Source organism: Squalius cephalus (assembly GCF_949319135.1).
Source record: "Squalius cephalus genome assembly, chromosome: 23".
In the NCBI taxonomy this organism is placed as follows: domain Eukaryota; kingdom Metazoa; phylum Chordata; class Actinopteri; order Cypriniformes; family Leuciscidae; genus Squalius; species Squalius cephalus.
In genome coordinates this window covers 15,471,671-15,543,759 of record NC_137144.1, presented here as the reverse complement: position 1 = coordinate 15,543,759, position 72,089 = coordinate 15,471,671, and the positions used below count along the sequence as shown (strand labels likewise).

The window sequence follows — 72,089 nt, the reverse complement described above, 5'->3', positions numbered from 1 at the left end:
CACTTTTGTAAATGCCTCTGAATAAAGCAAAAGCGTCTGATAAAAGGAAAGGCTGATTTATATGGGGAATCTATCCTCTAGCATTGTGATTCTGCTCTGTTTAGTGGAATTACAGCAGTAGCTCTTATGTACCTATTTGCATGTAATGTCTAATGACTAGTGTAATTTTAGGTCCCTAGACCAAGATTACAGAAAATTCAAGAACTTCAGCCATGTTTTGTATAATATAATATAATATAATATAATATAATATAATATAATATAATATAACATAATATAATATAATATAATATAATATAATATAATATAATATAATATAATATAATATAATATAATATCATTTATTACATGGCTTGGTTGAATCCCAATGTAGAATGCGGTCTGTTATTTCTTGATAACAGACCGCTGCGAAGTATAACACACGGTTGCCATGAAAAACAGCGCGTTGCAATGGACGCGGAACGGACTATTTTCTTTAGCGGAAGCAATACAATCGTTTTTAAATCAATAAACTCCTTTTTAAATCAATAATTTGTGTCAAATTATTTATTTATTTTGTAGGTAGCCATGTAATAAGCGGGATAATGTATAGCGAGGCGGTTGTTATAGCGAATAACAACCCCTTAGTGGCGGAGCCAGGATTTTTTCATAGGAGTGGCCAGGCAAGGGCCAGCAACCAGTCTGGGGTGGCACAGAAATCTTAATTATTTTATCATAAAAAATAATTTGACTATAATGTATTGGACTGTTTTAGGGCCTACACAACTGAATAAAGTGAATTTGTACTTAATTGTAATTGAGATAGAAGTGAATTAGGAGTGAATTTTATATTTTTTTATTATTACCCACCACCTCATACTAAAATTAATTAAATAGTAATAAAAGGGCACACACTATAGCTAAAGTTCAACTTGCTCAGTTAGCTTGGTTCTGGATCTCAAAATCTCCAATAGCTTGTTCTACATTGTTGCATCTTCATGGATGAGATAACATGCAGATAACTACTGTAGTCCAAAGATTATTCAACCTTCAATGCGTTTTATATAATCAATGAACTCAACCAATTCTGAGCTTGTCAAAAAAATGTTGAACTTTCTATATTAGTTGTCAAAATAAATAATTGCAACAGTTCTATCATACCTAAATTAAAAGGGAAAACAAAAGTTCTCTTTTGAATCCCCATGTGCAAGAAGGCGGAAGTCAACAGCACATAATGTAAAATGTTATGTTTTTCATAATGTAATGTTGCCAGAATGTAAAATTAGTTATTTTATGGATTTAAAAAGTATCCATTTTTGTTTGTCCTTTACAAATGAACGCAAAATGAATGCCTGTCTTCTAGTACAAATGCACAGTGCTCACATTTATTAGGACATTAAAACATTACATATCAGTTTGTGCCTTATATTGTGATCTCACATAGCAGAATATTTTAATCCAGACACATGTGACGCATATATAACAAATACATGCATGCAGTTTTGACAGCTTTAATCGCCTTTTTGAGTCTTACATGAGTTAATTGACAACAGAACTACGGCTACAGCACGCCGCATTTGCGCGTGATGTGCGTACCGCAAGCACAGCACAACGGCTGTCAGCCGTATGACAGGAAAGTTAGTTAGTTTTACTGACATTTGGCCTGACAACATCTCATCTTACCGAAGATAGCCAACTGAATAAGGACAACGTGCTTTTCTCAGCATCTGACAGAAGTGTCACAAGCTTTCACACACATTTTCTAAAATAAAAGTAGCATCAGAAAAAAAGAGAATTACGTTTGTTGTTGACTGCACACTATTCGACTTACTCAAAACGGTCTTGCAACCCACCAGTTGAGAAAGATTGACTCAATTTACTATGTGCATATCACTGTCCTTACATAATATATCACTGGATATCACGAGTATGCATTAAATTGGCTAAAAGTGACATTTATAATATTCAAAAAGACTCAATTTCAAATAAATGCTTTTTTTTTTTTTTTTTTTACTTTGTTCATCAAAGAATCCTTAAAGCAAAAGTGGGACATAAATAAATACTGAACGCAAAGAAACTTCATGTCAATTTTAAATAAACTTTTCTCATATTGTTATGCTGTAACAAATCAAAACATTTTCACTGATGGCCTCAGACTTTTGGACCCCTCTATAAGTATCCCAGAGATTCAGACAATGGAGTCTGCCATACATTTCATTACTGTATGAAAGCAATCAAAATAATTAGGATTAATAGAGCAGCTATCGACAATCAATCCTCCCAGAGCTCTCTTGCAATAGCTGACTAGACTCTAAGACCAGTATGTTCTGAACGAAGCCAATGACAACAGATGCGAGTGCTGTGCATAGTCTCTATGAGGTTTTCACATATCCATACCACAGATGTTCACTGGATTGACCTACACGGGATACATTCCTTTCCGAGACCCTAGAAAGCATGAAAGATTCAGAGCATTGACAATGGGATTGGCAAGCAACTTTACGAGGAGGCTCCATCTTATAGCTTTTGCTGATGGAATTACTGTGTGTGTGTGTGTATGAGTGAGAGAGAAAGAGAGAGAATGTGTGTAAAAATTGAAGAAAGCAAGACAGAAAGATTAAGTGAAGCTGATGCTGCTTGATGCATCAGGGCAATTCAATATTCAAATCATGCTTGAAGATTGAAATAATGTGAATGATTAATGCACAAAATGAAGAGATGTGAGACTTTGAGCATCAGCACAATGTCGACTGCATCAAATCAGCAAGGATGAATACGTTTGGCAAGATTACAATTGATGTTACAAAAGTAAGATTGTTAAGATTGGACTCTAATGCATATATTTAATATACAGGGTGTTGAATGAAATGTATAAGGAACAAAGATTTGTTCTCGCTTGTTTCTAGAGGTACTAAGTTGGTTCCTCACCTGTGTCTTGTTTAGTTTATTGTCACCCTGTGTAGCTGTTTAGTTTGCACTTGTGTTTTCCCTATCATGTTTTCTTTATTTAAAACTGCTGCAAAGACCCCTGCCTTCATCTTGCCTGAACTGCACCATTACGTTAACATGACAATGACAAAAACTCAATGTTGTTCTTCTGACATGTGTTCTTCTTTTCATTGTCTTTCTTTAAGTAGGGGCTCCTCTAGCCATAAAAGCTTTATGATCCCCATAAAATTAATACCGAAGTCCTTAAATGCCATTTTACCACAGAGGACGTTTTGAGTAACAAGACAGCACCAATTAACTTGCATCGGTATAAAAGGAATAATGAACAGTGGTGAAATATACAGTTTAGTGTTCATTAAACACAGATATATACATAAAATTCCTGTGACTGACCAATCAGAATAAATTATTAGAGAGACTATAACTGGAACCACTGGATGTAAACTTCAAAAGCTCCTTTAATTCAATGCAAATTGTATGTTTTATGACGATCTATAAAAGCCACATTTAGTTTGCCTGATAAAAACGGAACTAAGCGTCAACAGAAGTTAAATTATTTGAACATTATGAACCAATTACATTACGAACATTGATGGTCGCTCTTAAATCTCGCAACAGCCGAACACTTCAGTATCTTTGATCTGAATGAATCCTTTGAATCTCCCCAGTCGAGTTGGGTAATTTCAGGACCCTGGAGAGCATCCAAACTGCCTGCAATAGTGCAAGTGCAATAAACCCATTAGAAGCAGCAAGAACAAATCACAGCATCTGTCTTCTATTGGTCCTCGCCAGACATTGTTGCAGATTTTCAACTGATTGTGATCAGACTGACTGATCAAAGGTGACAACGTCGACAATGATACTAGCCTCAAAGGCTGAGACAAATGCTAAGGAGATAAAGTAAGAATTTAAAAAGAAATCTTTTTGACTTTTATATTGGGTACAAAAAGTCTGTGTAAGAAAGATGGGCTCAGAGAAAATTCAAGATAATTAGACATCAAGACTCAGTAATTAGCGGAACTGCCTGACAGTGATACTTACAAGCTGCTGGAAAAGAAATTAAAAAAGTCATTCATTCCAGAAATGGTGTAAAAAAAGTTGAAAAAATATAACCTTGACAATGACATGACAATCTTATACCCAGCTACTCGACTTGACATTCAAAGGATCTGATATTTGTTGATTATATTTGATAATTCGGTGGTGTTCTATAATTATGTTTTAAAACGCTGTTCATTCTTTCAGCGTTTATTTAGTTTTGCTCCGTTAATTACATTCTGACTGAGGATGAAAATGAATAGGTATGTGATTTTAAATAGCTTTTCTGAAAGGGTGACTAAGCCTGCTGAGTTCCAAATGAGGAGAGCAACAGGAAACACCTAAATGAAATGAAGAGAAAACAATGGAAGTTCTTTGAAGCTATGGTACTGCGTGAGATGAATCTTATGATTCATTAAAAAGGAATCACATCAATTACAAATACATTGGGTATAGAGCAAGTGTTTCTCCTTAAAGAAATTATAAAAATAAGAATTAGAATAAGAATAAGATGATTAAGAAGAAGAAGAATTTAAAAAGTCTGTCCGTTGGGTACAAACATCTGCCTAAAAACATGGGTTTAGAAACAAATGCAAAGAAAAAAAACAATATAAAATAATATAATATAATATAATATAATATAATATAATATAATATAATATAATATAATATAATATAATATAATATAATGAGTCTGTCTGTTGGGTACAAACATCTGCCTAAAACATTAGCTCAGAGAAAATGAAAAAATATATATATGTATGTATATATATAATTTATTGTTACAAATGTCTGCCTAAAAACATGGGCAAAATCTAATCAAATAATAAATAAATACATAAAATATTCGTAATATAAAAAATCCTTTTGATCTGTCTGTTGGGTGTGCATGCCTAAAAGCATTGTCTCAGAAGAAATGCAAAAAATATAATACTAGAAATAAGCATAAGAATATTAATTAATACAATTAAAATTAAATAAATAAACGCTACTGCAACACCTGGAAAAACAAAATATATACACGTTTTGAATAAAAATCCTGTAGAAGCTAGAGAAGCTTTTGATGTGGCAACATTTATCACCATATGCAAACACTTTAATGCATGAAAATATTTTGTCCAAGGTTTAAAGTACATACTTCAATATTCAAAATAACCACTTTAGTTAATTGTGCGCCAATTTCCTGTTTATTAAATCCCTTTTGGCATTTCATAACCTCTCAACTAGTATTTTATAAGAACTTCTGTATTATTCTGCTTTTAGCGTCTGAATGCACATCTTGGAGCTTCAATGTTAGTACAGAGATATTTTCCCGAATGAATCCCATAATGATTGGAGCACTTAAAGTGTGCCCACTTTCCAAATCCTTGACAACAAATCCATTTCTCCCCACTTTTCTTCCTCTGCCTCCATAAGAGTGTTTTTAGTTGCCTCTTTGACCACATTGTGTATTTATGGATCTGAAAAACTATTTTTAATTACCTTTTAACAAAAATGATTAAAACATATTATCAATCAAATTACCTCAACATCACAATGCATAGCGACAAACAGGTGTTTCGGTAACATTTTGGGAAAAAATAAAAGGATTTTACTTCAGGGGGTCTTAAGCTCTCTTGTATCCTTCTGTTTACAATAATAGGGATAGAGATGGGAAATATTTTACACTCTGTTGGGCAAAAGTGATCTCATCTTGATTTCAATCCCCATACAAGGCTTTGACAAAAGTTGCTCTCTTGTTGTCAAAAAATCAACATGCATATAACTAGAGAGTATGCACAAATATATTCAAACATCAAAGCTGGTTTCTCTCCAAAAAAAAAAAAAAAAATCTTAAGTTTTTGGGTGAATTTATGTAAAGCAGTTGCCGTTCTTCAAATGAATTCAGTTAGCAGAGGGAACCAAAAAACATCTCCTGTTTTAAAACTTTTCCAATTTATTCATCGTTATAAGTCAAGACATTTGTTTGTTTATTCGTTCTAGTCAAATTGATGTTAAACACTGCTCAATAAAACAGGTTCAAACCGATGTTCATTGTATTCTGAACAAAGACGCTGTCAAATATCTTTTATTCAAAGGTATTGATTGGCCTTCATTAATCCATAGCCAGGTAAATGCAAACCCATCATTCATTAGCATGATGAAATGAATATTGAGTAACTGTCGACGGTTTGAGGCTGAAATTAGCATACATGACATACTTGATTAGGCACGACGAGATTGGTTACTTAGTTGGCAAAAAAAATAAAATTCTGAACAAGGATGTAATATGGATATGCATATCGAAAGTGCGGAGAAGAAGTAAGCTAGGCGGACAGCATGCAAAACACAGCCGGGCATTCTCAATAAGATGCACGTTCTCAACGCCTGCATAATTGATAATGACAGTAATGAAGCCCTGCCACACTGATGTAAGTTTTCAAATTTTAATGAAGCAAAGTTGCACATTCTTTTGAAGGCTCTGCAGCTTTTTATATCATCTTAATAAGTGGTGCTGCACATTATGGTAGTAATTAAGTCAGAACATGAAAATAAATAAATAAATGATTAACAAAAAAAACATGTAGTAAACAAAACTTGAAAAAAAGAAGAATGTAAAAATACATCACATCTTCGCATTTGAAGCCAACTTCATAGTGCAAATCAGACGTGAGAACGCAAACGTTTGTTTATGTGCTTTGTAATCACACAAGTGGAAGGTTACAGAGAAGCCATTTAGAGCTTCACATGGAGCAGAGAAAAGAATTTAGTATCCGACAGTTTTGGCATCTGGTGACCCCTCTGATTCAAACCATGTGACTCCACTGGAGAAAGATCAAAGTTCCCTTATGAATAAACAAGCAGAGCCCATCTGTGTGTGTGTGTGTGTGTGTGATGAGACCAGGAGTCTACTGTGACCAATAAAGTGTCAGACTCAAACCCGCAGTTGCTCGACGAACTGCATCAGGGACTGCAGAGTTGGCTGTCGAGCGCTAGATGCTTTAGAACAATATATCTCGACAAATTCCGTACCAATCTAGAGTTAACAGTATCTACAAAAACAGTTTCTTATATATTGTGTTTGTTAGTGGGGAAAAAACATGTTCTATAACCATAATAGGGGTCCAGGACCAGAGTAAAACAAAACTGTGAATATGTATTGCTGCAGGTTCGTTTTGAATCGGACATCACCAAAAGTCAGGTATGAACTTAGTAGCTCGGCTGTCCCAAGCACACACCTGTTGCACCGCCATAAGAACAGCCCTGCTCTGTAGGTCAACTGATATAAGTGCCAAGGAGGATATATTGCACTGTAAAAAAATCATATGATCAACAAGTTATGACAACATATGTTTTTACATAAGTTAAGTCATTTTCAAGTTCTACAAGATTCAACTCATTTAAGTTGAAATGACTTAAACATCCAAGTTGATTGTGCTTAACAGTGTTTAACAGTGTGTGCAATTTTTTAATTATCGGCATTGTATAAGTTATCTGTTTGTGTAAGCAGGAAGCAGGACTTTTATTTTGACATTGCTGAGAACACCAGACCTCCCATTCTCTGTCTTCATTAGTTTACTGTTACAGAACTGTTAAACAGGTTACAAATTTTATAACTCAGTAAAGTCTCTGAACGATTTTCTGACTGATTCAAATGCCGTCATTATGAATCTTCTTGTCTGACAAGAGTCATTTGTTCACAAATCAGACATTGCACTGTGTTCGTTGTTGCAATGTAGAAAACACTGGTGTGCATAAAATCATAATATACTGTTATGCCATTATGGTCACATTTAGAGAATCATTGTGAGATCTTAATATAAAATATGTCGTAACAGTATATTCCATTTACCGCTAATGGATGTCTTTCTCTATAAGCTGTAGCTCTCAGAGACCACTAGTCACAGCTTTATGATGTTGAACCTTTCCAAACACTTAAGTGCTTCAGTGTAATATACACTCACCTAAAGGATTATTAGGAACACCATACTAATACTGTGTTTGACCCCCTTTCGCCTTCAGAACTGCCTTAATTCTACGTGGCATTGATTCAACAAGGTGCTGAAAGCATTCTTTAGAAATGTTGGCCCATATTGATAGGATAGCATCTTGCAGTTGATGGAGATTTGTGGGATGCACATCCAGGGCACGAAGCTCCCGTTCCACCACATCCCAAAGATGCTCTATTGGGTTGAGATCTGGTGACTGTGGGGGCCATTTTAGTACAGTGAACTCATTGTCATGTTCAAGAAACCAATTTGAAATGATTCGAGCTTTGTGACATGGTGCATTATCCTGCTGGAAGTAGCCATCAGAGGATGGGTACATGGTAGGGGTGTAACGGTACACAAAAATCACGGTTCGGTACGTACCTCGGTTTTAAAGTCACGGTTCGGTTTATTTTCGGTACAGTAAGGGAAAGAAATGCAAACATTAAACTGCAGGTTGTTTATTACTATAAACTTTTTTTAACAAGTTGTTTACACTTTTTTAAACACTTTTTAATAAAATATAATAAAATAGTTATAAAATAAAAAAAGAATAAGAAATAAAATACTGCTGCAAAGTTCTCCACTAAATAAATACTCTCAGTCTCAAACCAATATCACATAATAAAATATAATGAAAAATATAAATAACTATGATTACAGTGCAGGAACAGAAAATAGCCCTATATTAAAATAATATTAAACAAATATATTAATGTATTATTATTTTTCAATAATCAATCAACATAATCAATTTAAGATTTTTTTTCCCACTTTTTTAATAATTATCAAAATAAAATATAGTCCAAAGCTATAGTACAAAGCTATTATTACCAGAGCATGTGATCAGAGCAGGTCATTTTACCATTGTTGCCAGCATAACTATACCAGCTCAGCAAACAGAAATCTAAGTTACTACTGAGAAATTTCACCTTATTTGAGCGGACTTTGCTTTTCCAGTGCGTGATCGGTACATGATTGGAGTGTTTGGGCCGTTAACGACAGAGCAGAACGCGCAGCGCAAACACGGACTCGAACATTGAGCAGAGAGCGCAGCGGGCCGACACACACACACACGCGCGCGCGCGCGCACGCCACGGAACGGAGAGTGCGGCGGCGCACACGAAGCGGAAAAGCTTTTTTTCGCCCTGCAGTCTATTTCATTGTTACAGTGACGACGGGTAAAACCAGAGAATGTCTAATAGGAAAAAAACATTAGAATCCGCTGCAGGGCGGGATTTGCGCTGAACGCGGAGACTTCCGCCACTTAATATGTTCGTGTGGAAACACGAAAATGTACCTATGTTCCGCACACAAAATATTGCATTCAGTCATTCGGTACACACGTGCACCGAAACGAAAGCCCTGTACCGAAACGGTTCGGTACGAATACACGTACCGTTACACCCCTAGTACATGGTGGTCATAAAGGGATGGACATGGTCAGAAACAATGCTCAGGTAGGCCGTGGCATTTAAACGATGCCCAATTGGCACTAAGGGGCCTAAAGTGTGCCAACAAAACATCCCCCACACCATTACACCACCACCACCAGCCTGCACAGTGGTAACAAGGCATGATGGATCCATGTTCTCATTCTGTTTACGCCAAATTCTGACTCTACCATCTGAATGTCTCAACAGAAATCGAGACTCATCAGACCAGGCAACATTTTTCCAGTCTTCAACTGTCCAATTTTGGTGAGCTCGTGCAAATTGTAGCCTCTTTTTCCTATTTGTAGTGGAGATGAGTGGTACCCGGTGGGGTCTTCTGCTGTTGTAGCCCATCCGCCTCAAGGTTGTGCGTGTTGTGGCTTCACAAATGCTTTGCTGCATACCTCGGTTGTAACGAGTGGTTATTTCAGTCAAAGTTGCTCTTCTATCAGCTTGAATCAGTCGGCCCATTCTCCTCTGACCTCTAGCATCAACAAGGCATTTTCGCCCACAGGACTGCCGCATACTGGATGTTTTTCCCTTTTCACACCATTCTTTGTAAACCCTAGAAATGGTTGTGCGTGAAAATCCCAGTAACTGAGCAGATTGTGAAATACTCAGACCGGCCCGTCTGGCACCAACAACCATGCCACACTCAAAATTGCTTAAATCACCTTTCTTTCCCATTCTGACATTCAGTTTGGAGTTCAGGGGATTGTCTTGACCAGGACCACACCCCTAAATGCATTGAAGCAACTGCCATGTGATTGGTTGATTAGATAATTGCATTAATGAGAAATTGAACAGGTGTTCCTAATAATCCTTTAGGTGAGTGTATATTGTGTATGCAGCTAATTGTAAATAGGGCTTTGCTAGCTACTGCACGTACACTGTTAATAATCAATAAGAATTTCAAAAGCGATTCATTTCGACAACAACCCTGGATAATGATGAAACCATTAGGTTATGTTAGAGATTTTTATCATTTAAAAGCCAGAGCTGTACAGTGTTTTAGGTCAAGGCCTCATTGAAACAGTTATTAATAGAGGAAAGAGAAAACAGGCTTTATTAATATTTAATTTATAAATCTACTGATAAACCATTTCAAAGGTTTGTTATTATGAAGGAGTTGTGCACCTTCAATTAGGCTACTATTAATTCCAAACCATAAATAAATAAATAAATAACAACTCAAATTGACAAATAAACAGACATGTGGTTAAAAAGGTTACACAATAAATTAATATATCACTTAATTAATTCAAAAGACATGGCATTTTTGACAAATTGATAAACAAAATAATTTAAAGGGAAAATGCAATTTAAATCTCGCATTTTATTAAATGATTCATCAATTTGTTATTTATTGCTACATTTAACTACATTTTTAAACATGAATTAAATGCATTTTTTTATGATCGTTCTTTTTTTTCAGAAAAAAAAACTATATGTTGCAATTTTACTTTATAAATCCACTGACAATTCATGAAAGTCTATCATTGATTTATCCGTTTGATCTGAGAACAATGTCTTTCTTTAGTTCCCATTTCTAGACTTGAAACAAGTGTTATCAGATTCAGATGTCTGTGCCAATCTGCAGTGCAACACTTCTAAATCGCCTGAGAACATCAAGATCTTGAGCAACTCTTATTCGAAAACAGAGAAGAAGCAAATAAAGGCTGAGCAGCATTGAAATACGACTGGTACAAGGGCTCTTGGTGATTTCCATTAAGATAGACTCTCAGGTCTTGTCTTATTATAAAGTCATTAGTCTTTCAATCAGTGGCAGATTGGCTGTAATGTAGAGAAGTGAGACAGACAGTGTTACTGACCACGCAGCTGTCCAAACCACTTAATTTATGATTGACTAATTAACTCATTATATATCTGCTGGAAATTGTGTTTTAATTAGGCAAATTTTCACTATAAAAAAGATGGAATGGAAGACTTACAGATTTTTGCTTCCGTAAACTCTTTGTACACTGTAAAAAAAAGTTGCTGCCTTAAATTTAAGTATAATCAACTTGGATTAAACTGACTTGAATCTTGTGTAACAAAGTTGAAAATTGCTTAACTTGTTTTGATGTTAAAACAATGTAAAAACACATGTTGTCATAACTCATTGATCATATAATAAATTTTTTTATAGTTTGCTATAGATCTGAGACACTATAAAAAAGTTGCTACTTAAATTTTTAAGTACAATCAACTTGGATGTTTAAGTCATTTCAACTTAAATTACAATAAACTGACTTTAAAAATGAGTTGAATCTTGTATAATTTATATAAAATGTTGAAATTTGCTTAGCTTATTTTGAAGAGTTAAAGCAATGTAGAGACATGCTGTCATAACTTATTGATCATATCATTTTTTACAGTGTAACCACTTTTTTGCTATAGATCTGACACTGTAAAAAAAGTTGATGCCTTAAATTTTTAAGTACAATCAACTTGGATGTTTAAGTCATTTAAACTTAAATTGCATTACACTGACTTGAATCTTGTGTAACAAAGTTGAAAATTGCTTAACTTATTTTGATGTTAAAACAATGTAAAAACACATGTTGTCATAACTCATTGATCATATAATTTTTTACAGTTTGCTATAGATCTGAGACACTGTAAAAAAGTTGCAACCTTAAATTTTTAAGTACAATCAACTTGGATGTTTAAGTAATTTCAACTTAAATTACAATAAACTGACTTTAAAAATGAGTTGAATCTAGTATAATTTATATAAAATGTTGAAATTTGCTTAGCTTATTTTGAAGAGTTAAAGCAATGTAAAAACACATGTTGTCATAACTCATTGATCATATATTTTTTTATAGTTTGCTATAGATCTGACACTGCAAAAAAAGTTGATGCCTTATATTTTTAAGTACAATCAACTTGGATGTTTAAGTCATTTAAACTTAAATTGCATTACACTGACTTGAATCTTGTATAACAAAGTTGAAAATTGCTTAACTTATTTTGACGTTAAAGCAAAGTAAAACATATGTTGTCATAAATTACTGATCATATGATTTTTTACAGTGAAGAAACGTCTTTCAAAACCCATTTAAAAAATCCAAACTTTTTGAACAGTAGTGTGTTGTGTACATAATTACACTCTTTCCTCAAGATATTTAGGACAAAAATCTGAGACAAATACTAAAATTAAGCAATATTTTTTTCCTGAGCAGTGCTCTTATGTGCCACCAGTGTGGATATTAGTGTGAATTCACCTATTCTCAGCCTGAATCCTGCATATATTGACCATAAGGCACTCTGTTGACCTGGCTCAGCCTCGGTTCAGTTGCTATGAGACGAAGCGGCGAGAGCGTAAACAGTTAACATCACAAATACTCCCCGCACCCAATGTTCTCCAGTGGACAAGTAAAAGATGCGATATTTGTGTGCTGTCATGATGGTAATATCCGATAAGAAGCTGTTTCCCTTAAAACGTAATGTTTGGAGGCAATCTCCTCTTCGAGATACAAAGATAAGTCTTGTAACCGAACGCTGCAGTTTTATGCTGCACAAATAAATGGATTCTGAACCTGGGCCGCCATAAGCCCTTAAAGTCAAGCTTTATATGCTGTGTGGCTAAATCTTGCTAACACAGTGCAACTTTAAAGCTCATCATCAGTGAGGAAAGGAGGGTGATTAAGGAGAGGGCAGTCGCTACAAGATGCCCTCTCTTATCTCCACGCAGCAAAGTTTCCATTGATCCGCCCTGCTACGATGTGTGTGCCGATCCGCAGGCTAGCCAACATTACGATTCAGCTCCACCCATCTAAAGTCCATTGATCCAGTCGTGCATCTGTGAGAGAGCCACAGGAGGCCTTTGAGATGCCTAATGAGTCGAATAAACAGGACGGAAAGACAAGAAAGGAGCACACGCGAGGTGAGAGGCCTCCCAGGTCAAACTCCTGATGTGGACAGATGTTCACCGGTATGTGTTAACACGGAACAAAATTGGGGGGGGGGGGGGGGGGGGGGGGGGGTGTGAATAAACCAGATTGTTCTTGGTCACGCAAGATGTCTTCTGATAAACAAATAGCTGTTTAAATAAGCAGGTCTGTTTTGCAAAATCCATGAAAGTTGAGCACGACAAGAAACATAACTGAGAAATATTACACTGCTGAAACCGAGGAGCATGACTGATGGTAATAAGGTGGGTGTGTTTTGTGATAAAATCTAGCAGAACCGCAACGGGACTGCTGTAAAACTGTTTGGGATTCAAAGCACGTGGCTCTCAGGTTCACACAGTATCCCAGCCAGACTCCTTGGAAGTGATGTTACCGAACTCGGATGGCTAGCTCAGCTGTTTATTTGCACTGGGATCATTCCGCTTTGTCTTCGCAATCGTAAATTATTGTCAAGATAAAAAGTGCACAAAGAGAGAGAGAGAGAGAGAGAGAAAGAGAGAGAGAGAGATAATCTCTTGCATTCCATTACCATTAATCAGTTTGTTGACAATTTCGTCCTTTCATGTTGTTCAAGTTCAAACAATAACTCCGCTAATCCAAACATCCATGAACCGTCAGACAGAAAGATGATGCAAAGCGCTGATCTAAGATCAGGTTTTTCCATGCTTCACCTGATCTGAAGCAATATTAGCTGGGATTTGATTTTAAATGCAAATCAGGTATGCCTTTCTGAATTCACAGCCATCAAATGTTTGGGTGTTTATGGGTTTATGAAGAGAAATATATTCCAGTCACAATCCCCCTCACATCTGTCCCAAATGCCTGACAGCTTCAAAGCAGGTTGCGTCCACAATTCCAGGTCTCAAACCACCAAATATTGTGTATTTTCAGCACACAGGCCTTTGGCGGAGAGCAATCAAGTGGCAAAACGTGTTTTAAGTCTATTTGAAGTCCATAACGCGATTTTCAAACGAGAACGTGAGGGGCATTTGTCCATTCAAAACTCGCCGTCACGAAGTTTCTAGGCATTGCTATGCAGTGGCTGGTGTGGTCTTCAATGTTCTTGCTATGCATGTTGCAGTATGGTTGCGAGGATGTTTTTAATCGCCCTTTTTGCCCAATTTATCATGTGAAAATTATCAGTCCGATCACTCAGAAAAGAACTAGCTTGGTCACAGTGTTATTCATATCTGTAGCACAAATGGTGTGGGGCAAGATATGTGCCAAAGTTTAACCCTCGAATGGGGTTAAAACTGTGACAAAATCATGTAATTTCTTTGATATTCCATGTATAGTATATAAATAAATCTTGTATGTGAGCCTCAGCAAATTTCATTTTTTTTTTGAAAAAAATTACTTAAAGTTTGGTCACAACTGAATAAATGTTTCTAAAACATATCCTAAACTGTTGGAAACCTCAAAACAATGGTTTATCATTGCCTACTTACTTGTTTTTCAGCATTTCTACACAGAGATACTTGCCCACTGGAAGCCATTCAATTTCTGAACCTTTAAAACAAATCAAACCAGGTAAAAAAAAATAAAAAAATAAAAATCATGTAATTATCAGCTTGACGCTTTGATTTCCTGACTGTCTTATTATTGTTTGTTTCATTGAAAAAAAAAAAAAAAAGATTTCAGCTACTGCTATTATTACTGTTCAAAAACAAACTTTTTTTTTTTAGGTAACAATGTGTTGTTTGGAGATATGCTAATGACGAGAGCTGTGACCAATCAAAGAGGAGGAAACTTCAGCGGGGAGCTGTTAAGCCTCCTGCTAGTATGGATGTTTGGAAAAGACCTACTACGGCAATATCTCTGAATCCCAAAGTTTGATTCTGCCATATTTCTTTTGGCAATGATCCTTTAACTGAACAAAAAAAAAATCTCCAAACTTTCAGGTCTGATAAATTTCACAATCAAGAACTTGTCATTCCTGAACAATACAGAATGATGACATAATTTGAAATTGGTTGAAGGAGGTGCGATCTAAAGTTGAAAGCAATGATAATCCAGGCTGAGTCAGTATAGGGAAAATGGGCTATTTAACGCAGAACCATGAAATGGTGTTTCACGGTTTTAAGCAGAATAAAATAGATAAATAGAGATTTTAATGGTGAGTCATTTTGCAGCAATTTAAAATGCTTAAGTTTTTCTTCACAGACAAGCAAATAATGAAGTTCATGTCAAAGATGGAGATTTGCATGGATTAAATTAAAAACCAGTACATTTTGTGTTCCACAGATCAAGTAGGTGTTTATGGGCTGTGTTTAATTTGAATAATGAATTCAAACCCATTCTTTAAGGTGTTTCAATAGCTGTCCTTTCTGTTTGATTCATTTGTCTTTTCACTACTGCATTACCCTCCGCATTCCACTTCTAACAACCTCATGTCATTTTTAAGCTTTTGTCTGTTTCGTTCCAGGAATACATCCAACTTTTTGAGCACGATGGGACCCCATCGCCTCAGCCTCTATTAACAAATTTCTTTGATTCCTAATTCGAGCGGACAGAAACAGCCACTGTAATTATGTCAGAAATCTTCCCCATCTGACTAATTATATTTCTCATCATAGTCTGATGATGCTCATTATACTTCCTTTCCATGAAGCAGCGATAAATAACAGGCCCAAGACAAGCCGTTGAAAACACTGGGTCGATTAATCATAATGCTCAGTATCAGATGCAGCATTTAAATATACAACGCAATACAAAGTACAAAGGAGTTTGCACTGTAAATAATATTAGATATTAACATGTAATTTTACTGTAAAATATTCCTGTAATATGCTCACTGCTAACGTATGCAATACATAGAGTTAAGCCAATCGTATTCATAAACAAAAGAAAATATGGGTCCAACTTTCACTATTAACTTGCTTATTAGCATACATATTACTGGGATATTGGCTGTTTATTACTACTTATAAAGTATTAAGCATGACCATATTCTTCATCCCTTAATCCTACTCAATTCAACTTAACAACTAACTTACTAACTATTAATAAGCAGTAATTAGGAGTTTATTGTGGCAAAAGTCATAGTTAATAGTTTGTTAATAGTGAGAATTGAACCCTAATCTAAAGTGTGACGAAAATATTTGCCTCCATTCCAGTATGCAATGCACACTTTACAATTCAATCAACAACCAACGAATAAAATCGAGTCCAACCATACATTTTTTCTTGTTCGGTTTCACTTGGAAAACGTAGTGGTAGGGAAGTTAGTCGCAACTTCCATTTCATGCTTAATTTAAGAATTAAAAAGTATGAAATACCTTATATTTAATTTATATTTATAACTAGAAAGTAAAGTTTGTTGGGACAAAATTTTATGTCGGCTTGACAAAGCCTTGTCTGAAAGTTTTATAAGCTTCCTAGCATATGATGCTGCTAGCAAGTTTTAACAAGCATGTGTCTAGCATTGTTTTGCATTTTGCTAGCATGTTTAGTACATTGCTAGCATGGATTAGCATGTTGCAAGCATTTTAGCATGTTCTAGCATGAATTAGCATCTTTCTAACATGTCTTACCATATTGCTAGCATGTTTTAACACTTTGCTAACATAGCACATTGCTGGTATGTTTTTTCATGTTTATTTTATTTAAATGTTATTTGATTTCATATTTAATTCAAAATTGTACTCATTTTATTAAGTAATATTGGTAATGTTTTATTTTTTATGACAATACAAATAACTGGCCAGTTGTCAAGAAAAGGACATATTTGGCCTTTCATTGGGTTATTATGGAGCTTATCGGCAGTAGTATAAAGGACAATTAAATAGTTCAAGTTGTTTGTTATATTAACATTAAATCATTTACATAATTTTTTTATCAATTAAACAGAAAACACAGTTGTTTGACATAGAATTTAAGACCAAACAATTACACGAGACTCCAAAACAAACCCCATAGAAAATCGATATGACGAGCGATTAAAAATGTGGCGCGTCAAACAGACACTTTAATTTGATGATGGGTTTGTGTATGAGTATATGGATCAGATAAATGCTGGATTGTGAATGTTCTCATTGTGTTTGTCAAGGGATGAATGGTGTAAAGATAGGATACTGTACATTTGACTGAGCTGTAATCAATAATATTGTCAAACTTATCTTGTTCTTCTCTAAATCAAGCCTCTGAAATCAATACTAACCTTGGTGAATGTCGTGGAAACAAACATCAATGCAAATCTGTTCAATGATACACAACAGGCGTCCGGCCTTGTTAATAGGACACTTCTGAACTCATGGATATTGATGTAATTTTGAAACGTCTGGAGGTACAAGAATATTGTCGTGCCACTGTTTTTATAATATTCACTGATGGTGAAAAGTTTTACGCAAAGGCAGAACATTTTTCAGAATTAAATAAATGCTCGCAATAAAACCAAAGATCATCCATCATAAAATGTAGATTTTTTTTCATAACCTACTTCTTGTTACATCTGATGTCAGCATTACCTCACCTTAAGAAGTAAAGATAAATCCATTAAAATATATTAACTTTCGCAAATAAATGAACTTTTGCATTAAATAAGCAGCTTTTGGGTTATTTTACTCAGATACATTTTAGGATAGTTATTAATGAACCTTGTGTAAATCCCTGAACTCATATACTATTCTTTTTTATCCATTTTGTTTATGCTTTTACATGCTTTTGGAGGTCTCCAAATTAGTTACAGATACCCAGTTTAGTGCTACTAAATAAATGATTGATTACTCTTTAGTGCAGTGGGGAGTTTGTTTCTTTATACATTCACTTACTTATATTTAAATATTAATTTAGATTTAATTATTCAGAACAGATAAACGCTAATCATGCATGGCTCTCCAGTGACTTTGCTGGTTTGAGGCGCACAGTGTTTCTTGTTGCTCTAAACTAAAGATTGAATCACATATGGAAGATTGGCTTGATTTTTAACTCTAGAGACCCTGAAGACACTGAAGTAGGCCTGTGTCCAGTTGTAAAAACCTAAAAGCTTAGTAGTTAAAGTAAAGGTCCCACAGCTAAAAGTAGGAGGTTTGTTACAACTGGCTGCTGCTGTTTGCATCTGGTTTTCCCATGAGATCACTCACATGAGACCAATAGCAAACCACAACACTCAGAATATCCAATCAATTCCCAGTGGACAAAATCAAGTCCCGTCTTACATTTTTCCTTGTTCAAGAAGCCGTTTCACTTGGATATACGTCACAATAGGGAAGAAAAGACTTCAGTTTCATGCTGACCATCTCAGACAAGCCATTATCATCAACATAAGCTCTTTCCATTATGTGAAAAGATCAAAACAATGTGAAATCGGACAATTTGACTTATATTTTAGACTCTCTACTTTCATTCCGCCAACGAAAATAGTTTCAAACAAAGCCACAGCAAAATGAACCATTTCCAAGTGTTGTCCTCAAAATGATAAGAGTGCACACATATAGGCTACCTTTTAAGGGGAGTAGCCTATTTTAACTTAAGTGCTGCAAGACATAGTCGTTTTCTCTGTCAGTCTTGTCAGACATTCTTTTTAGATTTGAAAAGTTGAAAACACATACTTTCCAAGAATTTCATCAGTTTATTGCTGTTGTTCTGACAGCCAACAACAGCACAACTTAACCATGCGCACATTTACATTTTTTAGTAATGTTCAAAAAGTGAATTAAGTTAATTCAGTTGCTCTTTTTACCCCGTTTTAACAATGGAGTCCTATGGAGACCAGAACAGGGCATCATACAAACGCAACTTAGAATCCATCAAGGTGAAAAAGGTGGATGAACAGAACAATAGCCTGTTGTCCTTTGGTGTTGACGGTAATATAGGCTAGTTATCGTCTTTGATGTGAACGGGCCTTAAAGGTGATGATACACGGGGCAACTTTTTGGGAAATGTTACCGTCAACGGGCCAGGTGAGACACAGGGCCCACCATGACCGATCTAAATTCAACAATGCAACATTGCACAGAAAGTTGCCCCGTGTATCATCACCATTACTGATTGGGTGTCAATGTTCAACACAACTATATCGTTCCTCTGTGTTGTTATCGTTTTACTTTGTTTACTTTGCTGTGTTGTTATCGCTATTGTTTTACTTTTTTTTTTTTTTTTTTTTATGGTTAAACGTGATATCAGCGTTTTAGAACTTCAGCAACCGAATTATATGGAATACATAATATATCACCTGGCTGAAGAAACACTTCGTCGTCTGTTTTCAAGCTCGGTGAAGCCCTCCCGCGATGAACATTTTTTTCTTTCTCTTTAATTGATCTTCCTGTTCCTTATAGGTTGGTAGGTTGAGTAAGCCATTGTTGACAGATGAGAAAACATCGTAAACATCTCGTACACTCCAAAGCTTTAGGTTCAGCTAACAAGCTTTCAACTTCCGCCTTTGCATTGGCTAAACAATCATGTCGCAAGTTCAGTCGTTACCAACAGAAAACGGCAAACGCTATGTTACGACCAGAGCCGTTGAAAAACATATTTTTCGGTTCTGGTTACGACCATTGTCAAATATTAAAAGAGGGGTTAGAGGCGCCCCCTCCCCCTATTAATATTTATATATTTTAAAGTGTTGTTATTAATGTAAAATACTAAATAAACTATGGTATTTAAATTTTTATTTTATTGACAATTTAGTTGATAATAGGCCTAGTTAACCGATGACAGACAAAGCAGAATCCCAGTAAAAGAGATTCATCTGAAAGGTAAAATTATTCTATGACTTATATATAGGCAAAATAATATTTACATATTTAATTGCTCATATTTTAATTGAAGATATTATAGCAACACTGTGTATGAATGCTAATTGAAAGATTTCAACAAGTTTTTATGAAAGCAAAGATGTCTGAAATGTACATCTATGGAAATACTGAATAATAACCACATTAATTACAATAATTATTAAATGTAACTTAATAGGCTATAACTTTTACTCCACAAATCTAAAAACATTAAGTGTCCACAAATCCCTCATTAACAAATAGGCACAAAAAACCCTTTCATATTCAACATAATACAATGTCATAGATCACTATTTTCCAGGGGCACAAAATTAGATCAGTTTATGGTTAGGAGAAAAAATTAAGGTGGAGGGGTCATTTAAGGTCATCTTACTCCAATCTACCTTATGTTTGTATAATTTACCATTGTATAATATTTAGAATATAATAAGCTGTACATTGATGTTAGACTCATTAAAATGGACTGGTTTATGATGGATCCAGTCCAGGCTGTTTAAATGGAGTTTCCCTGATATAGAGGCACTTATTTTGCAAACGGGTATGTTTGCAGATGATATGCCAAAGCACACTAGTAAAAAACACAAACAGGGATAAACAGAGGCAAAGAACGCGTGGGAAAAATGAAGAAGTGAGACGGAAAGAGAGATTGCACAGCATGCTTGTTGGTTGACAAGCCAGACACCTCTGGAACAGGTAGTGCTGATCCGGGAATAAAAGAGCTCTTTAATCTGCTTTACAACCGACAATGCTGACCTTGCAAGAAGATTATTAAAGTTTGGAAGAGATCTTTTACAATCACATTCTGTCAGAGCTTAACCGCTTTTGTTAGGTGGGGGTCTTGCCGGGCCATCCGGAGTACGACCACCATCAACGCTGTGTTCGGTTCAAGAGCTCCATCTAGTGATTTAGTGCTTAAATTGATGGAAAATTCAATGATGCATGGGAGAACCCAAGTCCATTTTAATAGCTTGAAAAATATACTTAACTTAGAAGTGTGCTTGACACTTTTTCTCACCGTATGACAAATGAGAATTTTAAATAAAATTGATACTTGATAACACACTTCTATACATTACAGCTTATAACTGGAGTGCCTCAGAAATACCCAGATATAAAACCAGAATAAATGCAATGAATTTTTTCATTAAAATACTTTTACTTGCATCAAATTGGCCTGGAACAGGAATATTGAAGGGGAGAAAAATACTAAAATGGATACCAGACATATTTCTGAAAATACATTTTACTTTGTTGCAGGTGAACTAAAGCCATACACATAATTTCACTTTAAATAAACAATAAGTGAAATAAAATATATAAAAACAATTTTTTCATATTTCAACATTTCTCATTTAGCTTAACTTTTAATGTACTAAAATAACACACACATATGGTCACTATGCTATATATATAAATATATATATATATATATATATATAGTGTGTGTGTGTGTAAATTCTCTAATGAAACTGAACAATATAACACAAACTCAACTTATTAATAAAATATTGTATACTAAAGTAACACCACTTTGTAGTTAAAAAAAATAATACAATACATTTTAAGTTCTTAAATTATTAAAGGTATTAAAAATAATGGTTTCATTTCAAAATGTACTATTATTTATACATTTGGGCCCCAAAACATAGTAGTCAAACAGAACTTTACAGTTGATGTTACCTTTAGTTATGTTAAGAAATCAACCATAAAAAAGACAAACGCAGCACAATTTGTCATTTTTTTTTGTTTATTTTCAGTGTACTTAAAAAATACTGGATCTCGCCAGCACTCACTATCATTGGCTATAATGTGATCCTCCCAGAGAAAAGAAACAAGAGTACCGGTCAATACAAGACATTCATAAAAAAAAAAAGGAAAAAAAAAAAAAAAAGTGTTTTAACCCAGAATGCTACCCAGAATCCATACTGGAGAGAGACACAGTTAAACAGTCACAACAGATGGTTATGATTAAAACACCCACACACAAAGCAAAAATAGGCAAACACAGCTTCCACCAAAATATGCCTACTCCAAATATAAAGTTTTGCATACTTTTCTTTGTCCTAATACAACACCTTTGTACAGGCACATCTTTATTCAGACCTATAATACAGTTCCCGAGAGCACAGTAAAATAAAAAGCAACAAATTGGGGGATTTTTTTTTTCTTTTCATACTACCTGCCTGAAACATTCACACAAACTAATATGAAAAAGGGAATAAACATTCCACAAAAAAAAAAACTGGGCAGCAAAATTTTTGGTTTTGCATGAGTGATGCACTTCTGGCGTTCATCGCTACTGTTGTTTCCTCTTCTCCGATTTTTTTTTTTTTTTTAACCACTCTAAAGTATTACATGTATATAATTTCTTAGCTTTATATAAATATTTACAAACATCACTTAGTTGTGTCCCATAAGAATATTTTTATATAAAAAAGTAGATAACATGTTAATGCCAAGGAGGAGAAGCTTGCATTGACATTACAATAACTTAACCGTTAAAAAAAAAAAAAAAAAAAGAAAAACAACAAAAGTTTGATACAGTAAGTGCGTCAGCCCCTTCCAAAAGTCTCTAGTATGGAAAAATCAAGGCTTTGCACGTGATGTAGCACCAGATGGGTTCGCACCTCAGCGCGGTTGAGAAATTACCTTGGAGTAGAAATCTTCCAGGAGGTCGTGTGCGGTACAAACCAAAAAAAAACAACAATAAATTAGTGTTGGATAATTTAGGATGACGTTATTTACAGCCAGAGTTAAACACAAGGTGTATCGTGGATGGTGATGGAAGTGTAAAGGAAAGTTGATGGCAGTGTGAGAGTTCACAGCAGTCTTGCAGCACATTACAGGAGAGTGAAGGCGCTCTCACATTCATAGGTTGAGAAACTCGCCGGCTCCTAACAGAATTGGGAGGGAGGGGCTTGGTAAACACGGCCATTCGGATACGGGAGCGTAGAGTCGGGTAAACGTGGGGCTGGATGAGACCCTCCAATATACCCCCCCCCCTGAACTGGGGTTAATCTCCAGCGCCTAAGTCCTGGACAAGGCTCAAGTGGTTCATGGCACGGTTGAAGGCGCTTTGCACAGCTTTACGGATGCCTGACGTTCTGCCCTCCAACATTTTGCTTTTGTCTAAGGTCTCGTCGATTCCAAATGGTACCATCTTGGATTTAGGAAGCCATTGCCTGATGGAGATTAAAGAGTACAGAGTTATTTTAAAAAGACAGCAGAAGCAGAACTTTTAAACGTAACACTGTGTCCCAACCAGTCCATTCTCTGTCCACACTGAAACTGATACCCAACACAATACTACAGAAACAGACGGTTGGATAAGAAAGGCGTTTTAAAACGTTTCAATGACGTATACTCCTAAATATGATGATTCCTTGTGATAAAACCCCCATACTAAAACAAAGGTAATTGTATATTTTCATGTATTAAGACCCTTTTAAAGGTACAATATGTAAGATTTTTTTAATAAAATAATCAAAAACTACTTACATTACATTATCCCAAAAGTTTATAAATCCAGAGAAATTCCAGTTTTAAATAATGGCTCGTCCCTTGTCATTGTCGCATATTAATAACGTTATATCCGCGCTGTCCTAGTTTTCTGTTTGTAGACATAATATAGAATCTATGTATATCTATGATACAATATCTCGCACGCCACTGTTGTGTCGTTCAGTCATCATGGTTCACGAATATTGATCGGCGAGTACAGAAATTCCCAAAAAACGTAAACGTAGATCAACTGAGGCAAGCAGGCTTTGGGACAAATGGAGAAATAAAACAAGGATCGATATCGGCGTGGCGTTTTCAAGATGGAGAGAGCTTCGCGACAAACTTGGGACTTGATCTGTCGACAGAGACTCTGCTCTCGCATGTGTTTTAGTAGACAGGTAAGCCATTATTATTTATTGTACACATACAGTTATATTGCACTTTGTTTGAACTTCAGTAACTTCAGTAGTTTGTTTGAACTGGTAACGATTGTTTTAAACGTGTAAAACTGCGCAGCATTAACCCACCAAATCATTTGACAAATTGTCACATATTAGTAACAGGCTAATATGGCATTACATTTCACGTTCCTTGCAGCCAATTCATTACAATGGCATAAAATAGTGTGATCAAACGTACAGGTAATATAAAAACTAATTTGTTAGCTGATATATAATTTATATGATTCGTGAATTCCATACATCTCTGGATGGTGAAAACGACATCTCCCATCGTTCCACTCTCCTTCATAACGTCATCAAGCTTGGTCTTTGTTATTGTTTTGAAAATGCGACCTCTGGCGGCGAAAAAATTACAGATTGTACCTTTAAAATGAAATGAAATAATTAATTTTTTATTTTTGTAAAATTGTTCATTTTTAAATGTATAATTATTTAAAAATATCATTATTAGCCCCTTTCACACATACAGTCTTACTGGTAAATTACCAGTAACAGATCATGTGTGAACAGGACCTATTTAAATATACTGGTAAAATTGGTTCCGGCAATTTACCAGTAAGGGAAGTTGTAACATTACCAGTAAATTACCGGTATATGCGCTGTGTGAACGTGGAATGAAGATTACCAGTATTTTGAATGGTCTATTACTGGTAAAAAGCTAGAACGCTGTTGCTTGTATGAACAGCACATTTTTGAATTTACCGTTCTGGCAATTTTACGGTAATTTACCGGGATTGCTGTGTGAAAGGGGCTATTGTCACATAAAAAGCAAATTGTAATACATTTTAATTTGAATATTATCCTAGTACTAGAGATACATAGACTAACATTAAATGGGGGGGGGGGGGGGGTGTATGTGTTAAAAATATGAGATATGTGTTAAAAATGTAGATACTATGTTAAGTTTCACTGCCCTAAAGATACATTTAATAAACTCCCATCCTGCCAGCTTAAAAACCTCTGGTGTTAGACACATTGTTAACACATTTCGCTTTATTTGAACGCTTCTCTCAAAGAAAGACTTCTCACCAGTTGCGTCTGCTGTCGAAGAAGCGGACGAGGAAGAGTTTCTCCTTGGACCTGTACTGCATCAGCTCTCCGACCCTGAGCACGTCCCGTGGAGGGATGGGAATGTACTCGTCGTTGAGATGGCAACCCGCCCGAGGCATCTGAGGATCTATGATCTACAGGTGGGCAGAGAGGCCATCAAAAACAGTAATCTTTGAACGTGCATCTCGAAAGTCCTGGTAACCTGGAAACTGGAGTGTGCCTGTGACCGCTAATGTATAAACTGTTGGAAATGGATATGGTTGCCACCAAACACAGGAACGCACACACACACATGTACACGCTCACTCACATACACCAAAAAAAAAAAAAAAAAAAGTACGCACATGCATATCCTGGTTGTATCACCTGGTAATAATGTTATGGTTGACTGTTGGCCACTGAGGAGGCAGATGCATGAAATAATGAAGAGGAAGAGAAGGAGAACCAGTCTCTGACGGCATGCACACATGCACACTCACCAAGGCAGGATAGGAAGGATATCCACTAAGTTTGGCCCAAACTAGTTTAAGGGGCTCCAGATTTAGTGGTGTAGTGTTAGCAGGCATCCAAATATTGCTGCTGTCAATCTCTATGAAAGTAGGAATAATGGAAAGTTATGAGGGGTTCACCTTAAAAAAATGGCGCAGAACACCTCAAGAGCCACGGCAGTATTTAGCCAATCAGCAGCAGTGGATCATTTCTTTAACGGAAGCATGCCGAGCCAATAACCAGACACCATTATGCTTCTAATGCCACTTCCAAAAACAAATTGATTTGTATATTTTTAATTCAAAACAGAATTTGAAAAAAAAAAGTGCTAAAAATGGTTTTGGTGTGGTCTGGAAAGGTCAAACATGTCACGTGACTAATGAGCCAACTCAGACTCTGACATGCTTGCGGGTCAGAATGCAGAAGTAAGCCTTCTATTTCTGAGAAAGCACGTGGCAGGCCAAAAGTTTTCACTCAGCATATCGATGGTAAGCAGTCAAGAAATACTGTTTGGGGTGAAATTATCTTTAAAGGGTTGGTTCATCAAAAAATACAAATTCCGTCATCCTTTACACACCCTAAGTAGTTCAAAAAGCCCCCACATACTTTGCTTGAACACAAAAAGACAAGTTTTTTTTCTTTCTGCTTTTTTCTATGCAAGAACAGGGACTTTCAAGCTACAAAAACGGGATAAAAGCCGTCCACATGACCTCTTAAATCATATAATATATTTGCATAAAGAACATGCCGACTTTTAAGTTTCCATTTACTTAAAATCTTCCCCTCTGCCAAAGCAGTCAAGTCTCATTTGCTTTGTATATATATATAATTATGTGAAACAAAACAAGATAATTGGCCAAATCTGAATATGCAGATATGCAAACAGTGTTTCAGAGCTACTATTTTAAATGAATAGCTACATGAATAAATTTCAGTGTTAAGGTTGGTTCACACCAAGAACTACTACTAGGTTTTAATAAACATTTTAATCAGGGATGTCACAATATACCGGTATTTACGTTAACTGTGATATATATATATATATATATATTAGGGCTGTCAAACGATTAATCGCGATTAATCGCATCCAAAATAAAAGTTTGTGTTTACATAATATATGTCTGTGTACGGAGTATAATTATTTTCTATATATAAATACACACACATGCATATATATATTTAAGAAAATGTGTTATTTATATATAAAATATTTATATATAATATAAATTATATATAATATAAATATAAATACACAGTATATACATGCAAATATTTCTTAAATATATACATGCATGTGTGTGTATTTATATATAGAAAATTATACACCGTACACACACATATATTATGTACAAACAAACTTTTATTTTGGATGCGATTAATCGCGATTAATCGTTTGACAGCCCTAATATATATATATATATATATATATATATATATATATATATATATATATATATATATATATATATATATATATATATTAAATACTGATATCGTGTTAATGCTACACATATGATCTCGTAAATAAAACAGTGCGAGTAACTCTCTGGTAACACAAAATAAACAAGTTAAAGATGAATCTGACCTTACTTTTCAAAATTAGAAATATATAGAATACATATATTGTGATAGTGATATTATCAATTCATGATTCTTCACCACTGTAATCGTGTAGAGAGAATCGGAATTCATGACAGCCCTAGTTCTAATTCTAAGAGAATAGTGAATTTAGAAACCACCCGACTTTAAAGAGCTTGAAAATTTAAAGCGGCAAACGACAAAACTGCAGAGTGAGCTTAAAATGAATTAAAATTGTGTGAAAAAGTTAGTGTGTTGGTGTGAATGCTAATATAATCATCATAAAATCGTGAGCTTGTGATCACTATACAGTTTCACTGTATGGAAAAGAAAGAAGCAAATAATCAACATTTCACGTGTTTTAGAGAGAAAAGAATGATTTGGAAAGACATGAGGGTGAGTAAATGATGACAGGATTTTCGTTTTCAGATGAGCCGTCCCATCAAGCGCCATGTTAAAGAGCAAAAGTAAGCAGCAACTACCCAGAGGGACAGGATAAGCCGTGATGATTATTAAAACATGAGGGTTTCAACATGCAGACACTACGGCAGTAGGCAGAGGTCTTTATTGTGTTAGACAAAGCCATGAAGAGCAGGTCAGTGGCAAAAGCAAGCAAGAGGAAGAACAGCGAGCTTCCCCAGAGCTGACGGGACACCAATGCAGCTGCCAGAACTGGGTCTGACCCATTTCTCAGAACTGAAGGATGGGGCTGGTGTACAATCCCACATACCCATTCATGCCTGCAAAAAGCTGGATGCTCACCTGCTGCCAGCTTGTTGGCTTTGGAAATGTTCCCTGGTTCCACGCAATTGACCAGCTCTTTTTTATCATCCGTCGTATTTCGTCTTGTCATCGCCAGCTTCCCTTTCCCGCTCTTTGTGTGACTGACATCGCTAACAGAGATGGGGAAAAAAGGCGTTCAAAGAGGATCTATTATACTTTTAACATTTTTAATGTGTAATGTTGCTGTTTGAGCACGAAATAGGTCTGCAAAGTTACAAATCACATAGTCACTCCAAAGGGAGTTGTTTCTGAACTTCCTGAAACGCCTTGATTGTAGTCTTGAATTTTCTTCTGGGAATGAACATGTCACAAAAAATCTTATTTAAATAATTCCCACCCAAGGATTATGAAAAAAAAAAAAAGGGCTGAGGCCTGGTTGAGTTGCATTAGTACTGCATAGAAACTCGTGGTTATGGTAAGCGTTGTGACATTTCCCAAACACGCTTAAAGAGGTTTACCAATCACAACACACTGCTCCTGCCGACCAATAGGAACCCATTGCACTTTTCGAAAAAAGGGGGCTTCATAAAGACCAGAACGTTACTGAAAGACTGAGAAGAGAGGTGCTGCAGTAATGTAAAATGTGAAAAAGAATGAAAACCGAAAACAAAAACTAAATCAAGACTTTGTAAAAGGGCATAATATGGCCTTTCTTATTTATTACGACATTGTATAGTAAGCATTTAAAAATTGTATTTCATGTACTCGTTTTTACTCCCACCTTGTGTTTTCCTGTATGCTCCCGCTTCCGCTGGAAGAGATGCTGGACTCTGAAGCACAGCGGCGGCGAGGCTCTGGCGTTCGATTCACAGGAAGCCCTTTCTTTGGCTCCGAAAACCCATTAGACAAGCCTGCAGATACAAAACATTGTCTAAAACACATCCAGGCAAATGGTACAGTGTTTCTCGAGATTAAAAGTGTAAGCTGTTTACCAGTATCCAAGCGTTTGATCGGACACTCTTCCTCGTTGTCATCCTGACTGTCTCCACTCGCACTGCGTGTCCGTTTTCTGCGCTGGAGAAGGGTTTCGAGCCGAGGGATGACCACTGACAGGAACGTCTTAGTGCCCAGCTGAGGGCAGTCAATTGAGGATTCACTTGTGTTCGACGGCTTCTGTGGACTCTTTGACTTTCGGAACAGCACAGCCGTTCGCCGGTTGACCATATTTGCTGGTTCAGTTAGAGTGGAGGTAGCGACCATAACGTTATTTTCAGAGGGCAGAATGTCAGGGGAGAGACCGTTAAGAAGTGAGGTAGAGAACGTCTCCCTGTCAAATTTGACCTTTTTCGGGCACTTTTCAGGGCTGGGCTCCATGGGTTTCAGTGTCGGAGGTTCACAGGGACTGTCTGAGTTTTTCAGGAGTGGCACAGAGTCTGAAGGCTCAAGTTTTGGAGGTAATGACTTGTCACCTGTAATGATAGATCAAATATTTAGTACAAACCCATTCTGAAGAGTAACATAGTTCTTAAAGGAGACTAAAATGGCTTTTAACCAGCTATTAAGGAAGATAATTAAAATCATATGCCTTCAAAGTAACTTTTTACCAAAACATTCTTATTAAAAAAAGTTCTAATTATTATGGTATTATTATATAACATGTAAATTAAAAGACAATAAACAATTTTTCTTTCCTTTTTTTAACACCATACCAGCTTCTACGACTATTCAAGGCGAGAGCCAGGTTTAGTTATTCAAAAATAAAAATAAAGGTGTTTAAGATTAATTTTTTTCTAAAAATCTTAAGTTGGGTTTACTTGGTTAAAACCTTTTCAAAAGTATCATCAGATTAAACATTTCTCAAAGGGGTAGAAGTAGTATTACAGTCCAGCAAAATATGTTTAATGGACAGTGGAATCTGACAAGATTACACTTTGGTAAATTATCTTCTAATAGTAAAAATTTGTGTAAGTCTCGAGGGTCCTATCCAACATCGTTTGTAAATGACTTGATCCCAGCGTTTATTAAAAAAGAGAATATGTTTTGTCCCAACAACAAGATTTATTTCATGTAACTTCTTGTTTAGGCACTTTTTGCAGGTTATTTAAAAAATCCTGTTGTGAAGAAATCTCAATGAACTTCAATCCCACTAATAAAGCATTTTCCTCTGCAGTGAAAACTGAACTTTGGTCAGGGATGCGTATAACCTGAACCTGTTCATTTGTTGCAAAAGCTGCTGCCACTTGATTTCCAGATCTAGATCCATCTGTGTATATTGGGGTATGTTGTGTGAACATTGCTCTTATGTCCAAAAATTGCTGGAGATAATCAATCGGATGAGTTTTTGATTTCTTGCTAAATCCAGATAGATTTGGGACTTTTTGAGATCTCATGGCAGAATGCTACAAAAATGTGCCTGTTCCAAAATATTTAAATCCACTTTCAGATTCTCCAGATGGATTTTAATGCGTAGACCAAATGGAAGGATGTAACTTGGTTTTCTTTCATATATTATTGAATGCTGACTAGGCTGGATTTTAAATGCATAAATTAAACACACACACACATATACATATATATCTAAAATGTATATATAGTGTTAAAAAAATAACGATAATGTGTAAAAAAAACAAACATTTGGACCGCACAGTATATATTGGTTAAATTATGTGAAGTAGTTTTACTACATAAAAAAAAAATGACGTGATTCAATAGGAGTGCACCTTCTTCCTCAGTAGCTTGTGGTACAAAAAGAGGCGCCTTTTCCTCTTCCTTGGGATTATTCTGCTCCAATGAAGGGGGCTCCTTTTTGGGACCCATTTCCATTCGCACATCACTGATGGTCTTTTTGAGCAACTTGAGCCGTTTGCTCCTGGAAGGACATGACTTCATGGCACTGGTTAAATCCAGCATTTCCAACAGCTTTTTCAACTGTTCCTCCTTAGACATGTGTGCGCGATTGCCTGGATTTAACAGTCGGTCAACTGGTACAAAAACAGAATAAAATCTATAATGGTTCACCAATAACACAAACTCTGTAACTTGCAATTTTAAGTAGTCTAATATAGAAATGTAACAGGTAGGGAATTACCATCATCCCAGGTAAATGATGGAGGTGTCTCTATCTTAGGAGGCTCAGCGAGGTGCATTCCACTGGCGAAGTCAAAACCTATCCGATCTGTGTCCCGCCGTGTCTTCCTGAGGATCGCTCCACCGTGATCTCGCAAACGCACAGCAGCGCGGTAGAAAAAGGTGTCCTTGGCGTTGTACTTCATGCAGTTGTTGATAATGAGGTTGAAGTCATCCTCAAACTCATCTAGGCTCTTATATCCATGGTCCTCAATGCGTTGTCTCATTGTAGAGAAGTCCATGGGGTGTTTGATGTGGTCTAGATAATCAGGAACCTGAACACAAGAGGGAAATCAAACATAGAACAAACCTACTAGCTTTATGTACACTCAAAGAAACTGGAGACACCTGCTCATTCAAAATGTTCCCAGATTTTAGAATGACAGTAAAACCATCAAAACTAATATAGCACAAATTAAGAAAAAATCTATCATAAGGGTTTTTATACTTTGATGCAAAAGAGCCCGAAATATTATGACGACAAATATTTTAAAATACTGCTTCAAAGCCTGAAATATTGTTCTGTGTTTTTATGGTGCAAGGAAGAAAAGTCAAACCCTACATAACATTTTGTTTTTCATAAAACAATATGCACTATACATTTAATTTCCAAAAACTATAAAGCAAAATTAAACTTGTCTGTTTTATGCAATTTTCTCACACCAGGAATCTTATAAGAACAATTTAGAGTTTGAGAAGGTCAAAATGACCCATAGCCCACAGGAATGAGACAGCCTTACCTCTTTGACATTGACAGGCTGGGAAAAGATTTTAGCTTGGTCTCTCTCCTGCAGCTGATCCAGCACTGCTCGCAGCAGGACAGGAAACGGAGTGAGTTGCATCTCCAAAACCGATTGCTGCAACTTCATCTGTAGAAAACAGACCAAAACATGGTGAAAATTACATTAACTTTGTCAAGAACATCAGGAATCTCAAAAGTACCAGCACTTTGATATTATAAATTATAAAGAAATATGTCTTTCTCTTCCACCTGGCATCACAAGAACTGAGAATGATAATTGTACCTCCTCTCTCTTTAGCTTCTCTCTCTTGCGGATGAGCTCTAGCAGTAAGCGAGCGCGCTCCAGGTCATGCCGTAAACGGTGCCAGTCCTTTAACTGCTCCGTCAGAGCTTGACGGTCCTCGTCTTTTGATGCCTGTCATTCAAAACAAATCCTCTTTCATAATTCATATGCATATGACCTGGGCTGTCAATCACTCCTGTCCGAGAGAGTCTTACCTGTTCTGGTTCTTTTTGAGGCTGTATGGCAGTCTGTAGGCGCCTTATTAGCGGGACGCCATTCCTCGACTGCCTCTTGAGCATCCAGTAACTGAGAACCCGTTCCACAAACACTTTCTTCTTCTGGACAGAAACTTGATTGAGGATTGTGTTGAAACTATAAGGAAGGAGATCCACAAGTCAAACAAAAGGGAATCACACAGAATCAAAAGTAGGGCTGCACGATATATTGACATAAAATCAGTTTCGCAATATGACTGCATCCACACTGCGATTAAATTATATACGCCACTGGCTCCAGAGTGGCACTGCTCATCCACACACATGCAAAGTTTAACTCTGATAGAGGCAGCGCATTCCTCCATTTAAAAGCTCAATGAATGGTTTAGCATTTGTAAATGCTGAAATTAAGATTAAATAAGAAATATTAGTATCTTATTTTTGCAGTTTTAACATATTATAACATATTTCTTATTTTGTTTAAGATGTTATTTAATAATCACAATAATAAAAAAAAAAAAAAAAAATCACACATTTTTATTTTATACCAAATTGTCTTTTCCAGCTTTTTAAATTATTTTTATTTTTGCACTCCCTGACAAAATCACCCCACTCATTCTAGAATCAACTGGTGAACGTTACTGTATTTCTTCATATCGTAATATATTTTGCAGAAAAAGTCACATCACAATATCAGATTTTACAATATCGTGCAGCCCTATTCATAACCATTCAAAACAAAGATTCAGCGAATCTTTCCAGAAAAACATTTCGTCAAATGCACACCTACCTTTTAGGCGTAATGCTAGGCCCAGAAACCGTCGGAACCACTGCAACTGCCTCTGATTCCGGCTTTTTGTTCTTCTTCTTATGGCATCCTTTCGCTCTCTCCCTGTGAGCGGCCTTCTGACATAAACCGTTCTTGGGTTTGGAGTCCTCGTATATAGTAAGAGGTCTCCTCACGCAACCGTTTGGGGTATGAGAGCAGCAGTACACCGTTTTCTTCACAGAGAACGTAGTGGCTCCTGATTCAGTGACCTCTTTGATGGGCTCCATCTTCATGTAGAGACCGGCTTTCTGAGCGCAGCTCACGTGGAAAGCAGTGTAACAGTTGGCTTTGCTGCACTGAATGCAGGCACCCACTCCTTTCTTCTTACACAGGTAACAGGTGAGTTTCCAGCGAGCTGGAGGAATGTTTGCCACGCCATCAATTGGTTCGATGAAAACCGTATTGGTGAAACCGACTTCCGGGACCCAAATGGCACAGACCACGTGCCCCCATCGATCGTCGTCTGTTCTCTTAAGCGCGCCACCTTTATTGGGACAGAATATGCACTCTGCGAGCTGGGAAGGAGAATTTAAGCAGTGGCGGCAAAGCCAGCGGCCCTCTGGGATATGGGGGACACCGTAACACTCCTGATGCACTGCGAGATTGCACATGTCGCAGAATAGAATTGCATTACTGTTCTGGCACTCACCGTCCATGCAAATGCAGCAAACGGCGTCCTCGTCGATAAGTGGCTGCGGATCTCCTTGGCCCTGGCTCTCGAAGAAAGACTCCTTCTCGAAACGGTCCATGAGGAACTCAAAGAGGTTCTGAGAGACCTGGCTGTAGCCGTCGCTCTTCCTCTTCTCGTTGATCAGCTCAAGCCAGGCGTAGTCTTCCTCGTCCATGTCGTATTCCACCTCTTCGTCGAGCTCGTCTAGCGTCTTTTCCACGTAGGTGAAGTATGCAGACGGCCTTCGCGGCACCGCCGGGAGGTTGTACTCAACCATTCGGATCTTTGGCTCCGGGAGCCTGCCCTGAGCTGGCGGACCCTGCACAGTCGTCAAAGCGACGCCCTTCTTCTGCTGGTTGTTTTTGAGCCGCACAGAGCGCACAAGGACCTGTTGTGGCTTCTCTGTGTTCTCCTTGTTGCTGGTGCATTCGCTGATCTCCTGAGCTAAAGGGTCATCGCTGTCGATGACATCCAGTTTGTCGTAAATGCTGAGCCGATGAACGCGGCCGTCGATCTCGAGCTCGACCATGCGCTGAGCCTCTGCGTATGTCAAGGTCTCGCGGTTGCGTGAGGGTTTGATGGGCGAGGGAGGCCTCTGCGGGGTGGCGACACGATTATGTCGAACCTTCTTCCTCATTTTGAATGCCTCAGAGGAACTGAAGTACAAGAAAAGCACACATCAACTTTTAACTGTTTCAAGCCACAATTTGTATCCTCCACAGATTATATTTCATTTTGAATAAAAAAATGTGCCCATCAATCTCCAATTCTAGATTGAATTACAAACATGCATGCTATAAAACCAATCCAACACTGCGACTACACAGTAAAGGCCTGTTCACACCAAGAACAATAACTACAAAGATAATAACTATTTTAGCATCCAGAAAAATTGACAATCAGCTGGAAAAATATTGTTCTGAAAGTAATTGCGACAATATCACTCCTCTGAGTAGTTATTGTTAAGGCCTGTTCACACTAAGAGCGCTAAATTAACTTTAAAGTCCACACTTCAACTATAATGATAATAACAGAGGGATGGTATCATTGGCATCACTTTCAGAACAATTTTTTTTCAGCTGATGATGAATATCAACAGTATTTACAGCCAATCAGAATCCACCGACTTCAAGGAGCTTGAGCAATTAAAACCAGCAGACCGCGTATAATAAAACATTATCTTGCGTACGTTTTTTACAAAAAGAGTACATACTTTTAGGGTGTAGTATAAGTAGGCGAATTGAGATGCAGCACAAGTCCTGAAAAGTGAAGTCAAAACGTTTCGATCGCCCCCAAGTGGTTAGTGAGAAACTAAATCAAATTACTTTTTTAAAATAAGTTTATTTTTAGTTAGTTATTTGATGCTATAATAACGGGAGTGTGACGTTCATGATTGACAGCTGAGATTGACAGCTTTTCTGAGCGAAGTAGTCACTGAGTCACCAACAGACTTTTTGGGGGATTTTCGGGAGGAGATTGGAGCTATAACTGTAATTTCTACATTTCCATAACTGTTTATTTCACAACAACATAATGAGTTGTTCTGCAGCAAACTGTACTAACCGATTCTGCGGGAGTGTGGGTGGGCCTTGATATTGCGGCTCCACTTCAAGTGCACTAACAAGATGTCAGTGCCATTGGGACACTGGTGGCTTCGCTTTTCTACAACGGAAGAGAGTAAAGATGCGTTGTTCATCTTTTTTGTACAGTCTATGTTATAGACGTGTTGTCGATTTCTCTATTCTCATTATGAATATTAAAACTTAAGTCACATGCTTGGCGTGAACAGGCCTTAATGCTGCCTTCACGTGCTATCGGGTATTATCATAAATACGAGTTTCCTAGTGGGAAATTGGACATGAAAACCCTCTCAAGTCATATTACTACTGGGAAACCAAGTTCCCGAGTTGGGCTGCCATAAACTTTAAACATGGCAGAGGGGAGAATGATTGCTGCAATAGCTAACGTTAAAAGTTGAAGTAGCCTAGTGCATATTTACATATACAAATTACCATTTGAAGCATATTGTCTGTTTTATGCACAGCAAAAATTGCATGTATTCGACTGAAAGTCCAGAATCGTCAGCAAGCTGACTATCTAGATAGCGCAGCGAATGTTTATATTGTTGTCAATGAATTCGATGCTACATTTTATACAAAATAAGCAAGAGTAAACCTGGTGACATCAGTGATATGCATTATTTCCGACAACAAAGCACTTGAGGTGCGTTCACGCCATGTTGTACGTTAATGACGAGATTTAAACTTGTAAAAAACGTCCACGTCCTCGTAATTACAGTTTGTAATGGGAATTTTCTGAGAGCGCCTAAATGTTACATGTACCACGTGACTGATGTGCCACGTGACTGATGTACAACCTGACCGTTACAAATTATTGATGTATTGATAGTATTGCCGTAGAAACAGTCCGAGGACGTGAACATTTCCGAATAGAATGTCACGTGTTGTCATCTTGAGACTAAAGAACGCAGCATTGAACGACGAGCCCAAAAGACTTCAGAAGTGGGAAGTAGGAAATTTCCGATAGCAGGTGAAGGCAGCATTACTGTAGGTATATATCCTATCCGGTATCCATGGCAACTTAAACCCAAGTTTGAAACCGTTGGCATAGAAACACAAAACGCTTACGTTTGTGTTGTCAATATGTGCATTTCGCCATCTGACATTGTAACTAATACATGTAAAAACGATATTAATGATACAGCAGCATTTAACGTAACTGCCAATTTGAGACTTAATTAACTATTTTATTCAAATCCATACCTGACTTTTAAGCACTGCAATTTGATACGTTAACCCGTTTAATTAAGGCATTGGCGTGTAACAACAGATAACAGCCTCGATTTGCATCCAGGCTTTTGTTAGTTTGAAGGGGGCAGGGCAGAACAAGGCCAAACACACTGGACTGGAAAGGAAACACACTCGAACTGAGCAGCAAGGACACACACGGTATCCGGCGGCCTGCTGGCGGTTGTGCTAGTGAGCTAATGCTGTTTGGAGAGAGCCACCGACATTACTGCAAACATGGCGTCAAACAAAACAAAACAGGCGCTGTAAAATATGAATACACACGCATGTTTCAGGCAGCAAATATATAAATAACCCCAAAGGGACCTTGTGGTTTGTTCTTACCTTCGCCGTCGACGTTAAAGGAAGCTTTAAAGGCAGTACGGCCGAGCTAAAAGCAGCAGCGGTGTGGCCTACTGAGCAGCAGTAGGTGTAATCCGTGCACGAGCCGCGCTACCGTCCACCAGCCGCTTCTCCGTTGTATTCCGATGGTAATATGAGGTATCCGTAACGGTCTGCCGGATCCAAATATTAGCATTTAAAAGCCGGAGTTACATGCTTAAGATAACAGCAGCTCGACCATGCTAACGCGCCTGTTTTCGGTCGTTATTGGGCTGGCCGTATGGACACTATGCTAGCAGGCTAGCTCGCCTCTCTTCCCCCCACAACAATGCGGCTGCAGCTCTCCATCGCCTTACGCACTGCGTCATCGCGCACGGCTCCGTACGCATAGCGTCATTACGTTCATTGTCAAAACAAGGAAGTGGACACTAGGCAGCGCCCCGCCGCTTGCCTTCTTTTAGATTAAATGCACAATAAATAGTGTGTTCTTCAAATTGTTCGTTTATTCATTTTAATTCACTTTAGACTGTACATTGCAAAAGAAATACCAAAATTAAATGCCCGTTTAGAGAATATACTCGCCTACTATAGCTGCCTTTTATGTGTCTGTACCAAAAGAGCGCAGCCATTATTGTTGCTTATGAATAAATGCATGTGTGTGTGTGTACGTTTTTTCTTTCTTGCGGTATGCTCAGCTCTAAAATATAGGTTGCTATGGCCAAAAGTATGTCCATTCTAGTCGAAATCTTTTCAATTAATGAATCGGTGATTGAATAATATCTGAATAAATTATTTATTAGTGGTTTTGTCCGAGTTCTAAGGATGTATATGGGAAATAAAATGGATCTACGCTAATCACAAATCATGGGAAAGTCACTTTCCCACAAAAGGTGTGGGAAAATTTTGACCTGAAATTTGTTTCGCTACTAGTGTAAATTGCTTGATTTATTGAAATAGGCCTATATATCAGGTGTCAACTTATTATCAGGTTTATCATTATGATTATGGCCTTATGTTAATGTAAATCTTAGGCTAAAGTTGATTAGTTATCTTGAGTAAACTACTCCAGTCACAATACAGGCACCATAACAAAAGGCAGGTCTCATATCGTTCCAGATCATATGACAATTTAAGGTTTATATGGCCTATAATACTGTAATGGGCATTACGTGTCAAATTCATTTAGTAACTAGTAGCCTATTTGATACCTTAAGTAGGTAGCTACAACTAAACTTGAGGTGATTCTACATCTGAATTCTATATTACATAACAATTAATCATTAAAATCTTATTAATCTTTTTGACGGTAATGCTTTAATACCAATGTGTCATCATTGTATTTGCATGCTCTGTTGACTAACGTGGATAACATTACCTATTCATCATGATTTCTGGAAGGGGTGAGTCAGAGACACAATCTAGCAATGTAGCTTCCTCTCAAGTTCGAAATATGGGAATGGACTGAACTGAATTGTAAAACGATTTGACTATATTATTATTATTATTTTACTGAATGATGTTGTAAGCTGTCAATTTGTTTTATATAAGGTTAAATTTAACATCTTAAACCTCTAGGGGGCAGAATTTTCACATACTGTTTAACTCAATCTTCTGTGGTGGGAAATAGAAGAACACTTACGCCAGCCAGAATATATACATATATAATTATAAATCAGGTTACTTTTTTCGAGAAACAGGTAACTCAGTACTTTTCAATTTACAACAAAATATCTGTATTGCAAGTTACTTTGTTTTCCCATTTATTGACTGACTGAGAAATCCTAAGTGCAGAGGCGTTATTATCTATTTTAAAAGCAGACACACCAAACATGTTACATATGAAAGGAATTTATTGTGTCCAATATAAAAAATAAATGTTTCACCAGTTTAAAAAAAAAAAAAAAAAAAAATCCACACTGTCACAGTGGCAGGACTAAAACACAATTTTACTTCCACTTCACATGGAGAAAAAACTGATTCTAAATTTTACACTACATCAGAAAATGGCATCACTAAACATCTCAATCTTATATTTGTATCAGTATTAGATAGCTTTAGCGTGTCTATGATCCTTTAGGTTAAACTAAAGATAAGCCCAGGGAACCCTTACATTTTAAATTTTACTTTTTGCAGATGGTATAAAATGAATAAATAAATAAATAGCCACTGAATGTGGAATGTTTGTATTGCATGAATAAATAAGATACATGGAAGTTAATGTACATAAATACAATACAAATTCTTGTATTTAAAAATAAAAAAAGTTCAAAAAAATTGAAATAAGGAAAAGATAAGCGAGTCCATGAATATTGCATTGATTGTGCACATCACTCAAGTCTCTGCCAAGCAAAGTCTAAAAAGTGACGTCAAAAGATGTAGTGGAAGACATTCAGAAAACAACAACAGAAGGGAAAACCATCTAAATAGTGTATATGAATGGCAGAGCAGCAGAGAGATAGTGTTAAGAGAGTAGTAAGTGTGTACTTCAAGTATTCGACCACTAGAGGGCAAGGGAGACCCACCACATAACTAGATACAGTCTTTGAAGGTTCCCATGAATCCAGGGGAGTTCCCCTAAAATCCATGAAAATCCACCTGGCGTCTGTCGTGACTTGAATCCCATAAAAGCAGCTTTCCAAAAAAGGCACCGAAAACTAAAAAGATAGTCTAAAAGGAAAATAATGTCCAAGCTCTATAAGAGCAACCAGTAAGATCAAAGGATCACAAGCATCTCTGCTCACGCAATCCCTACTACGGGTAACAACTCACCCTTAGCAAGAAAAAAAAAAAAAAAAAAAGAGGAAAAAAAGACATTTATGTAACATAAATCGAAGTCCTGATAACCAACAGACTGGGAACAAGGGCAAAAAGGTCTCAGAGTCCATTCACTCGGTGTCCCCGCATCCGTCAAAGGCTGTCTTTGCCCGATTCTGTGCTGATAGAGTGAAGTGTGATGTCGACGCTTTCTGCTTTCGGGCTTTCCTCTGGCCGCATCCACTGATGCTCAAAGATCTGCTCCAAAGTGGGCCGATCTGAAGGTCTCAAGCAGAGGCACCATTTGATGAGCTGCTGGCACACTGATGGACAGAAAAAAGCAGCAAGGTTAATAATCTCATCTACAAAAGGGTTTAAAACTGAAAGATCAGACTGTTCAGAACATACCCGGAGAGATTCTTCTCCTGAAAAAGAGCCGTCCTCTCAGGATCTCCTCGTCGTGCTCAAACGGGATGTCGCCGCACACCATGTCGTATAGTAGGACGCCAAGGGACCACACGGTTGCCGAGCGTCCGTGGTACCTGTGGTAACGAATCCACTCGGGGGGGCTGTACACTCGCGTGCCTACAAAAACAAAACATTTGGTTTTCAATCCTGTGTGGAGGGAGATTTCTGGCTCATTTCATAATCACCCTTTTTGGCATAAAAAGCGCCGATTTTGATTACACTGCAGCACTATATAATGAGCTGCTCTAGTCAGCTGACTCTAGCAAAGGGGGCGCCAGCGGTCTGGCGTTTGCACAAACGCTCCTCCCTCCTCCAGTCTTGCTGTGAGCCCGGAGAACAGCTCGTTCCAAAAATACAAGCAAGCTGAAACAGGAGGGGGATCTAAAAAGGACGCTTTCAGGTACAAACAATCACAAGCTATGGCAACTCCCCGTGCTTTCAGCGTGAGTCACTTCCCCCAACAAAAGCACCTTCACTAGGGGTTGGTGTGACAGGCCCCCAAAGACCAGGAGTCTCCTGGATACCAAACAAAAACAGGGATCCGTGAAGGGATCACGTGGTCCCGCAACTCAGGTTTCACAACAAACAGATGCTACGCAGTAACAGCTGATCCCACTAACTTATCTCAGATTCATCATTTTAACCTATATTAAATTACTTTAAAGTGCAAACAAAATATTCCTTCAAGCAACATTAAAACAAATGTACAGATATTAAGGTTATAAATCAACAAAACATACACATATCTCTCTATTCATCCCTCTCTTGATACACAAACATCTGTTATTTTTCTATATAAACGTTCTCAGAGTTGTAATAAGATTAAAAGTGGAAGGTCATCATTCTGTTTGAAGTCTTTCACATTTCAATAAAAAAATAGGGGAAAAAAAAGAAAAAAGATAGTTTGCTGGTCTTAGTAGGTCTAAGATAATCTGAACAGGTTTAAGATTTTCTTCCAGTCTAGCAAAGACAATTATTAGGTGCCTAAAACATAAGGCTGGGAGATCAAATAAAACCAAATCTTTTTTTTTTTTTCCAACAGGGGGCGAAACACTCAAAAGTACTTATCTTTAAATCTAATGCTGACTAAAATGAAATCATAATCATTATTATTATTATTATTCAGGATTTGACACTGCATTTTGTTAAGCGTGACAGGTGCAAAGAAGGATGGGTTAGAGTCAAGGACGCACCATCAAAGTCTGTGTAGACGGTGTCCTTGAGGATGGCCCCGGAGCCGAAGTCAATGAGCTTCAGATCTCCCGTGCGTAAATCCACCAGGAGGTTCTCGTCTTTGATATCGCGGTGAACCACCCCGCAGCTGTAGCAGTGCCGAACCGCCTCCAAAACCTGCCTGAAGAAGCCCCGGGCGGTGTCCTCATCCAGCGCGCCCTTCTCCGTGATGTAGTCGAATAAATCCTTCACCATCTCCGGCCTCTCCATTATAATCAACCAGCCGTCGGGTCTCTCATACCAATCTATGAGTTTAATAACCCCCTGAAACGTACTTCCCACTTTCTTCAACAAAACGATCTCGAGTGGAACCAGCGACCCATTCTGGAATATAAATACGCGTGTATTAGAAACAACCTAGTTAATAATAGTAAAAACCAAAATAAATCCAATGCTAGTTTACTTACAATCGTAGCCCATTCGGTCACTCTCTCCTTAGAAACGTGTTTTATCGCAACCTAGAGACAAAAAGAGAAAACGCACATATGAATGCGTGACTGTGGCGCCAAACGCGGCCATGTGCTGCCACCAAAACAAAGCCAACGCGTACCGGCAATGAGTCTGAGATCCGAGTACCGGCGTACACCGTCCCAAACCCGCCGCTTCCCAGCACCGAACCCACATGATACACCTTCTCAAACGGCTCTCTTTCGGTCTTGGCTGTAAATGAAAGTGAGAAAATAGCGTTAATGTAACAATGTGATTTAAACTGCGTGTGTATAACGCACGGTTGGCAACAAAATGGCTCCATACTCCGGTCACGGACAGGCGCGTGCCGATTAAGCAGCTAGAAACGGCGCGCGTGGAAAATTAGGAGCAAATAACTGATTAAAGACCCGCAATTAAAGTCAAAATGAAAAAAAATAAAATAAAAAATGTTATGACACGAGACCGTCACCTACCTGCTTGAAGTTGAATTTTCACCGGTAAGTGGTCGATGTTGGTTGTGTTGCAAATATGGGAAAAAGATCCAAACTTGGAAAGTAACATTTTTCGTTGTCTTCTTAAAACGATTCTTAGTCCTTAGGATGCGTAACCGTGCTTGGGACCGGGAAACACCGGCTCTCCGTCCTTCACAGTAAACACCGAATTCCCTACAAAAAAATGTATTTAGTAGTGGGACTCCGCTCGAAAAATCCCACAAATGCTCGCAAAACGATTCCGACTCCTTTTCTGCAAAGGTGTCAAACTCCGGTAATTATTCACAAATGTCCCCGCGCACCCATAGTGAGAGAGAACTGCACACGTTTGCGCTTTTGAGTCTGGTCGGCGCGCGCTCAGTTGATGTGTGTCTGTGTGTGAGAGTGAGCGGGTTGACCGTATTAACTCTTCATTCTCGTGTTTGGGCGCTGGACGGTGCTGCACAGATCCTTCCGCCACGGATAGATTCAATACGCTCAAATTAAAAACAAACACATTCGTCAAAATTCTTTAGCGTACCAAAAGGGAAAAAAATACTAAGAAGCAAAATCGAGAAAGATAATATAAATGTATGTCAATTCATCAGCAGTAAATGAATAGTGTGCTGGTAAATAGTGCGCAACGCGCATGGATATCTCGTCTGAAAGCTTTGCGCTTGGGCTATATAAAAAGACCAACCACGTTGCACAGTTTATATAATTGCACAGTGACTAATTGGAGTAATATTGCTGGGTTGTGCCTATGAAATAATAATAATAATGTTTAATAGTCTGATAATGATGTGTGTTAGCAACAAATAACCTTTTATAAATAATAATTAGAACAATAATGAATCTTAAAGCATGCACTGTAAATACATTTTTTTATCAATACGTTATGACGTTTTTACATTGCTTTAACTCATCAAAATAAGTTATTCAAGTTAATCAAAATAAACAATTTTGAACTTTTTTTTTACAAGTTATACAAAATTCAACTAATTTTTAAGTCTGTTTAATGTGAGTTGTTGAAATGACTTAAATATCCAAGTTGATTGTACTTAAATTGAAGGCAGCAACTTTTTTACAGTGATCTATCTATCTATCTATCTATCTATCTATCTATCTATCTATCTATCTATCTATCTATCTATCTATCTATCTATCTATCTATCTATCTATCTATCACACTTGTACACATTTGTCTGTTTTATCTGTATGTATATATATATATATATATATATATATATATTTATTGTTGTTGTCTCAATGCAATGCAAGAAGTCATATTCAGCTGTACATTATAGCTATAAGCATCTGGGGTTATTGAAAACCACAAACTTGTCATATTTATCAAATATTTTTAGTTCTATTATTCATAATAAGTGATCATGTAGGCTAACTGCATGGTGTAAGATCATAAAGTAGCATTCAATGGATATAGAGGGTAAGATATATGAGGGTCTATATAAAATAATCGGTTAGATCCTTATATCAAGCATATGACTGAAGCTTTTCAGATTTATTTTCTGGGATTATCTCTTTGTCCAGATCAATCCTCATCATCTCGCTCATCTAAGGAGGTAATTTAGAAAGAGGCTGATGGAACTACCCAGACAGGATGTCTCAAAGACAGGGAGACAAGGTAAACAGTGATCCCCTGCTGTGATTGAGGATGAACGTCATTATGAAAATTCATATGATAAGACATGCTCTGCAAAAAAAAGCTGTGCACCCCCCAGACCCATTAGACTGCAGTCAAAAACTGCAGTCAAATCGATGCTTAGCCTTTACATAAACGTCTGATAAATAATAACTATATCTCAGACCAAGATGAATAAAATGTGCAATTACACATAACTTTGACTGCACTTTATGTAAAGTGCTAGAAATGGTTTCTGAGAATAAAACATAATGAGCCATAATTGAACATCTTACATCTGACAGTGAATTTGCGACATTCTTCTCTTATTACATGCCATTCTTTTCCTATACCTTCCCAGAAAAAAATAGCATATTCTCTCTTTCATCTCATGCCAGATTTATTAGGTCATACCTCAGAAGGACATCAAGGCTTTGGGGAGCTTTTATGAGACACACTGGAGCAATCAGGAGGGAAATCCCTCAAGGTTTTCAACAGTTACCTTATGTAAGGCCAAAGCACATGTGTCCAAGTGAACAAAAAGCGTCTACAGACCCCCAATGTGTGATTTAGTTGGTGAGTACACATTCACACTTGATTATTCCTTTTATAGTAAATTCTATGTAAAGTAGACATGGCAAATCTCCCAACCACACTGGACTATTGTTAGCCGCTGTTCCGTCATAATGACCTCTGTCTGACGTATTCCCGAAGAAAATGTGATAACCTGTAGCAAAAGTGGCTTTATGCAGCTTTACACGTCTAATCGGACTGATCACAAAGACCCCCACTGTTAACGCTGACAAGAGGGGCTTTAGTCCACAGTTCCGAATCCTCTTCAGAGGTGAAGTGGAGGTCAGGGTTAGACAATCACTTACCTTTTCACTGGGCTGAAACATATGGTCCAATCTAAAGTATATTCAAAGATAAGAAAAATATAATCACTTATCACATGTATTAGATGAAATATACTCATTCAACAAACCATATGCTATCCTTGACTTGTTCAAAACCTGAAAATACACTATTTACCAATTTTAAATTTGTATTGTATGACAATTTATTTATAGTCTTTTTTATTATATTTTCAGGTACTTTTTTATTATAATTTATTATAGAATATACGTGTTGTCAAACATGCAATTAAATGGTCAATTAACTGATTAAATTAATTATTGGAATTAAACAAAATTAATGACGTTTATGGAAGCTTGTTTCCACCACAAAATAAATAATAAATAAAATGATAAAAATAAGTATGGTAATTGCAACTTTTCTCTCACAATTCTGACTTTTTTCCTCACAATTGCGAGTTTATATCACGCAGTTCTGAGGGGGGAAAAAAAGTCAGTCTTTTTTCGCAATGGCGTGTTATTATAAACAGGGGTTATTATAAACTGGTGTACATGCGTGGTAAAAATTAAACGACGCGTAGCGCTTTTGAGTACCAACATTTTTGGCTTTTTTGGGGGCAGGGACACGTTTACTTGCGATAGCAATCATGATGATAAGTGTGTTTATTAATTATTAGGGACGCAATGGATCACAGTTGATCCGTGATCCGTATGGAGCAGGCTCCCATGCGATTCTCGGATTAACTGCAGTTTAACCATCATAGAGTGAAAGTTTATCATTTGGACATGTTTTGTCTCGCCAGTTTACACATTCAAATGATTTTAAATGTGTAAGAAAGAGGCAAGAGATAGAGAGAAAGAGAAAGAGAGAGAGAGAGAGAGAGAGAGAGAGAGAGAGAGAGAGAGAGAGAGAGAGAGAGAGAGAGAGAGAGAGGCGCGTTTCAGACAGCGCTCGAACACCGAAATTGATTCCTCTTTCACGTTTACTTGCACTTGAACGGACATATAAACACAAAATGATCGCAAAATACCCGTCTCGGCAAGTATTCTCTCGGTTATGTCATAAGTGAACAGTTGAGAAAGAAAAAGGATGTGTGTCAGTATATGCATGCGGTCTTAAAGTGACAGCAGCCTAATATTCCTGCTGTTGTCTGTGTCATTAATGTTAATAAAAAAATCAAAAAACATGATCATCATCATCTACCATGTTGGAGAGAAAAGAAGATAGTGAGGGGGATATAAATTCGCAATTCTGAGGAAAAGTCCGTCTTTTTTCGCAATTGCGTTATAGTCAGAATTGCGAGATAGACTCGCAATTGCTAGAAAGTAAGTCACAGTTGCTTAGTTGTCCTCAGTCTGCTGTGACGTGTGGTTCTGTGGTTCAGCAAATATATATCTCGTTTATACAACACGCAGAGTTCCTGTGACTGTCCAAAGCACATGAAAATGAGGCACGCTATTGGTTGTAACATACGTAGCATTCTAACACCACATCGTTTTACTTTCCTTTACCCAGGGTTAAAAGCGGTGTTTAGAACGACGATAACCTGGGGTTAAATGCAGTGTGAAAAGCCCTTAGGGCTTTCAATCAATTAAAACAAGCAATTAATTTATGTATCAATTAACCTAATAATTGAAATTAAAATGAATGACATGTATCCTCTCTAAAATGTTCAATTTATTTTGAAATATGTATTATATATAATAAATACATACATTAAATGTTACTTACAGAAACTAGAGCTGTCAGTTGTTTAAAATGTAATTAAATGAATGATGTCAATTAACTTTAAAGGGACACTTCACCCATTTGCATTAAGCTTTGCATTGTTAGAAACCCAGTCATACTATTGAATGGTCATGCAACATTTTTTCATTTTCCCCCGAGACGAGAGAAATCTGTATTTACCTCTTTACACTTCCTCCTACAATGACGCAAAAATCGTCATTTTGCGTCATTGTAGGAAGAGGGGGGGATTTCTGTTAAGACTACAAGCACTAGATCCACCCTTTCAAACCCGCCCATAGGGGGTTGGACCTAATGCGCTAACAGACCTATCACAGATCAGTGCGAGTGCGTTTGATTTCAACGGCAGAAACCAGCAGAAAACAGGGACGAAGAAAGCTGAGTAGTAGGGGTTACCATACTCTATTTCCCGGACATGTCCGGCCGTCGAGATCGACAAAAATGTCCGGGATTCAGCTTTTGCTTTCTGCGGTCGCCATCCATTGTTTACATGCTCACCTTTTGTTTCAATCTAACTGAATTCACCCCGATTGGTGAATCTGAATGTAATGTTTACATGAATGCTAAACAAGTGATCGGTTGATTTGCGTTTTAACATTGCTAAGAAAATACCCGCACCTCCGTGAGAGATAGCCCATGAGACCGGTGCATCTCACAGGCGCGCTCATCAGTACCGTGATCGGTTGAAAGACGCGAGGCCGGTGATCGGTTGATGTGTGTTTTACCATTGCTAAGAAAATACCTGCTCCTCCGTGCGAGATACGAGAACAGTGCCTCACAGGTGTCGGTCGTCAGTAATCTCGCGCCGTTCTCCCGCGCCCCTCAGCCTCGTCCTGCTCGCCACAGTAAACATGATGAATGGCGACTGTAGAACGCAAAAGCCGAATCCCGGACATTTTGGGCAAACTCGTCACGGAGACTCACTCGTAGCCTAGCCTTGCCTTGATGTTTTTGTTTTCAACTGCGCTCGTGCGCTGTCTTACCGGTAGGCGTGGCTTGGGAGTGGCCTTGTAGGGCAGCGAAGCAAGTGCATTCTGGGAGTTGTTGTCTTTCATCCACATAAGCCAAAAATACATTTTCTGGCTTTTCTCAGTCTAGAAAGCTCCAAATTCAAAAATAATTTCACATTTCTTCTACATAAATGACCCACTTTCAATACACATTCATGTCTCCACGGGTGAAATGACCCTTTAATTATTGATATTAATTAAAATTATGACATGTAGCATCTTAAAAATATATTCTTTCCCAAATACTTTTGAATATATCATTTTAAAATGTCTATTGTGGGACATGTCTGTCTATTAATTAAATAATTAATAATTAAATAATTAAAAAGTGCAATTAAATTAAAGTGTGTCAGTGCATTAACATATGACAGTTATGAATCAAATTAATCAGATAATGGCATGTAACATTATTTTTTGTTAAACAAAGCCCCCTAATGGATGATTATTATTGATAATATATATATATATATATATATATATATATATATATATATATATATATAAGAATTTTGTTTGTTTGTTGATAATTTGTAGATTTCGCTGACATTGCGACCAGAACAACAACTCAAGGAACTGATTTTATTTCTTTTTTTCAAAATTTGAAAAGGAGAAATCAGGCTCAGGTGAGCTGGCAGCATTAAATTAGGGTTTTTAATCTCTGTGGATTAGAGAGTTCTAGTAAAAACGGTCTAATCAGATGACATATGGGTGGGAAGCATAGGATAACAAATAGACAATATGCTAGAGTGCAGCATTACGGAGTATTACACCTAAAGCATAAATTAATTAAACCCTAGAGGGTCGGCCTGTGCCTATACTTCCTCACATCAGAGGAATTCTGTGAATACATTCTGGTTTCTATCAAATTCGGGCATTGTGTTTTTAGTGAGAGTGCATCATCCATAAAAGATCACTGCCAGTTGGCAAACACAGAACAAGCAAAATGCAAATGGTGTCACTTGGACCTCGAAACATGTTGAGCTGTGACTTTTCACTTCCAAATATCTGTTTTAGAAATGTTTGAGATGGCGAATTATCAAGACGTCAGCTTAGCTTGTACCATATTAAACCAATATTAACCAATCACAGCAGTGTTTTTATTAACAGAGGTGCAGAGAAGACAATCAGGTGAGGATGGCAATATTTGCAGGTTCTAGATGGTTGATAGTATTTTAACAGAGTCCTTGTTGTGCCCTACTAGAGCGAAGAGGAGATCTTGAAGATGGATCAAAGGAAGAACTGAGCACACGTTGCTGGCAGAGCATGAGTATTCAGGTAGTGGATGACTGGCAAACTTACAGGAACACGTGGGGAGATCACAAGGAGTGTAGAGGATTCACAAGGAGAATCATAGGGTAAGTTGAGCGGCTAAGTAGTCTGTTGTCCATATGCGAACAGACACTGACTGAGCATGCTTTTATGAGTGTGCTTTTATGTAGTGCTGATGGGGAACAGGTGCAGGTGATGATCAGTATTTGGGGTGAGAGTGAGGCTGCATCCGAAATCGCATACTTACTATATAGTAAGTGAAAAACAGTATGTGACAAAAGTATGTCCGAATTCACAGTACTCATAAAAGAGTAGAATAAAGTATCCGGATGACCTACTACTTCCAGTGAGATTCTGAAGTGTGCATACAATGGACACTTTACTATCCCATGAGGCCACGGGATATTATTTGTGAATGACAGTGAATCGATGTAATTGACGCTGGTAGGTCACAGGATAATGACAACATGGCAAATGTAGTGAGTCCAGATTACATTCATCCTACACACATTCATACTATATAGAACATACTTTTTTAGAGGTCGTGAAGTAATTACTTATTCAAAATAAGTAAGAGAGTATGCGATTTGGGACGCAGAGCGTTGGGTTTGTGTGACATTGGAGCCTAGTGTCACCTAATTAAAAAGGGTCGTGATGATTCATATGCCTTTGCTGTATGGAAAAGAGCAGCGTGAACATTGTTCAAAAAGTCTTCTTTTGTGTCCCACACAACATGGACATAAGGGTGAGAAATGATGAAAGCATTTTCATTTTTGGGTGAACCGTTCCTTTAAGAGCTTATTTGTAAGGTCCCTGCTGTTTTAACAATGTCGTGTGGGTTACATCAACCCACTGTAATGGGGAAATCTGTCGAGTCATGAGAGTCATGACACTGAAGACTGTTTCCTGTCCAGTTTCTGCAGGTTTTTGCCCTGAAATAAGCAGCAGTTTTGTTTTTGTGGTTGCCATGTAAAGAGAGAGTTTATCACCCAGCCATCTTCTCTCGGCACCTGCAAAGAGTTAGGACATCAAAGCCTCTGCCTGCACGCAAGCATCCCGGCCCCGCCCCCAGCCTCAGCCGCTGCTCCTCATGTTATTGTTTTGACTGAGGGCGGTAGTCACATGACCCTGCAGTGTTATGACTGGGGGCTGTGGAATGTAGGTCACACCGAGCTCTCCCAAAAGAAAGCTCAGTCCGCTCTTATAACACTGTCCCACTCTGAGCCCACTTTCTTTTATCTCCTTCATCAGAAGGATGGATGTATCTGCTTGTACATCACATGAAATGAGCACAGAAAAGGGGAATGCCATTTCTGGGAGGGGATTTTTTTATAGAATATTGCAGTATTTATGATAAATTATCTATCCACGCACATTATCAATTTTAAATTCATGTCCTCGTAATATTGATTACTCTTGCAGCGTCATCTCTTCTCTGATGACGCGTTTACTGGCGTGAGGGCGGGGCAACCTGTCAATCACATGAGATCGACCAATAGAAAACCACAACCACCCAATAAATTCCCAATGGACAAAATCAAGTCCCGCCCAACATTTTTTTCCCCCGAGAAGCTGTTTCACTCGGATATACGTAACAATAGGGAAGACTATCGCAACGTCTATTTCATGCCGACTTTAATTATTCTTAATTAACGAGAGAAAAAGCTAAAGCGTTAACTAGTAGAAAAAAGTAAGGGACCATCCTGCCTAAAATTGGCACTGTAACATATTACAGAGTTTTTTTATTATGACATTGTGGATGCACAACATATCGATACTATATTGATTTTTTTATCTTATGCAAATCTCAAAATGCATATCCATTTTTCATGCTGTACATTATAATGTTGTGATGCTTACATTTACTTGTAGCATACAATAATTATCACCGATTGGCATGGGTCAGAATTTTAATATCACTAATTTCTACAGACTCCAGCATATTAGAATGATTTCTGAAGGATCATGTGAGACTGAAGATTGGAGTAATGCTGCTGAAAATTCAGCTTTGCATCACAGGAATAAATTACATTTGAAAATATATCAAAATAGAATTTTGATTTATTTTAAATTGTAATAATAGTTCACAATATTGCTGTTTTTACTGTATTTTGATCAAATAAATGCAGCCTTGGTGAGCATAAGAGACTTTTTTCAAAAACATTTTAAAAGTCTTACCGACCCCTTACCGAACTTGTGTACGTCTTATTTTCAGTGTGTTTTTCTCTAAATCTCTTAATAAAATAACTTGTTCTGCCTCTGAAAGTATTTTTCTTTTTGCCTGACATGATCATACACAAGCTTTTTTTTATAATTGAATCAAGTAAAAGAAAAAGAAAAATTGAACCCCTCCTCAACTGACTTGACTTTACACCAGCCAATGAAAATGCTTGTTCGCACACTGATGCGCAATGGTCTGGAGCATCTGACATCTCAAATGAAATGCTCCAAGAGTCACAGATTCTTTTGTTTTAGCCCTTAATTTAACTGTCAATCAATTTGACAGTCGCATCTAGAGTGTTTCTACCCCCCACCCCTCAAACACAAAGCCGGGGAGACAGCTCAATATTTATAATGCACATAGCATATGGCCACAGAGAGTAAACAAAGGAGGTAGTAAACGATATATGAGAATGTGTGTTTTGGGATGCATTGTTGTTGCTTTTAATGCATGCCATCGGGGATGAATCTCTTTAAAGATGCATGGATTGTGTGTTTGCATCCCCCAGAGTGGTACAATTAACAGTTGTTGTCAGCCTGACTTGGAGGAAATCAATTCTATCGACACTAATAATGTGAATGTATAAACAAAGTTTATTACAACGTTTTTTTACTTTCCCAAGATATTTACACTACCAGTCAGGTTTCAACAAACCTCCACATTAATCATTACTCTTTTAGACATTTTTGAATAATAGTAGTCAATAAAATAAGTCTTAACATAAATGGAAATAGGAATTATAAGCATCCAGGTGCATCTTGGGATGTCTTTAAAAAATTTATGAAAGAGGTTTCATATGCTGGACACTTAGATGCTCTGGCAATATAATTGAAATCATGCATTTATTAAAGAATGAATGAATGAATGAATGAAAATGAATTGATTTATTTATTTGTTTGTTTTAAATATATAATTTCTCATTTTTACCCACAAATACTATTTGTTCTGGCAATATTATTGAAATTTTATTTGCAAAATATTATTATTATTATTATTATTTTTACATTTGAAAAGAAAACTTATTTTATATTTTAAGCATGGAAGTTCTGGCAATATAATTAATTTTATTTATTTATTTAACATTTAATAAAGAAAATTTATTTTATATTTTAAGCATGTACGTTCTGGCAATATGCTTTTTTTTATTCATTCAAATTGAAAAAAAAAATCTAATTTTATATTTTAAGCATGGAAGTTCTGGCAATATAATTAAAATTGTATTTATTTATTTAACATTTAATAAAGAAAACAAATTTTATAATTTAAGCATGTGGCGATATACTTGAAATTGTATTTCTTTATGTATTTAAATTAAGAAAATATATATATATAATTTAAGCATGTTAAGTTCTGGCAATTTAATGGGAATTTAAAGATGATTTTTGAAAATAATTTTCCTCATTTTGTTTATGTGATGTATTTATAGAAACTGTTCTTTGGTGGTGGGAGGGAGGTGGGCATGGATTTTTGGCCACTGTTGTGAAGACCCCGATGGCGTCTCCCACTGTCATCTGCTTGTCACCCCAAACCGCTAGTTAAGCAGATGGCAATTAAAAAGCAACCCCACTGTTTAGTTCCTCAGCTAATCAATGGACAAATTAGCACAGTCATCAAGGATCCATGATTGTGGCTTTGTTCATTAATTAAAAGGCTTGAATGATTAACTCTTGAGCAAATAAGGGGTGTAATTTCACAAATGAGCAAAATTAGAATATGAAACAGATAGTCAACCCTCTGAAGAACCTTGCATAAACAATATTTCTCCATAAAGAGGGTGACAAATGCTGTACTAGGAGCTCAGAAACACTAGATCTGAGTATTTGGGCAGCTTAAAATTTATTCAGAGGTCACCTGCTGAACTCAGAGAGAAGCAGGTGGCAAAGTTACTCATACGGAATGCCAGAAACACATGCCGTCATGTGTCGATCGCCCTGCCAAGTGTGCTTTGTAGGTCTTGCTGAATGTAAACATCTCCTTCACCGTTGGCAGAGCATTCATTCTACCCTCTTTGTAGTGGGCTGTGGAAGTCACGAACTCCTTTATGCAGCTGGGAAGCAAAGGGCTTGATGTGGTTTGGTCCTGCAGAGGTCCCAGCATGTGTTTCGGTAGGGAACAACAACACACGATCTCTCCTATTGATAGACGGTTTCACCTTCTATCTTTATATCCTCCCACACACTTCCTTTAAAGTGCTCTAAGCTTGTGCTTTCTTTGGATGTGTATGTTTCTTTCTTTTACGCCGTAGTAGATGTGGTTTCTAATTGTGATCGATTTGTTTTTGATTGAGGGGAGTTTTTGGTCGCTCTTTGATCTTATTTTTTTTGTAGTTCAGTCAATGTGCTTTGATAATATCAAGCCGGTTGGACCTTTTCACCCTTTCTCTTTCTCTGAAGAACTCAGACGCACTTCTCTCAATTCACTCCTACTCTTCCATTCACTTCCTCCGCTCTCAGATAAAATTATAGGATTTGATGAGATGCCTGACTCAGCTATTGTAACCCACACAAAAAAAAAGATATTTCAAGCTCCCTTTCTTTAGTTTGCCTTCCTCGCTTTCTTATTCATTAGATAAAACACAGTGTGAGTGAGATATTTCATAGTAACACTACTCTAAAAATAGTTCCCTGCTGCACACTTAAAGAGGCCATATTATGTCCTTTTACAAAGTCTTGATTTTGTTTTTGGGTTCAGTTTTCATGCTTGAATGTTAAAAAAACATAATTTTTTTACATATTTTACATTGTTGCGGCACCTCTCTTCCCGGTCTGTCAGTAACGCTCCGTTTAGTTCCGGTCTCTATGAAACTTTTCCTTCTGAAAAGTGCAAAAATATATTATATAGCTTCCAAAAACTTTTATGAAGCTTTTGTGTTCTTTTTAAAGCTTGAAAATTCCTTATTCTTTGTAAATGCATGGATAAGTGCAGCCAGCACATTCTTCAAAATATCTTAACGGGAGAGTTCAAAAATTAAAATAATTAATTACTCACCCTCATGTTGTTCCAAACCCTGTGTTCTTTCTTCTGTTGAACACAAAATAAGATATTTTGAAGAATGTTTCTTATCCAGACAGTTGATGGACCCCATTGACTTCCATAGTAGGAAAACAAATACTATGGAAGTCAATGGCTATCGTCAATTGTCTGGTTATCAGCATTCAACAGAAGAAAGAAACTCATGCAGGTTTTAATTGAACAACATGAGGGTGAGTAAATGATGACAACATTTTCATTTTTGGGTAAAATATCCCTTTAAGTGTTCAATTTAAGAAATTCTTGTGTGATACCACTGAGGAGAAAAGGGGAATAAACAGCAGAATTGGAATTTTCTGGATCTGTCCAGTAAATTCACTGCCAGCTTTTATAATAGCCAACTTACACAATGAGTTACACCACTGGAACACAATCCTGCCCGAAACCTGTTACCTAGCCCCGCTCCCGCAGGATTTGCCATCACATGATCAAAACAAAGAGATCACATGGTCCAGCACATGGCTCACCATGACTCAGCACGGGGAACATAAACACATGCTGACCTTTTCACTTGTTATGGTTCGAAATCAAGCTGTTCCCTTTGTTTACAAATTTGGTATCATGCGTTTAGCTCACAGAGGCACATTAGTTCATGCATGTGTGGTTCATTTTAGACTCTGATACTTTCAGCCAAGCTGGTCCATTATATAAATCACTTCTATCACCAATAGTTGAATCAGTAACCAAGGTCACGTAGGTCAAGAGTCTCCACTGTCCTCATCACGTGTGGCCATTTAAAGCACAATTTCACATTATAAGCAGCTGTGAAGGGCTAAGACACGTGATTGCGGTTATACTCGGTGTCACATGTTTGTCAAAGTTCAACAGTCATGCTGACTCTATTAGTGCTATAAGCGTTTAGGCAGACTGGGGTTGGATTCTTGACACTCAAGACAGACAAGGCGGACTCCACCGGTACGGTTTCCATAGTAACGCCGTGAGGGCGCCCGCTGTGTCTAGGTGTGTGGAGATAATGAATCTGAGCACTCTGGGTAACCCAGGTTGATCCCTTACAGAGATATGAAAGCCCTCAGCATGTCCACTGACCTGCAATTACCTCATAACTTGCACTGCAGGAGGGTTAATTACCTTTTATTAGAGCAGAGAGTGGACCCATGTTGGGATGTATTCTGCTGTGTCTGATCTACTCTAATAGAGAGTTAAACCTCGACAAAGCATTAATGTTGAACTGTTCTGATGAAGAGTTCAAGATGGAGTCACGCTAGCAAAGTAAACTAAACTTGATTTTTTTTAAAAAAAAGTGGTTGCTAGGGTGCTCTGTGTGGTTGCTAAGGCATTGGTAGCTGATGCCAAGGTGTTTTGGATGGTTCTTAGATGGTCACTAGGGTGTACAGGTGGTTGCTCAGAGGTTGTTATGTAGGGTGTTCTGGTTCTTGCCGTTATGGTTGATTGGTAGGTTCTTGCCAATGTGTTCTGGATAGTTGTTACTAGGGTGTTCGAGGTAGCTCCTATGAGGTTGCTAGGGTGTTTTTGATCGTTGCTAGGGTGTTTCTATGTGGTTATTTGGGTGTTCTGGGTAGTTACCAAGGCATTGGTATGCCTGGTGTTCTGTTTAGTTGCTAGGGCATTGTTAAAAGGCTAAATTAAAAAGGATTTTTTTGCAAATTTTTGTCTGTCCACATGTGAAATTTGTGCCAAAAACAAAGTTAGTAAAGGAACAGTGACACAAATTGGCCACATATCAGTACCAGAAGGACTATTAAAACACTTGGTAATGGATTATGTGGACATGATATAGATGGGTAAAGGCAATAAAATCATCAGAGGAGGGGCAGGAGCAGAAATTAACAGAGAGAATTTTCTAACTTAAATTTGAAATTCTATCAGAAATAAATTCAGATAATGGGTCAGCATTCATTCCAGAAATATTGAAGATTAAAATGAATTGTCTACAAACACTAAGTTATAATGCTACTTTATGTTTGAAATGGTTGATATAAAAACTTTTAGATTGTTAGATATAAAGAAAAAGAAATGTACATATAATGAATATGTAATATAGTGCAAAAAGTTATTTTCCGGAGTTATTTTTTCTAACTGTCTAATGAGTTTATTGAATGACTTTTATGAGAGTAAATGTAACATTGCTCTTAAGCTTTCTTAGTTTGAGTGATTACATGAGGCATGATTAGTTTATTCAGGATAGTTTATTCAGAAATTAGTAAAAAGAAAGAAATGGCATTTAGTTAAGAACCGCTTGAACTGAGGGGCTACAATGCGGTCACGCGAAATAAAAAAAAAATGTCAAAATGGTATTTATTGTTTAAATTTGGTAATATAATAGACAGAATTTGAAATATAAAACTTTATGACAAAGCACAAAGTATATTGCGATTTATTGGATAGAAGGTGCAATACAATGTTCTGTTCCTTCATCAACTAAAAATTACTGACTAAAAGATTGATTCTTCGAATTTAAGAATTGATATTCCTTCATAAAAATAAGAAGCGATTAAAAATGAGAAATTGTTATTTTTACCCAGCCCTATTTTGAATCAATATTCATGTGGATCATGCAAAACAAAAAAATCAGAATGAATCAATTATATTTAATCAGCAGAGATTAATTGTGATGCCTTATCTGCATTAGGAGGGCAACAATTACATGAAACAAGTAGAATGACTTATGTTTGGAGATCAGTACCAAATACCAAATAATACTGCACAGGGAGGAAAATGTAGCCAATAAATTATTAAGTTAAAAAAAGCTTAAGAGCAGAAGTTAAGGAAAACTTGATTTAAAGTTTGAAGTATTATAAGCATGGTTTGCTAAATTAGGAATGTTTTTTGCAATATTGAAAGGGGGTTATTATTCTGTTGTGTACTTCCCATATTAAGACCACTAGTTGTAAAACCATGGTTAAATGGAAATGCTGAAATATCAAGATAATGAAAACAAATTTTAGAGGGTAACCAAATCATATATTATTAAGATTGGGCTTATAAACCAAATCGATATTTACAAACATTGGATGTTGATTCAAGTAGCTCTAATAAGGACGAAGAAGATGATTGATGAGCCAAACCCTGGGTGTATGTGCTTGCCTAACCACTTCCAAGGGTGACCCTCTACGATGCGCAAAGTGTCTGGGTCGAAGAATATCTCTACACCATAAGAATTCTTTTGTTTAAATAATATGATGGTTTTTTACATAACTAGGACAATAACAGGCAATGCTGAACCAATTTTATCCTCGCACTTATAACAATGAAAAGGATAGTGAAAGTGGGGCTTAAATAAGCCGCAGAGGAGGGAATGTAGCAGATTTTATTATTTAGAAAATAAGTAATGTAGCTATATATTTGTACACTATTAATTCCGCTGTCTGTGACTTTGGTTTGACTTTCTGAAGCCTGAAGAAAGGCCTGGAATGTTGCTTGCAGCAGAAAAAAATCTATTCTAGTTTGTCACATGGTACAAAGACCTCTTACCCAAAAATATCTATAGGGTGTGTTACCATTTTTGGAAAAGGATTATGGTATATATGTGTGAGCTGAGCAAAAATCTGTAGTTATCTTCTGGATGCTCGGCTTTGTTGTAAAATAAAGTCTAATATTTCTGGCATCAAAGATCTCTGAGAAGTGATTTCACGAAAGAGAGAACCCATAACAGTTGCTAGGGTGTTCAGTAGTAGCCAATCATCTGAGCAAATCCTTTAGTCACATGACTTGTTGAGGCAAAGTCACATGACTCATTTGATGTGCATCAAAGAAATTAAACTAGTGCTGTCAAAACGATTAATCGCATCTAACATAAAAGTTTGTAAATACATAAACACATACATATTTATATATATATATACAGTATAAATATGGAGGGGTCTGAAATTGTCATCGTAGGTGCATGTCCACAGTGAGAGACATAATCTAAAAAAAAAAAAATCCAGAAATCACAATGTATGATTTTTTAACTATTTATTTGTATGATACAGCTGCAAATAAGTATTTGAACACCTGAGAAAATCAATGTTAATATTTGGTACAGTAGCCTTTGTTTGCAATTGCAGAGGTCAAACGTTTCCTGTAGTTTTTCACCAGGTTTGCACACACTGCAGGAGGGATTTTGGCCCACTCCTCCACACAGATCTTCTCTAGATCAGTCAGGTTTCTGGGCTGTCGCTGAGAAACACGGAGTTTGAGCTCCCTCCAAAGATTCTCTATTGGGTTTAGGTCTGGAGACTGGCTAGGCCACGCCAGAACCTTGATATGCTTCTTACAGAGCCACTCCTTGGTTATCCTGGCTGTGTGCTTCGGGTCATTGTCATGTTGGAAGACCCAGCCTCGACCCATCTTCAATGCTCTAACTGAGGGAAGGAGGTTGTTCCCCAAAATCTCGCAATACATGGCCCCGGTCATCCTCTCCTTAATACTGTGCAGTCGCCCTGTCCCATGTGCAGAAAAACACCCCCAAAGCATGATGCTACCACCCCCATGCTTCACAGTAGGGATGGTGTTCTTGGGATGGTACTCATCATTCTTCTTCCTCCAAACACGTTTAGTGGAATTATGACCAAAAAGTTCTATTTTGGTCTCATCTGACCACATGACTTTCTCCCATGACTCCTCTGGATCATCCAAATGGTCATTGGCAAACTTAAGACGGGCCTTGACATGTGCTGGTTTAAGCAGGGGAACCTTCCGTGCCATGCATGATTTCAAACCAAGACGTCTTAGTGTATTACCAACAGTAACCTTGGAAACGGTGGTCCCAGCTCTTTTCAGGTCATTGACCAGCTCCTCCCGTGTAGTTCTGGGCTGATTTCTCACCTTTCTTAGGATCATTGAGACCCCATGAGGTGAGATCTTGCATGGAGCCCCAGTCCGAGGGAGATTGACAGTCATGTTTAGCTTCTTCCATTTTCTAATGATTGTTCCAACAGTGGACCTTTTTTCACCAAGCTGCTTGGCAATTTCCCCGTAGCCCTTTCCAGCCTTGTGGAGGTGTACAATTTTGTCTTTAGTGTCTTTGGACAGCTCTTTGGTCTTGGCCATGTTAGTAGTTGGATTCTTACTGATTGTATGGGGTGGACAGGTGTCTTTATGCAGCTAACGACCTCAAACAGGTGGATCTAATTTAGGATAATAAATGGAGTGGAGGTGGACATTTTAAAGGCAGACTAACAGGTCTTTGAGGGTCAGAATTCTAGCTGATAGACAGGTGTTCAAATACTTATTTGCAGCTGTATCATACAAATAAATAGTTAAAAAATCATATATTGTGATTTCTGGATTTTTTTTTTTAGATTATGTCTCTCACAGTGGACATGCACCTACGATGACAATTTCAGACCCCTCCATGATTTCCAAGTAGGAGAACTTGCAAAATAGCAGGGTGTTCAAATACTTATTTTCCTCACTGTATATATATATATATATATATATATATATATATATATATACATACATACATACATACACATACTTGTTAGATGTAATCAATCACAATTAGTCAATTTGACAGCACTAGTTTAAACATGTTTAGTTTACATCGTATTTTGTATTTTTACTAAATAAAATCTTTTATTTTTATGTTGCTCTTTTTAATTAATTTTTTTTTGTTTTGTTTTATGTGCAAATCTATACCAAAGTCTGGATTAAAATGGATCGACATATGGGTTATGCTATTCCCTTGATACAACACAGATCCCTTCTTCAACGTAAATCGATGGGATTTACTTCTGTTTTATCGTCTGTCTGATGTCTTGACACTATAAAAAGGATAGATAAGTCAATGCAACGTTTTTAAATTACTTTCAACTTTATGAAAACTTTTACTTTTAACTCGACTTGTGACTTGTTCAGCCAAATTGATTGTTCATAATTCAAGGTAGCAACTGAACTAAATTTTTTAAGTTGAAATATGTTTTTTTTTACAGTGTAGAAATCCATTTGCAAGCCACACAATTTGAGACGTCTCTAGCACTAACAGTGCCTTAGCAAGCACTAAATATCCCTTAATATAAAAGTCTAGCAAGTCAATTAATTGAATTGTTGGATACAATGACACTTAAAAAACAGCATGACAGCATGAACAAACAACCAATCATCACAATAAATCACATATGCAGTGTAATTCATATCATTGACCTTAAAAAGTGTTATGAGTATGTTGTTCCTCTCTCAAGTCATTGCCCATTTCTGTTTAATGTCATGTCATGAGGCACTGCTGCTATCTATAGGAAGTGCTATCTTTGTAACAAAACTAAATCCCAACACACCATGTGCCAGCTGGAGGGGGGGCAGTTTTGTTAACTGACACGCGAGGCTAAGGTAGAGTTTTGGAAGATAGAATTGCTCAAAGTGCAAGCAAAGGCTAAATGTCTTACAATTGGGTTTAAACAACAGAGTATTTGTAGCCTAATAGCACAAGACCAGTTTAGGCTGCTAGACATGGATATTGTCAAGGTAAGAGTTGGGGATTGTGTCTTTGAAACAAACAAGTCTCTACTGTTAAGAGAATGCGAATACTTCAGGGCACTTTACAGATCGGGGATGGTAGAGTGCCATCAAGAAGAGATTCACGTGAGGAATCTCAAAGCTAAAGGATTCGTAATCATGTTGGCCGTGGCCAGTGGTGATAGACCCATTCTAAATGGTGACGAGATTTTGGAAGCCATTGAATGTGCTGCTTTCTTTCAAGCTGAACCTCTTTCCAGGCATCTTCAAGATCTGCTCAACTCCGACAACTGCCTACTCATGTATCAAGCTTCGGCCACCTATGGCTTATGGGGACTCCATGAGATGTCGGCACAGTTCATCCGTAATATGTACCGTGACCTGCAAGAGAATTTGAAGAACCTTCCTCAGGAGCTGACTGAATATGTAGAGTCTCTGGTTCCTAGTGTGTTCGTGGCTGTAGGCTCACATTCAACTTGCACTGCGGATGAGCTTCCTCTTGCTGCCACAAGGACAGTATGTTACCTCAATGAGGATGATGAGGACTGGAAGGTCCTCACTGCCTTGCCCATGGAGGCCAGCACCTCTCTGGCTGGTTTAACTGTTTTGGACAACCGACTCTACATTGTTGGAGGTGTGCATGGCGTTGACAAGAGGGCCGTTGATGCTAGCTTTTGCTATGATGTTGTCACCAACACCTGGAGTTGGCTGCCAGGTCCCAGACAGCCACGGTACAACTTCACCTTAATTGGGATAGAAGGCTGCCTCTATGCCATCGGAGGAGAGTCTCAGAGAACCATCATGTCCTCCGTTGAGATATATAACATCACCACAAATGATTGGACATTCGCAGCAGCTTTACCTCGACCGGTGGCAGGTGTCGCATGCACCAAAGCCATGAGCCGAATTTTTGTATGTCTGTGGAAGCCGATGGAGACTAATGAAATCTTCGAATACATCCCAAACAAGAATGTGTGGGTTCTGGTGAGTACACTTCTGAAGCACCAGAGCTATGGACACTGCATGGTGGCCCACAGGGACAACCTCTACGTCATACGCAACGGCCCCCAAGACGACTTCCTGCGCTGTTTGATAGACTGCTACAACATCACCACAGGCCAGTGGACATCGATGCCTGGGCACTATGGCAACAGCAAAGGGTCGCTGTTTACAGCTGTAGTGAGGGGAGACTCTGTGTTCACACTGAACCGCACCATGACTCTGGAGTACACTGTTGCAGGGAACATGTGGAAACCTTGTAAAGAGATGAAGGGTTTTCCAAGGAATGGATCTGTGTGGACTTTTCTACTCAGGATTCCAAAGGAGAGGAAAGAATTGATAGTGTCTTAAATGGACTGAACCTTAGAAATTGGTAGCTAATATATATATATAGTTTTGAGCCTATTCACACCAAACATGAATTTTCAAATTCATATTTGAATTTCAAGATATAGATACAAGATTTTTAAAAACAAAACAATTTATCTCTATGGCCTTCTCAATGAGTGCAAAAAGCCACATTGCTTTGGAACAATGTTTTTTTTCAATGTTCACACAACGGAAAATGTGACAAGCGTTTGGCTTTTAGCTATAAGCTTTTGGTTTTTTTTATCCAGAAAATGCAATTGTAAATAGATTTAAATTTCAATATACTTTCCATGTTCCATTCCAGGAAAGTGTCAACTTGTCCATTACATTTAGCTGTTTTTTATGCATTGAGGCAGGTAAATTTGTACTGCCATTGAAGCAAATTAAAGTGATAGTTCGCATTTACTTACCTTCATTTACTTACCTTCATGTCAACTTGTTTGAGTTTTCTTCTTCGGCAGAACACAACATAAGGTAACTGAATAAACATCTGGTTAAATGAATATAATACAATGGCTTATGGTAAGGTTCTCTTGGAAAATCGTGACTCATGGTAAATTACTCTTGAAAATGAAGCTGCTATCCGTGTGGAAACTTCTGCTGACACTCTTGGCAGCATTGTAAAGTGTTAAAATGAGTCATAATGTACTTCCATTCTATTGATTTCACCCAACATGATATTCAGTAAATTATTTCATGTCATTTTTTACAGAAGAAAGACTTTTGAGGGTTGGGAATCGAAAATCAATTCTGAAGGTCAGGAATCGGAAACCTGTTATAAAGTAAAATTTTTGATTCCTCTAATCGATTCTTTTGTGTGCATTTGAATGTGATTTTAAACCATTCAAGCACAAGAAGACTCGCATGCTGTTTTCTGTGCTGTGCACACATCCAACGTGCATGCACAAAAAATGCATGCATGAACACTGAATTGTGTTCTTTTTCGCTTCTTCTTGCACTAGAATGGACAAATACACACAAAATATCCTCATAAACACAGTCTGAAAATGCCTGTGAGGCTCGCGCCTTCAGAAAGAAAACGCCTGTGTAACAGTGTATTGGATCAGTGCATTCAGTCTTTAAGTGACAGTAGCCTAATAAACCTACTGCCGTCTGTGTAATTATTGTTAAGCAAACAACAAAAGACAAAATTCACTACTGATCTTGACTGAATAACGTTTGTAACTATTTGTAATCTATATTTTATCTATAAAGTGCAGTGTTACTTTTCATTTGGTTTCTGTAGCTGAATAGTAGACCTACTTGAAAATCTTGAAACACTGTTTATTTCATTTGTATCTTTTTACAGTTGTGTGCAATTGCTAATGGATTTATTTGTTCTTATTTAATTAGTAAGTGTTTACTTGTCTTTAATAATGCTTGATATTTATATTAGTTAGGCTAGTTTTTGCTGTTTTTGTTAAAACCATAGGCAAAAGTTCCTCGTGTAAGTCTTCTTTAGCTTGTTGATTTTTGTTCATGGTATTCAGCTGTAACAAAATGGTTTGCAAAAAAACTGAATAAATGTGAATGATATCGATATTGAATGATATAGGAATCGATAAAATTCAAAGGATACCAAAACAACATGAGGGTAAATAAATAAGAAAATGTATATTTTTGGTGTACTATCCCTCAAAATCTTTATTGTCAGATGAGTTGTATTTAGTATTTATCATGTGAATGCATTTCACTTTCATTTAAAAGATACGAAATTTTCCGAAACAACATTCGTTCTTAAAGTGACAGCAGCATCATAAACCTGCTATCGTCTGTGTTATTAACGTTAATTAAACAACAAAAGAAATGGCAGAATTCAGAAAGGGCAGAATTCAGATGCGTGTCAGATTTATCCGACATTTTGCTTGTGTCTCTAAACTACTCAAGGTTTCATTTAATAGTAATGTGAAACTTTGAACTATTTAAGAGCGATGTTCTTTACTTAAGATAGATTAAAGTATCCAACATTGTTTGAAATGATTGACACCTCATAGACACAAATTGTATTATCTGCTTTAGAGACCATTTCCTAATGTAATGTGGTGTTCTAATGAAAAAGATTCATTTTTGTTTATTTCTAAAGAGGGATTTACTGTGGATATATTCAAGACTCCTCAAGGATTAGATTGCATTGCATCATAAGCATTAGCTTAGTTTGCAAAAGTATTTTCCTATGATTGGCTAGTGCAATAATTTGTACTAATTTGATGGTAACCATCAACTATGGGCATAACAATTTGGGCAAACTTGGCAGTCTTTTTATCTACTGCAGTGACACAGATGTACACAAGGTCCTCAGTTATTGGGACAGATAGCAGATGCTGCCAATGAGCAAGACATTTTACTGCCAAGTAGAATGAGCTCCATGGGTAAGTGCTAAATACGTTTAGACTGAAAATAACATCATGTGGGTCACCTCAGGACAGAAACGTTTTCGCTAGCCTATGTAGTGCTTCTTCCAAACCATGCTCGGAACTCCATGAAATGTAATCTGTTGAAATGAAATGTATCTGTACATCTGGTGTAATGCCACACAAACAACTGGCACAATCTCTCACAACGTGAACCTTATTATTACTCTTAACTTGTTATTAGGTTGGTGATTTATTCCGTACTGACATTTTACTATTAATGTATGTACAATATAAATGTCTTGATGGCTGGAACTAAAATAAGCAACAACTGCTAAAAGTACTTGCACTGATAAATAACTATGTTAGTGATTTGAAGTTCAGCAACTTTTACTACAGTAAAACTAGTACTTAAAAGGAGCCTTTTGTTTCTTTTCTTTCCGCATATTGAGAACTCCATGTGGAGGAAAAACGGAAGCTCAAACTTGCTTGAAGGGATAGTTCACCCAAAAATGAAAATTCTGTCATTTACTCACCCTTATGATGCTCCAAACATGAATTTCTTTCTTGTGATAAACACAAAAGAAGATATTTTGAAGAAGGTTGGTAACCAGAAAGTTGACGGTAGCCATTGACGACCATAATATTTTCTTTTCCATACTATGGAAGTCAACGGGGCCCAGCAAGTGTTTGGTTACCCATATTCTTCAAAATATCTTCTTTTGTGTTTCAGCAGAAGAAAGAAATTCATACAGGTTTGGAACAACTTGAGGGTGAGTAAATGATGACAATTTTCCATTTTGGGTGAACTATCCCTTTGATGCGTGTCACGCCAGAACATTCAAGTCATCGCAAGAACTAATGAGGTTTGTTCTTGTGCGTCAAGCAGGTATGGTGGAGCTTCCGTTTACCATATATGTTCGCTGATCAATGTTTATGTGTGAATACAAGCCTAAATTAAATCTGTTCATCATATAAAGCCATAATGTCTCTTCAGAAGACTTGAATTAAACCGCTCGATTCATATGGATTTATTTTACAATAGGTGAATAGATTTTCAATGGAGGGACAGAAATATTGTGTTTCAAAGATGAACAAAACAGGATTAGAATGACATGAAAGTGAGTAATTGATGACACAATTGAAAAGTTTGGTTGAACTATCCCTTTAAGAACTACAAGGTCAAAACATTTTAAAAAATTAAACTGTTCACAATAAAATCAACAACATGCATTTGGAAATTTAATTTCATGCAGACTTAAACACCTAAAACATTCCCTTGAAGCCTATGCCTTGTTCAGAAAATGATGAATGGCTTTCAATTGTGAGGACTTTGGCTAATGTAAACTATTTGTCTCCAAAGTTTAAAGTCACTTCAGTCTTGTTTTGGTTTCACTTTGCCCTGGGTGATTCAGAACTTGCATATTGATCATTGCTGATTCAAAGCAGACTTACAAATGAGACTTATTTACTGTGTGTTCATCCTTTTGTTTTAGAGAACCAACAGACCACAGTGGCTCTCTGAACAATGCATGGAGTCATTCCAATGGTCCATGGAGTTTAACTCAGAAAGCAGTCATCTGAGGTCAGGCTTTTCTCAAGGGTATGCTATGTGTCAATCTCTGCATCTGTCCACTATGTGCCAAAGGTGGCAGCTTGATATCTCTGCCTTATAGGGCACATGAGGTCTCTCAATATAGCACCATTTGTGCCAGGCCAGAAGAGCCCCAGGGTGAGACAGCATGTCATTTCAGAATGACATGTCAGGACGATAATGATAGTTCAGATTTTTATAGAAATATTGCTGCTTTCACCCTAATAACATTTGGGGATGAGCAAATAAAGAGCATACCACAACAGCTTAACTGGACGTTTAATGAGAGGCATGTGCCAAGCATGTGTTTTGGCCTGACCGCTCAATTCAATGAGCACCCACATGTAGGAGCTTACAATCAGTGTTGTATATTCAATGGTAATAGATAATAGGTATGTGTGGTGTTTTTGTAATGGTTATTACACTCTAAGAATAGTTGTATGTAAAAATGTATTTGCTCAATGCACCGTGTTAATATAAGGGGAGTAAATTGTTTAAGTTGGCATGAAATGGAAGTTGCAATAGTATATCTGAGCTTCTTGATTGAAGCAAGTCCCTTGCTTGAGCGGGACTTGATTTTGTCCTTTGGGAGTTGATTGGATGGTTGTGGTTTGCTATTGGTCGATCTCATGTGAGTGACAGGTTGTCCCACCCTCACGCCAGTAAACACGTCAACAGAGAAAAGAAATTCTCAAAGTTCTCCACACTTCCACAGGCCGTAGAAATGAAAAAAGAGGATCCAATCTCAAACCAACTTAAGATACAGAACACTAGTGAAATGGATAAAACTTTAGCACGGATGCAAACTTCTACACATGATTCACTGTCATTGTTTAACATAGTGACCAATGGTGCGTTAGTGAAAGTATGCGTTAGTGGACATCTAGGGCCCTATCTAGCACCCAGCGCAATTGACTTTGTACACCGACGCATGTATCATTCCTATTTCGCACCCGCGCAAAGCGGACTTTTCCCTCCACAGACGCACGTCGGTTAACTAAGAAATACACTTGCGCTCCCGGGGGCGGTTCAGCGCAAAGAGGAGGCGTGTTCCGGCGCAAACGTTCCCTCATGCTATTTTGCAGGTTTAGAAAACAATTCCGCCACTGGCCGAAAAAAAACAGTTTAAAGTCAGTGCCGCGTTGCGCATGTTGTTCATATGCTATTTTAAGGGCCATAATCAATGTAGCGTGTGCTCAACGCGCATACACTTTGATTCTCTCATCTACACACAGACGCAGCAGTTATCATTTTTGCAAATCATACATTAGATAGATAGATAGATAGATAGATAGATAGATAGATAGATAGATAGATAGATAGATAGATAGATAGATAGATAGATAGATATTTTATTATAAAAGCATATGCCTGTTTAACCGAAGTTAATTTGGGTGTGTTTCTCCATCCCCAACATCCCTGACAAGAACGTCGGTCTCCTCGGCTGTGAACCGCTCCTCGCGTGCGCCTGGCAAATCCGCCGTTATAATAGCAATCCGCTATAGAACAAGCGCGCCTGCTCTTTAAAGGGAATGTGAGATGACGCTCTGATTGGTTTATTTCACGTTACGCCCAAACCACACCTATGAATAATGAAGCTACTTCAGACCAACCCATTTTAGATTTGCGTCGGGCGCAAGAGTCATTTATCCCGCCGGTATAATAGCAACAGCGCCCAAGACCCGCCCACAAAGTTACTTGCGTTTCGCGCTTGATACTTGCGTTTCAGAACGTTAAAATATGGCCCCTAGTGTGTTATTGACCTTCATGACCCTAGACACAGTTGTCTTTACATATCATACAGCTATCATGAGAAGAGCAGAAAAAATGAATAAGTATAAAGTTCTCTTTCTACAAAATAATCAACTCTTGATTAATTTGATTGCATGAGCATTTAATTAATTACAAAACAAGTACATATTCATTCTCTGGAAGCCGGGAGAAACGAGTAAAGACTGTTACTGCATTCCTGACATGGGTCAGACCCGCAGTCATCTCTCAGATACCAAATACAGACATTGCCTGTAATAGAAATACCAGAATAGATACACTGGTTTAAAGAAAACTATTTCTAATTCACTATCTCATACAATTCAGAGTTCATTTAAATTATGTTTTGCAGACATTTAAAAGTGCTTATGGTCATTTAATGATTCATTCCTGACATTTTGTAAATGGTAACTCTTTTTTATAAATTGACTTATGAATGCACTATTTGCGAGCAGTTCAACAACTGTATCCAAAAGCCAAAAACTCTTCAAATGAATGTATATCCGTAAACATATAAAACTTATTTCTCATTTCCAGTGGAGATCCATTGCGCATTGTCATAGATTCAGAATCGTGAATCATTCAGACGCCTTTGCAAACCAGTTTGACAGATTCAAAAGAACCAAAGTTCGTTGATGATTTGTTAGCGAATCAGATTTCGCGATCAAGTTTAATGCAGTTTTTTCTTGCGATTTACACTCGCAATTGTGATGAAAGGGTCACTGTGATGCTAGTGTGTTCATTAATGATAAATAATATACATTTATTAAATTAATAAGAGGCAATTATTTTTTTAAATAAATTTATTTATTTTAACTTCTCTATAATACCCTATTTATCCTATAAGCATCATAATCTGTTATATTCAGATGTCCACAAACATAATTTCTGCGTTTGTTTTTCTAACAGCAAAGTGAATGGATTATAATGGCAGATTGTCTTTGCATCTCTTTTGCTTCTTATGATTGTCGCATTTCAATATAAGCCCCTCCAGCAATATAGGCCTACTACTGTACTTGATTTCCTTTATTGTTTGCATCAGTGAGCATTGCTGCTTGTAGAAAACAAGAATATAGGGATTAGGCCTGTTAAGGGTCAGAAAAATTGGCCTTGCATGAACCAACTGAGTAAACAAAGTCCTTTTAATGCTCTTGATTTGATTGCTAAACTTATCATATACAGCTTGTTTATTGTTTTTTCTGCTCAAGTCCCACTTAAGATTTAATGAAATGGCCAGACTTTCTTGCTATTCTTCAAAATACATGTTTTGAACATACATAAGAGCTTACCAGTTTTGTTTTGGAGAAACGATATCCAGGCTTTTACATTAACAATGGTAGAATTAGTGCTGAATGACTACCACTTCATTGGGTGATGTGGGCACAGGATGTGTGCATTGACAGATCTGAGCGGACACACATGCCTTGAGGCTTGCAGGAAATGCAGGCTATTGGGCAGGGTCAAATGTTACTGACATCATCGCATACAAGCGACGTGTCAAAACAAGCGGGCTGCGTTCTCATTGACCTCCTTCCTTTGGATCGAAAACCAGATGCGACTATTTCAAATATTTATTTGAAGATCTGTCAGGCTCGCCACTTAATGGGGAAGGAAGCACTTAGAAATATCACCATTGTATTTCTGTCTTTTCCCGGATATGAACATCTGCCATTAAGAGAGATGAATGAAGTGTATAGCACTTTTTTAAAAGGCATCCAATATCCCACAACTAAAATGATACAGTAATGTAATTTATGTTGACAAAATCTGTTGAATTTATTTAGATTCAATTCATTGTAGTAACTATTTTTAATTAACTAATTTTTAATTTTAACCTTGACAGGAATACAAGAAAATAATATTTTTTTATTATTTTTTTATTTAACAAAAATTGTAATTAGGACTGAAATTTGTCAACAGCTAAAATTTGGGCTAAATTTGCAACACTTGCAACCCTGTTGCCAAATTATGAATGTTATATGCTTAATTTTGAGTTTTGTTTATTTTGGTTTCATCATTACATTTTTAAAAAAGTATTTTATGTTCATCACCAGAAAATTACAAAATGACCCAAATTTTTATAACAGGGTTGCAAAATGGAAAATCCCCGAAAAGGAAGGAATGCCCTCATTTTTAGGAGATTCAGGCTCTATTTTGCATGGAGAGTGTCATGTGTTTGGATGTGTTTGCTCAGGGAACATGTCCGACCAGAGCCCAGCTGTGGTAGATGACAATAACAAACTCCCAGCAGGCATGTGGAAAACAGGAAGAGGTGCTGGACAGCAAACAGGGGATTTAGGGTCCATGCCTCACAACAGGAAGTTCAGAGGGAAGCAGACAGTTTGGTCAGACTCCCTGTTTTGATGAGGTCACTTGGTTCAGGCTAGCTTGTATTTGTCAGGACAATGGCCATTTTAGCTGCTGAATATGTAGATTTGTAAGGCAAACAATGAATCTGATTCCACAATTGTTAATGCTATTGTTGACTTAGCCACCCCCAATAGGCCGTTTGTTTAAGTTATAGAATTAAAACAAATTGTTTTGTCTGGTTGTACAGTACAGATTGAATGCAATGTGTTTTCTCAGTGCTTATTCACATCAGAACTAGAGACCAATGCTAAGTATTTAAATGACGTTAGATTGCATGTAGTAAGACTACTGCCGCAGAGGGGATCAAAGTAGGGAATTGGGTCAAACTAAATAAAGCCGTTTCTACTGACATGGACAGAACAGGTTACACAGTAGCACGGTCATTACGGCTTCTGTTACACTTATTGCAAAATTCACCCAAGGTTGACCCTATTCTAACTCCTCGGATTCAGTCACATGGTAACTGACCAAAGGTCAAAAGCAATCTGATCGTATTTGAACCAGCCCACTCTTCTTAAATGTACTAATTCATATTGGATTTTCATATTTTGAAAATGTCTGGCTCTTGAAGGTACGCAAGATGCCTGATGACTCCATTTTCAACATCCTGTGTCAATGGATTTAAGCTTTCCTTCTCTCTACCTTTGCCAGAAAGTTGCTCGTTCAGCTGTCATGGGACACATGGCTGGGACTGGGGGCTCCATTTGTAATGAATGACTCTAAACGCAACCGAATGTGGTGCATACGGAAAAAGGAGGGGGGAGGGTCAAAATGCGGCTTCATTCAAGTGCCTCTTTTGACATACATAAGGTGTTCATTACCAAACTGCGGTTTGGATCTTATCCAGAAAAGAGGCTCTTTATTCACCTACTTCTCACATACAAACGACTCAGTTATCAAGTTAGAGCTATGAATCTACAGGCAACTCCAGTTATGTTGTATTAGTTATCTTATTTTTGGAAAGATTTTCCTCACTTTATCCAAACAAATAACGAGTAGTTTGTCATTTAAGTGATGCTTTTATCCAAAGTGAGTGGGTGTGTAGGTGGATGGTTGGTTGATAGATAGATAGATAGATAGATAGATAGATAGATAGATAGATAGATAGATAGATAGATAGATAGATAGATAGATAGATAGATAGATAGATAGATAGATAGATAGATAGATAGATAGATAGATAGATTTTATTGATTGACTGATTATAGATAGATAGATAGATAGATAGATAGATTTTATTGATTGACTGATGATAGATAGATAGATAGATAGATAGATAGATAGATAGATAGATAGATAGATAGATAGATAGATAGATAGATAGATAGATAGGAAATAGCTGCACAGGGGCGTTTTTCAAGATGGTCGCTGAGAGGACTGACTTGCTTTTAGAAGGACTTTGATTTATTGCAGGGTCAAATTCTCTTGGAGCACCCTGGGGTTAAGAGTCTCGCTCAGGACACAATGGTGATGGTTCATGGAGCTCCCCTTGCTGGGTGAACCGGCTGAACTTGGTCATAAGCCTGGATGTTTCACCACAAGACTAGACCACATCCAAACTCAGCCTTGCCAGTCTGGTTCATTAGGCTAATATGACTTTAACTCACTTGTCCCTTTGTTTACCATCCCTTGACATAGTAAAGAGACAGTGAAGAAGCACTGGTCTGTATGGCAGCCTTTCACAGCTGGCTCTGAGTGTGCAGAGAAAGAGAAAAGGCCATTCTGACTCAGCCTGGCACCGCCGGGCTGTGAGCGACACTGACAGAGTGCCCTGAACTCACTCACCCATCTATAGCGAAGCACAATGATCTGTATCCCTTAGACAAGGCCATCAATTCGCTGATACCAGACCGTATGCGGATTTGTGCTTTGCCGCCTGGCCCACATATGCTGTGGCGATAGATCAAGACAGGAGGATTACGGTTAAATAACCTGTCATATCAAACGGGTTAGGAGCTTTGGGACAGACAGGAAGGAAGTGACATACAATTCGTTGACATTCCTCTTGAGTCACAGTCAGGTTTTATAGGTACACATCAACCTACTACAGTCACATTGATGATGTTGAGTCGGATGGGAAGCTTCTGGGAGAAAAGTCTCAGGAGTTTTATTTTTGTGCTGACAACTGATATGTAGTTTGCCAGGAGGTCTTCAGCAGCTCTCTGAAGTATTATCCAGTCTGGGTTTCAAAACGTACCATATTGTTCCTTTTTTTGTTCAGGGGAAACTGTGGCTAACTAAAGGTAGCGAAGTTGCTA

The 72,089-nt window shown here is 37.4% G+C and overlaps 3 protein-coding genes across 5 annotated transcripts; 1 reads left to right on the top strand and 2 right to left on the bottom strand.

Annotated features, from left to right (window-relative positions):
- Window positions 1-22,299: 22,299 nt before the first annotated feature.
- Window positions 22,300-37,195, bottom strand: brd1b (bromodomain containing 1b). Of its 3 annotated transcripts, none has more exons than XM_079858519.1 (13): window positions 36,838-37,195; window positions 32,977-34,341; window positions 32,187-32,343; window positions 31,972-32,103; window positions 31,687-31,815; window positions 30,909-31,221; window positions 30,541-30,801; window positions 28,813-29,289; window positions 28,602-28,731; window positions 27,860-27,990; window positions 25,510-25,619; window positions 25,010-25,164; window positions 22,300-23,200 (listed from the first exon to the last, which is right to left on the bottom strand). In XM_079858519.1, exons 2-13 carry the CDS (start codon window positions 34,320-34,322, stop codon window positions 23,032-23,034), a joined length of 3,510 nt encoding a protein of 1,169 aa, XP_079714645.1. In that variant the 5' UTR covers window positions 34,323-34,341; window positions 36,838-37,195; the 3' UTR covers window positions 22,300-23,031. The 3 variants fall into 3 exon arrangements, with proteins under 3 accessions (XP_079714645.1, XP_079714647.1, XP_079714646.1); XM_079858521.1 differs by lacking the exon at window positions 36,838-37,195 and adding an exon at window positions 35,249-35,281; XM_079858520.1 differs by lacking the exon at window positions 25,510-25,619.
- Window positions 37,196-38,668: 1,473 nt separating this feature from the next.
- Window positions 38,669-42,589, bottom strand: pim3 (Pim-3 proto-oncogene, serine/threonine kinase). Its single transcript, XM_079858542.1, has 6 exons — window positions 42,192-42,589; window positions 41,840-41,949; window positions 41,697-41,747; window positions 41,250-41,613; window positions 39,997-40,173; window positions 38,669-39,911 (listed from the first exon to the last, which is right to left on the bottom strand). Exons 1-6 carry the CDS (start codon window positions 42,277-42,279, stop codon window positions 39,742-39,744), a joined length of 960 nt encoding a protein of 319 aa, XP_079714668.1. The 5' UTR covers window positions 42,280-42,589; the 3' UTR covers window positions 38,669-39,741.
- Window positions 42,590-60,229: 17,640 nt separating this feature from the next.
- On the top strand, window positions 60,230-63,336 carry kbtbd13b (kelch repeat and BTB domain containing 13b). The gene has a single exon (XM_079858535.1). The coding sequence runs from the start codon at window positions 60,373-60,375 to the stop codon at window positions 61,726-61,728; it is 1,356 nt and encodes a 451-aa protein (XP_079714661.1). The 5' UTR covers window positions 60,230-60,372; the 3' UTR covers window positions 61,729-63,336.
- The last annotated feature ends 8,753 nt before the right edge of the window (window positions 63,337-72,089 follow it).

Coding starts and splice junctions, on each gene's coding strand:
- brd1b (XM_079858519.1), bottom strand. CDS start 34,322: ATGAGGAAGAAGGTTCGACATAATCGTGTCGCCACCCCGCAGAGGCCT. Junction 31,816..31,971: donor AGAAGCTAAAGAGAGAGGAG/GTACAATTATCA, acceptor TGTTTTCTACAG/ATGAAGTTGCAGCAATCGGT. Junction 25,620..27,859: donor AGCCAACAAGCTGGCAGCAG/GTGAGCATCCAG, acceptor CTACTTTCATAG/AGATTGACAGCAGCAATATT.
- pim3 (XM_079858542.1), bottom strand. CDS start 42,279: ATGTTACTTTCCAAGTTTGGATCTTTTTCCCATATTTGCAACACAACC. Junction 41,748..41,839: donor GGATCTCAGACTCATTGCCG/GTACGCGTTGGC, acceptor TTTTGTCTCTAG/GTTGCGATAAAACACGTTTC. Junction 41,614..41,696: donor TGACCGAATGGGCTACGATT/GTAAGTAAACTA, acceptor TTTATATTCCAG/AATGGGTCGCTGGTTCCACT.
- kbtbd13b (XM_079858535.1), top strand. CDS start 60,373: ATGGATATTGTCAAGGTAAGAGTTGGGGATTGTGTCTTTGAAACAAAC.